Source organism: Arachis hypogaea, chromosome 13 (assembly GCF_003086295.3).
Source record: "Arachis hypogaea cultivar Tifrunner chromosome 13, arahy.Tifrunner.gnm2.J5K5, whole genome shotgun sequence".
NCBI lineage: Eukaryota > Viridiplantae > Streptophyta > Magnoliopsida > Fabales > Fabaceae > Arachis > Arachis hypogaea.
This window is the reverse complement of record NC_092048.1, coordinates 128963804-129026547: the sequence shown is the minus strand read 5'-3', so window position 1 is coordinate 129026547 and position 62744 is coordinate 128963804. Positions and strand designations below refer to the sequence as shown.

General features: G+C 34.0%; 8 protein-coding genes across 10 annotated transcripts; 1 reads left to right on the top strand and 7 right to left on the bottom strand.

The window, feature by feature from the left end:
• Positions 1-8112: 8112 nt before the first annotated feature.
• Positions 8113-9732, bottom strand: LOC112733350 (uncharacterized). The gene is made up of 2 exons (XM_025782279.2): positions 8674-9732; positions 8113-8592 (listed from the first exon to the last, which is right to left on the bottom strand). The coding sequence occupies exons 1-2, from the start codon at positions 9730-9732 to the stop codon at positions 8182-8184; spliced, it is 1470 nt and encodes a 489-aa protein (XP_025638064.1). The 3' UTR covers positions 8113-8181.
• A 307-nt stretch (positions 9733-10039) lies between these two features.
• LOC112733351 (2-oxoglutarate-dependent dioxygenase 19) lies at positions 10040-15183 on the bottom strand. Of its 2 annotated transcripts, XM_072212496.1 has the most exons (8): positions 13849-15183; positions 13701-13775; positions 13473-13624; positions 13253-13279; positions 12710-13172; positions 11163-12563; positions 10615-10942; positions 10040-10450 (listed from the first exon to the last, which is right to left on the bottom strand). In XM_072212496.1, exons 6-8 carry the CDS (start codon positions 11681-11683, stop codon positions 10205-10207), a joined length of 1095 nt encoding a protein of 364 aa, XP_072068597.1. In that variant the 5' UTR covers positions 11684-12563; positions 12710-13172; positions 13253-13279; positions 13473-13624; positions 13701-13775; positions 13849-15183; the 3' UTR covers positions 10040-10204. The 2 variants fall into 2 exon arrangements, with proteins under 2 accessions (XP_072068597.1, XP_025638065.1); XM_025782280.3 differs by having other exon boundaries at positions 13473-13775; positions 13849-14922.
• Positions 15184-15319: 136 nt separating this feature from the next.
• On the bottom strand, positions 15320-17117 carry LOC112733352 (uncharacterized). Its single transcript, XM_025782281.3, has one exon. The coding sequence runs from the start codon at positions 16695-16697 to the stop codon at positions 15612-15614; it is 1086 nt and encodes a 361-aa protein (XP_025638066.1). The 5' UTR covers positions 16698-17117; the 3' UTR covers positions 15320-15611.
• A 691-nt stretch (positions 17118-17808) lies between these two features.
• Positions 17809-19922, top strand: LOC112733349 (uncharacterized). The gene is made up of 5 exons (XM_025782278.3): positions 17809-18265; positions 18374-18433; positions 18535-18617; positions 18712-18914; positions 19598-19922. The coding sequence occupies exons 1-5, from the start codon at positions 18060-18062 to the stop codon at positions 19688-19690; spliced, it is 645 nt and encodes a 214-aa protein (XP_025638063.1). The 5' UTR covers positions 17809-18059; the 3' UTR covers positions 19691-19922.
• A 1455-nt stretch (positions 19923-21377) lies between these two features.
• LOC112733348 (uncharacterized) lies at positions 21378-22978 on the bottom strand. The gene has a single exon (XM_025782276.3). The coding sequence runs from the start codon at positions 22007-22009 to the stop codon at positions 21587-21589; it is 423 nt and encodes a 140-aa protein (XP_025638061.1). The 5' UTR covers positions 22010-22978; the 3' UTR covers positions 21378-21586.
• A 1192-nt stretch (positions 22979-24170) lies between these two features.
• On the bottom strand, positions 24171-28492 carry LOC112733347 (bifunctional riboflavin biosynthesis protein RIBA 1, chloroplastic). Of its 2 annotated transcripts, XM_025782274.3 has the most exons (7): positions 28254-28492; positions 27862-28168; positions 27567-27788; positions 26522-26844; positions 25799-25928; positions 24935-25231; positions 24171-24722 (listed from the first exon to the last, which is right to left on the bottom strand). In XM_025782274.3, exons 1-7 carry the CDS (start codon positions 28322-28324, stop codon positions 24459-24461), a joined length of 1614 nt encoding a protein of 537 aa, XP_025638059.1. In that variant the 5' UTR covers positions 28325-28492; the 3' UTR covers positions 24171-24458. The 2 variants fall into 2 exon arrangements, with proteins under 2 accessions (XP_025638059.1, XP_025638060.1); XM_025782275.3 differs by lacking the exon at positions 27567-27788 and having other exon boundaries at positions 28254-28440.
• A 10461-nt stretch (positions 28493-38953) lies between these two features.
• Positions 38954-39569, bottom strand: LOC140177727 (uncharacterized). The gene is made up of 2 exons (XM_072210877.1): positions 39522-39569; positions 38954-39352 (listed from the first exon to the last, which is right to left on the bottom strand). Exons 1-2 carry the CDS (start codon positions 39567-39569, stop codon positions 38954-38956), a joined length of 447 nt encoding a protein of 148 aa, XP_072066978.1.
• A 512-nt stretch (positions 39570-40081) lies between these two features.
• LOC140177726 (uncharacterized) lies at positions 40082-43323 on the bottom strand. The gene is made up of 6 exons (XM_072210876.1): positions 43236-43323; positions 43076-43123; positions 42909-42965; positions 41872-41964; positions 41130-41568; positions 40082-40892 (listed from the first exon to the last, which is right to left on the bottom strand). The coding sequence occupies exons 1-6, from the start codon at positions 43321-43323 to the stop codon at positions 40082-40084; spliced, it is 1536 nt and encodes a 511-aa protein (XP_072066977.1).
• Between the last annotated feature and the right edge of the window lie 19421 nt (positions 43324-62744).

The following is a 62744-nucleotide window of genomic DNA, read 5'->3' as shown; positions in this document are numbered from 1 at the left end:
CGGGCTTTCCGACTTGTGAGTTGTTAGTGATATTATTCTCGAGTTATCATGTCGTCTTTTGTAACCTCTTTACACCGACTTGTACTTCGTCATTTTATCTCGCCGACCACTTAGGTCGGTCATGGGATTTTTACGCTTTTTCGAGCTTAAATCGGTGCGTTTCGTAGAAGAAGAAGAAGAAGAAGAAGAAGAAGAAGAAGAAGAAGAAGAAGAAGAATAATAATAATAATAATAATAATAATAATAATAATAATAATAATAATAATAATAATAATAATAATAATAATAATAAGAAGAAGAAGAAGAAGAAGAAGAAGAAGAAGACGAAGAAGAAGAAGAAGAAGAAGAAGAAGAAGAAGAAGAAGAAGAAGAAGAAGAAGAAGAAGAAGAAGAATAATAATAATAATAATAATAATAATAATAATAATAATAATAATAATAATAATAATAATAATAATAATAATAATAATAATAATAACGGAATTATGAAGAGATAAAATAAATGCTTGTCGATTGATGGAGATATCCTTTACAAAAGTTCTTTTTAGCTACTAAGGGATTTAAAACTTTTAACCCTTAGTCCCCTCTTTGATGCCTCGTTAAAACCCCCTTCAAGGAAAACCATTTTTTGGGAAAAAACCATGAAGTCGGAAAAAAGAGTACATCAGGGAGCGGAGTTCGCTTCTAGCTATTATACCTCCTCATGTTAGAGGCATGCCATAATCTGGGGAGCTCGGCGCCACTCAAGTTGAATACTTTGTAATACCCCTTTCCAAGGATTTCACTTATCTTATATGGTCATTTCCAGTTGGTGGAGAGCTTTCCTTCACCTAACTTATTTACACCAATGTCATTACGAATCAAAATCAAGTCGTCTAAAGCAAATTTTCTACAAATGACTTTCTTGTTGTGTCTGTTCGTCATCCTTTGCTTTAGCGTTGCTTCCCTTATCTGGGCCTGTTCTCGGACTTCAGAGAGTAGTTCGAGTTCTTCTTTATGTGCCTAAATATTGCCGACCTCATCATAGAACCTCATCCTTGGACTTTGCTCGTTGATTTCAACTGGTATCATGGCTTCTATGCCATAAGCAAGTCGGAAGGGTGTTTCTCCCGTGGTAGACTGAGATGTAGTCTGGTATGCCCATAATACTTGTGGGAGCTCCTCGGCCCAAGCCCCATTTGCGTCTTGAAGCCTTTTCTTTAATCCAGCCAATATGACTTTATTGGCTGCTTCTGCTTGCCCATTTGCTTGTGGGTGTTCAACCGAAGTGAACTGATGCTTGATCTTCATACTGGCTACCAAGTTTCTGAATGTGGAGTCGGTGAATTGGGTACCATTATTGGTCGTAATGGAATGGAAAATTCCATACCTGGTAATGATATTTTTGTAGAGGAACTTTCGACTTCTCTGAGCTGTGATGGTGGCCAAGGGTTCTGTTTCAATCCACTTTGTGAAGTAGTCTACTCCCACTATGAGGTATTTTACTTGTCCAGGCACTTGGAAAAAAGGTCCGAGTAGGTCTAATTCCCATTTTACAAAAGGCCATGGAGAAGTTATGCTTATAAGTTCTTCGGGGGGAGCGACATGAAAGTTAGCATGCATTTGGCATGGCTAACATTTCTTAACAAATTCGGTAGCATCCTTCTGCAAGGTTGGCCAGTAGAACCCGGCTCGGATAACTTTTTTGGCTAGAGACCTTGCTCCGAGATGGTTTCCAAAGATACCATTGTGCACCTCTTCCAAAACTTCTGTCGTCTTTGAGGTCGGGACGCACTTCAGCAATGGTGTGGATATTCCTCTTCTATAGAGGATATTTTTCACCAAGGTGTAATTTTGTACCTCCCTTCGGATTTTCTTGACTTCTTTTTCCTCCTTGGGTAGGGTGTCGAACTTTATGTATTCGATTAATGGGGTCATCCACCCGAGGTCTAAGCCAGATACCTCTAGGACATCTTATTTAGCTCATGTCTTCATGACAGAGGGATCTTGGAGAGTTTTCTGGATCAGGCTTCTGTTATTTCCTCCTGACTTGGTACTTGCTAGCTTGGAGAGGGCATCTGCTCCGCTGTTAAGATTCTGAGTTATGTGTCTGACCTCGATCTATGAGAATCGCCTAAGATACTCCAAATTTTTATCTAAGTACCTTTTCATATTTGGGTCTTTAGCCTGATACTCTCCGTTGATTTGAAAAGTCACCACTTGAGAGTCACTGAAGACCACTACTTTGATTGCACCGACTTCTTCTGCTAGCTTCAACCCGACAATCAAGGCTTCATATTCTGCCTGATTGTTAGAGGCCGGAAATTCAAATTTCAGAGAGACTTCTATTTTGGTTCCTTCTTGGTTGACCAGTATTATGCATGCACCGTTTCCGACTTTATTGGAAGAGCCGTCCACATACAACTCCCAAGTTGTGGAGGCCTCCTCTTGATCTCCCGCATATTCCACCAAGAAGTTGGTCAGGCACTGGGCTTTAATCGCTGTCCGAGTTTCATACTTTAGGTCGAACTCGGACAATTCTATAGCCCATTGAACCATTCTACCCGCAATGTCTATTTTTAGAAGAATTTGCTTCATAGGCTGGTTCGTTCGAACTCTTATTGTATGAGCTTGAAAATAAGGCCGTAGCCTTTGAGACGCCAATATTAACGCATACGAAAACTTCTCGAGTTTTGGTTACCTTAACTCGGGGCCTTGCAGAACTTTACCGGTGAAGTATACAAGATGCTGTCCGACCTCATCCTCCCGTATCAGTGCTGACGCCACAACATTTTTGGCCACAGACAAATACAGGACGAGTTCTTCCCCGATTTTAGGTCGAGTCAGAATGGGAGGTTGGCTCAAAAACCTTTTGAACTCCTGGAAAGCTTCTTCGCATTCAGGAGTCCATTCGAACTGGCATCCTTTTCTTAATAGAGATAAAAGTGGTAGGGATTTCAATGCTGATCCTGCTAAAAATTTGGAGAGAACTGCAAGTCGGCCGTTCAGCTGCTGGACCTCCCTTAAACAGGTCGGACTCTTCATTTTCAAGACTGCTCTACACTTATCAGGGTTAGCTTTAATCCCCCTTTGTGTTAGCATAAACCCTAGAAATTTTTCAGCCTCCACTGCAAATGTGTACTTTGCGGGATTCAATCTCATCCCGTACGTCCTTATGGTGTTGAAGACTTGCGAGAGGTCGGTCAGGAGGTTGGCCTCATCCTTGGTTTTTATTAATATGTCGTCCATATATACTTCCATTAAATTCCCAAGGTGAGGTGCAAACACCTTGTTCATCAACCTTTGGTATGTGGCTCCTGCATTTTTCAATCCGAAGGACATGACCACATAGCAGTAATTCGCTCTAGGCGCGATGAAAGATGTCTTTTCCTGATTCGGCCTGTATATCGGGATTTGATTATATCCCAAGTACGCATCCATGAATGACAAGTATTGATATCCCGAGCTAGAGTTTACCAAGGTATCAATATTTGGAAGAGGATATGGGTCTTTTGGACACACCTTATTCAAGCCGGTGTAGTCGACATAAATCCTCTACTTGCCGTTCTGCTTCTTGACTAGCACCACGTCTGCCAGCCAGGTCAGGGTAATTGACTTCTCTGATAAAGCTGGCCTCTAAAAGGGCTTGTATTTGTTCTTCGACTTGAGCCCGTTCAGGACCGAGCTTCCGTCTTCTCTGTTGAATAGGTCGAGATCCTGGGTACACCGACAATTTACGAGCCATGAGCTCGGGATCTATCCTGGGCATGTCGGAAGCATTATCAGCTTCTGCTTCAAATCTCCTTTCAATTGGCTCCTATATTGGTATTCTTCCCGTCCTCTTGCCGGATCTATACTTCTTCAGTCTTTCTTCCGGGCTGTGGTCGCGATTCTTCCTTAACTCGGATGCCTCCAAGCTCAATAGTGTTCACCTCCTTGCCTTTACCCCTTAGGTTTAGGCTTTCGTTGTAACACTTTCTCGCCAGCTTCTGATCTCCCCTGACGGTTGCAATTCCCTCTAGTGTTAGGAATTTTATGCAAAGATAGGGGGTAGATACCACTGCTCCAAGCCAATTTAGGGTCATTCTACCTATCAAGGCATTGTAGGCCGAGCCCACATCGACGACAATGAAGTCGATGCTTAGAGTTTTGGATTTCATTCCCTTTCCAAAAGTGGTATGTAGGGGTATGAATCCCAGTGGTTTTATTGGTGTATCCCCCAGTCCGAAGAGGGTGTCAGGGTATGCCCTTAACTCCTTTTCATCAAATCCCAACTTGTCAAACGCTGGTTTGAACAGAATGTCTGCTGAGCTCCCCTAATCCACTAGGGTTCTGTGTAGATGAGCGTTGGTGAGAATCATGGTAATTACCACCAGATCGTCATGTCCGGGAACAATAGCCTGCCCATCTTCTTCGGTAAAACAGATGGTTGGGAGGTCGGGTAGTTCGCTCCCAACCTGGTAAACTTCCTTCAGATGTCTTTTACGAGATGACTTTGTGAGTCATCCTCCAACAAACCCTCCTGAGATCATATGTATATGTCTTTCCGGGGTCCGTGGTGGCGGATCTCTCTGATATTCCTCATCTCGTTTCCTTTTTCCATGATTGTCCGACCATTCCAAGAGATATCTGTCAAGCCGACCTTCCCTGGCCAGCTTTTCTATCACATTCTTTAAGTTGTAACAATCATTGGTAGAGTGCCCATATAACTTGTGATATTCACAGTATTCTCTATGACTCCCCCCTTCTTGTTCTTGATAGGCCGAGGGGGAGGTAGCTTTTCAATGTGACAAATTTTCCTGTAAATATCGACTATGGAAACTCGTAGGGGAGTGTAAGAATGATATCTTCTGGACCTTTCAGACCCGACTTCTTCTTTCTTCTTGGGTTCCCTCTCCTTCTCCCTTGATGAGTGAGGGTGCCCAGATCGCCAGCTCGGTTCCCGTAATCTGGCATTCTCCTCCATGTTGATGTACTTTTAAGCTCTTTCTTGTACATCGCTTAAAGAAGTCGGATGTCTTTTCGAGATGGACTGAGAGAAGGGTCCTTCTCGGTGTCCATTTACTAGGCCCATGATCACTGCTTCCGTGGGCAGATCTTGAATTTCCAAGCATGCTTTGTTGAACCCCTCTATGTAGTCTCTCAGGGGTTCTCCGACCTCCTGTTTTACTCCCAGTAGACTAGGCGCATGCTTGACTTTGTCTTTCTGGATTGAAAATCGCATAAGAAACTTACGCGAGAGGTCGTCGAAGCTGGTGACTGACCTGGGGGGGAGGCTATCAAACCACTTCATCGCTGCCTTTGTCAAAGTCGTTGGAAAGGCTTTACAGCGGGTAGCATCAGAAGCGTCGGCTAGATACATCCGACTCTTAAAGTTGCTGATGTGGTGTTTCGGGTCGGTAGTCCCGTCGTACAGATCCATGTCAAGGCTTTTGAAGTTCCTTGGGACTTTTGCCCTCATGTCTTCACTGAACGGATCTTCTCCCCCCAATGGGGTATCTTCTCGGTCAACGTGAGAGCTCCTTCCTCGGAGATTGGATTCTAATCTTAAGAGCTTTTCTTCAAGCTCTTTTCGTTGTTCAACCTCTCTCCTTAGGTTTCTCTCCGCTTCTCGCTGTCGTCCCAGTTCTTGTTCCAGCTGTTCTAGGCGCCCTTGGTGGCCGTGTAGCAACCCCATGAGATCGGCGGAGTGAGGTTGTCCCTCTTTCTCTGGTTCATGCACTTCAGAGGTAATTCTTCTTGAGTCTTGCACGTCTGAGGGACCTTCTCTATATTGTCTATCTGCTCCTTACAGAGATATTATGGCTCTGTCGTTGTTGACTACATCTTTATGCTCTTGCTCAGACTCCGATGCAGTATGTCCGTCCTCGTTCTGGTCGTCCACCATTATGAGTTGGTCTCCCAGGTCCCAGCAACGGTGCCAATGATACGTGGGTAACCTGAGATTGGTGGATTGGGCTTGAAGGATAGGCCCAAACGTTAGAAGAAGGTGGCCTCCGACTTACTTCACGTCTAGGAGCCGCCGTCCGAGTTATATACATGAGAGAATGAGGGGGTGGTACCTGCAAAGACACTCCGATGCCTAAGTTAGCAAGGGTGTAAGCAGGTTTAGAGAGTATTGGAACTTAGGTTTACCTGAGAGCGTCAAGGTATTAGTTCCACTTCTGAAGGTGGATAACCGTCTCTTTATCTTAGGGTTGTTGAGATATCTCTTCTAGAAGTAGATGATAGATTTTAGAGAACAATTACTTATTTGAATAAATGCTATCTGTCAGCTTATTTGAGGAGGTCGAATAAGTAATAAAAGTCAACCTTTGAATTGAATCTCTTTTGACTTATTTGGGTCTAAACCATAATATTAAGTTAGGGCATGAACATGTTACTTCCTAACAATCATGGAGATAAGTAGTATTAGTATTTTTATAGGAAAAAAGAATTACAAGTGTGGTGTGGGTTGTGGCACGTAGGGTCGAAGGTGAAGGCTTCTCCCCACATGCCTCTGCCAATTAAGTTCCAAGCACAATATCATGGTGAACATGCATGCATGCATGTATGAGTAGGTCATCATGGCCCATCCCAAACAATTATCCATTTTCTACACCCTGTAAAGTTTTATTATTTGGCTCCCTCATCCATTTACTAGCTACTATTATTTAGCTTTTGTATACTCTCAAAGATTCTATCAAAGCCATTATTATATTATTATTATTATTATATCTAGAATTTAATTACGAAAAAGGATCTAGGATTTATTATTTTTGGTTATCACTTTGACTAAAAAAATTGAGTTGATAATTAAGTAATGAGTAAAAACAATAAATTCTGATGACTTCTGATATTTTTTTTAATTACTACAATTTTTTTAAATTTTATGTCATGTGAAAATAATAATTAGAATGTGAATACGCATAATAATTTAATTAGTTAAGTATATAAAACTATTCAATAATTTTTAATTATTATTTTTAGGGTTAACCACTAAAAATGTTCTCGAATTATTTAAACGCTGGTAAAAATACACTTGAATTTTACTATCGACAAAAATGCCTTCAAATAATTTAAAAACACAACAATAATACCCAACAGTAAATATATATTTTTAAAAAATATCTTAAAGATTGAATTTTGATGCAATTTTTTACAATCATGATTATAAAAATAAGATATTATTATACATAAAAATTGGTAATTTTTCGTCAAGTATATATTTTTTTATAATTTTTTTTGTTAACAACCAATAATACTTTTAAAAAATCAAAAATAATATATACTTAACAAAAAATCACCAAATTTTAAGAATAATAATATATCATTTTTCTAATCATTCTTGCAAAAAATTGCATCAAAATTCAATCTTTAATATATTTTTTGAGAAATACATATTTAATGTTAGTTTTTTTGCAAGATTATCTAACATTAAATACGTATTTCTCAAAAAATACATTAGAGATTGAATTTTGATACAATTTTTTACAAGCATGATTAAAAAAATAAGATATTATTATCCTTAAAATTTGGTAATTTTTCGTTGAGTATATATTTTTTTATAATTTTTTTGTTAAGAATTAATAATACTTTTAAAAAACACAAAAAAATATATACTTAGAAAAAATGACCTAATTTTAAGAATAATAATATCTTTTTTTTTTAATTATATTTGTAAAAAATCACATCAAAATTCAATTTTTAAGACATTTTTTGAAAATATATATTTACTGTTGAGTATTGTTGTAGTGTTTTTAAATTATTTAAAGGTATTTTTGTCGATAGTAAAAATTCGAATGTATTTTTGTCCGCGTTTGAATAATTCGAGAACGTTTTTTGTGGTTAACCCTTATTTTTGTATAAAAATATCTTTATGTAAAAGTAACGATGGGTGAAGGCTTATAGGTTACTGAGTTGGAATGGAATATGTGATGTTGAGTAGTGGTCCCAAAGGTTGAGCTATTTCTGCAAGAACCATAAAATTGTGGTGAGTTGGGCGGCTTTAATTTATGCACTTGTGCAGTAGTAATGACAAGTTTCAAAAGCAGGTAGTTGCTTTATTGGGAGCTAATTTCAACTCTGCCATAATAATGTGGGATCTGTAAAGCTTTGTATATGCCAGGATCCTATTGCAATTGTAGACAATTGTTTGCTTCATCCCTTAAAAAAAGTATCATATATATAGAGTGATAGATGAAGTATTTAGTATTTGTTTAGTTAACAAGAAGAACGAATAGAAGTAGTAGTTGGTGGTGGTAAGATGGTGGTGTTGATGATTGAAGCTTGATGAATCTTTCTTGTTCTGATATCAACCAAAACACGTCTAGACCAGTGTGCAAAATGATTGTGATCATATCCAATTCTAGCATTCTTGAAAAAAGGCATGCATCTTGAATCATGCTCAGGGTAAGGACAGTGATCTCCAATGGTGTCCCTCCAACTTCCCTCATGCTTCATCCCTGACCAGCTTGCTATCCACTGGTAAACGTATTGCCCTACACCTGCTAGTTTCAGCCACCCTTTTGGGAAGAATTCCATCACACTGCTGTTTCTTTCCATCAGGAACATGTTCGTTAGTTGAGCTCCATGTGGGGATATCAACATATCTGTCATACTCATCAATTTCACCTGCATTATCATACATACAAATACTTAATCAAGTACTGATGAAGATCTATCATTATTGACATTAATAAACTACATATATACCTGCTCACAAAAGGTAAGATTATTGGAATAAGCAATCCTAAAACGGCAACCTTCCACCTTATCACACTCTTTCTTAAAGATTTCAGCCACAACTGAATCATTCTTAAAAGATCTTGGTCCTGTCCTCAAAAACAATGTCATTCCAATATCATTGAGTTCAACACTTGTTCTATCATTGAGGCTGCTCATGTTACAATAAATCCTAGCCTTACACCTCATCAAATCATAAACCTGCATTCTCCTCTCCCTTGACATGCCACCCTCATTGTGCCTCATAACCACAGCCTCCTCAAAACAAACAGGCCCAGGCCCAGGCCCATCAAATCTTTCAATCTTTTGAGTCCCATCAAATGTAGCCTCCATCATGGTCCCTACCCATAGGCCCATGTTGAACCTTAACTCACCCCTATGATACAAAACCCACCTTGATGGAAATCTTGAACAATTATTCATCTTGTGCCAAGCCACAAATGGGAGCATAGCAGTTAAACCATGCCACAAGTTATCATAGTTGTAATGATTATATGACACAAAGGTTAAACCTTTCATGAACGTGGTGTTGTAAGGCAAAGCTTCAGGCCATGCCAGAGCATAGTAGTTCCAGGAACCATCATGGGTGTCACGTCCTTTCAGGCATAGAACCCTACCATGTGATGATTCTGATGGGAACTTTTGGTATTGGACTTCACCTTCTTGGTGAGTATCATACATGGAGCTCATGAACCATGTGTGGCCTACAAGTGCTGCGTTGGAGTAACGAAGATCCTTGAGTGGAAGAAATGTGACTGAAGTACGAAGCTTGTGGACCATAGATTTGATGGTGGTTGTGGAGGAAGTGGTGTTGAAGATGGAATAACTTTGCATCTGGTGCATTACACTCCATGATGATGGTGGTGGTGCAGTTTGAGGGGAGTAGAAGGGTGTGTGGAGGAGAAAGAAGAGGGTGAGAATGGTGAAGAGGATGAAGATGGAGAGAATTGAAGAGTGCAACCAACGAGGTCTATTATTATGTTTTTGGGAACTGCTGCATATATCTAAACGTGGTTTGCTAATAGCCATGGTGGTAGTAACACTAATATCCCTATGAAATGATGAAGAATACAATGGATCCTATCTTATTAGTTAATGAGCGGTTTTAATTTATGAAGCTGAAAGGTGTCTTTGACGACTTGTCATAAAAAAGCGCAGATCTTAAGATCTTAAAGTGGCTGCTTTGGTACACAGAAAAAGGGGAGAACAGAGCAGAAAAGATAATACGTTTACATATGATTGATTGCTGAGCAAGTTAAGTGCAACTTTGCCTCAAGATACTGCACGTTATACGGAACAATTCGAGATTAATGTGGTATGGTTCATGAAACTAATGTGGCTCCAATTTGAGGTTGCATTTATAGCATGCAGATGACATTCATAAATCATAGAAATACACAACTCATAAATCATAGTGTATGATGTGATACTACTTGCTTCCTATTTTACATGCTTTTAACTTGAGCCAAAGACTTACTTTTAGGTAGTAATTTATTAAAGTTTAGATTTTAACTTGGTTTAACACAGACTTCCCATAAAGATGGTTGGTTCGCTGAAGTTCCATATAATCTTTGTGTTTCATCCCAACATATGCTGCTGGATTGGTTTGATTGTCTGTAAGCTCTGAAGCTGGCTCCACCACTGTGTCCAAGGATGGTGCAATCACTGTTGCCAGCGAAATTCTCGTGGCTTTGTTGCTCACGACTGCTCGATGCACCACACTTTTATACTTTCCATTGCTCAAGATCTATTATAACAACACACAAGAATCTTCAGAAATTACTAGCATTATATCAAAATATTAACAGATACGTTAATTTTTTTTGAGTTTAATTTTGATGATATACCAATCTTATTGATGTGTCTGTTTTTCTTAGATACAAAACAAGTAGGGTTGTGTTGTGTTGGTACCTCGAGGTGATCAGACACAAGGACCAAGAAGCGATTTGGAGCAGAACTAACATTGATCCACTTCTTGTTGTGAAGAACTTGAAGGCCACAAACTCCATTCTGAATGAGGAGGTTCAATAAGCCATGATCAGAATGTGGGGGCATTCCCATTGCAAGATCTGGCTGAGGACAAGGTGAGTAAAGATTTGCTGCTATGATTTGCAAACCATGATCAAGGTTCATTGTTCTATCTATGTAATCTGCTTCCAGTCCCAAGCTTTCTGATATTCCTTTGAGTAGCTCTCTTCCCAGTTCCCTGGTTTTTCGGCAGTACTCTTCACACGTGTCCCTTCAATAATACAACAAATGAATGTTTAGTTGAACTTAGCACGGTCTATGTATTTCACTCTACCTTTAACTTTAAATCTACCATGCAGAAATAAATCTAGAACTAATGCTTCAGAAACACTTGAAGATAGTTAGTTGTGTTATTTATCTCGTATTAGTATTCATGTTTCAGAGTGTTTTAGAGTTTACAAGAAAAAGTAAAGAATGAGGTAAAAGCTCGCCTGAAAGCAGGTGGTTTGTCTGGTGAGTGAAATTCAGGGTGCACTATGATTTTAATGAAATCTCTCCAGAACTTGACTCTGTCCATTGAAGCGTTGAAGCTGGTACCATACCTTATTGGATCCGTCACATTCTTGTTACCTGCATACTCTTGCTTGTCTTCCTCTTTAAGATTAAAGAAAGCAAAGACTTGATCCACCATTTTCTCCATGAGGCTCTTTGGCACGGAGTGATTGATCACCATGAAGAAACCCCACTCCTCACAAGCTCTGCCTAAGTCATGGATGGTCTTGGCTCTCTGATCAGGTGTGCCAGTGAACAATAAGGAGTAGTCTATGACAGGGATTGGATCATCATCATCAGGGTCAGTTACTAATTCATCATCTGGGTTGGTGGCATATGTGTATGAGGATGGGACTGAGGTGAGTTCAGGTGATTCAGCTAGTGTTTTCACGCTTCTGAATATGATGCTGTTCTTGGTGGATTCTTGGTTTTGGCTAGCATCAGGAGTGGTTGAAGCCATTGAAGACTTGGGAAGTAGTAGAGAAAGTGATGATTAACACCAAAAAGAGAAAATGTTATGTATATCATCTCTATAAGCTCTTTCTTCCAGTTTTGTATTTTTTCTACTACTATTCGGTCAATAGGTTGTGTCTGACAGGTGTCAATACTGAATGCAGCCACCATAATTGAATTGACTTGCACAGTTGAGCAGATAAGAATGAAAACTTAACAAAGAATATTCAGTGAAATAATAAAAGCTGATGTAAGACTGACTAAATTAACCGACACTTTATTCATGACATTGTACATACCATCATATCTTAGTTTACAAATAACAGAAGTAATTATGTCTAAGATTCTTGAGTAATTTATTTGACACAGAAATTGAGTTGAAGAAATTGACCAAAACATCTGAGGCGGCAATGTTCCACAAAATAAAACCAAGCTCTCCTCCAGTGAGGATTGATCCAAAGTATCATCACTAAAATTATTATGACCATGACATAGGACACAAAATGTCCAACAGAAGGAAGTGAGATCCATTGCAGAATCATTTTCCTCAATGCCATTCTAGGGAACTGGAGGTATAAGAGGTGGTGGTGTTGTGTTACCTCTGTTACTTATAATCCACGAAAGATTCGGATTCCCTTTGTTACTTATTGTGAGATAAATCTAAATAACCAAGGTTAACAAGCTGGCACAGTTCTTTTATCATTTCACCTTTAAAGTTGTTCCCGGATAAACTTAAGATGGACAACCCAAGTTTGCCAATCCAACTTGGAAGGGTAACTGATTATTGGTCATGGGTGTAGAAAATATTTGACCCTGCAAGTTGTTATTTCATAAGCAGAGAGGCCATAACGAGGTGCATCTGAGAAGAATTTGCTTTGGTACTTCTCCTGAAAAATTGTTGGAGGTAAGGTCCAAATTAGCAAGTTTGACATCTCTCCTATTGATGCAGGGATATGACCATTGAACAACTTGCTTGAGACATTAAAATATGTTAAATTTGGGAGGATGAATCCAATGCTGTTGGGGAGCTCACCTTGGATATGGTTGTTTGATAGGTCTTACATATCTAGTTGATCAAGGCGATGATTTAGATCAAAGGGTAGTTCGAAAGATCCACCGAAAGAGTTGCCACTTAACAAAACAGATTCAAGTTTTGGATTATCACTAGCAACCAATTAGGAAACATACCAACTAAATTGTTGTGTGAGATATCAATGAAAGTTAAGCCATGTTGATATAAAAGGCAGCTAGGAATAATTTTTGTAGGTAGGTTTATTCGACAATGGGATATATCAAAATATTACAACTGAAACGAAGGGATCCAGGGTGGATTTTCAGTTTCTGCATGAAATATTTGTGCTCCTCTAATTCTTGCAAGTAGGGAATTGTGTGTTTTATTCCTATCAAGGTCGAATTGGCAAGGCATGTATCTAATGTTCCTGTAATATAATTGCTAGAGAGGTCCAGCTCTTGAAGTTGCTTCATCTTGCATAATCCTGGATTCAAAAGAATGTTACAGCAGCATGCTACAAAATGAATACATGCATGATACTTTCAGAAAATGATGTTTGCTCACCTTCAATTGAGAAAGATTCGTTGAGACCTGAAAAATTAACAAAGATATCATCACACTCTAGTATAAATACTTAATAAACTATTGAAGAAACCCAAAGATAGAAATTATTTATTAGTAATACTCAATAGAACTAGTAAGTTGTTGGACGAGTAGTAAATAATTTGGTCTCTCATAAGAAGGAGGATACAAGGTTGAATCATGTGTTAAGTGTTAGTCAAACCTTGCTTATCTTTGAGATTTTGATTATCAGATAGGTGCAAAGATTTGAGAGCTGGGAGACCAATGAAGGAGTTTTTAATACTCTCTTGTCAAATCCATTGCTTCCTAAGTTGAGCATCTTCAGCTTCTTTAATTTCAGAAAAGCCTTGGCATCTGAAAGAGTTGCAGCAAAGCTTTAAACAGATGTTGATGCCGGCAATAAGCGAAAGGGCATGACATGTACACACACCATGAGTTGTCAAAGGGCTGCTAAGTGCATTGTTACTCAAATCCAACAGCTCCAAGTTTCGTAGAAGTGATCATTCTGAACAAATTAAACGTTGCAATCCATCAAAATTTCATACAGAAAATAAGTACACTTACACATAGATACATACCTTTAGTTGGCAACGGCCCAGCCAATTTATTTTCAGCAAGAAATAAATTCTTGAGGGATGTAAGAGCACTCAAGGATTCCATTATGCTGATGTTGACAGAATTGTGAGAGAGATCTAACAATGCTGTTAGACTCATGAAATCTTGAAGAAAAAAGAATTTGATCAATGTTTGATTTCATAATCCAACAATGAACCAAAAACACTAGATTTTAAAGTGAGAAAAGTAGGGAAGATTCCACTAATATTATTTCCAGCAAGATTTAAATTTCTAAGGGATGTGAGAATGCTCAATGGTTCCATTATGCTCCGGTTGATGAAAAAATTGTTACTAAGATCTAGTTTCTCCAACTTGTTCAATCTTGAGTTGGTTCTGTAATCTGTAGGAAGTTTGCTTCACAAGTAAGTATCACTTAATGAAAGAACTGCTAACTAAGTGTTACCTCCATTCCAAATGAAGCCATGAATACAATTAGTGGACAAATCAAGTGTTCTGGGTTCCTTGAAGGTTTGGAACAAGGACCAGTTGAGGCTATTTATGTTATGGTCTGCATATCTGTTTGTACCCAATGAAGATCGAGATGGATGATGCATCCGGAGGTGGAATCACAGGTGACACGCTCCTATCCACAATCCACAGCAATTTGGATCATCTTCCACCCAGGAAGGCAGAACAGAAGCATTGAAATAAGTAGACTTGAACTCGAGAAGCGCTGCCTTCTCTTCCAAGAAACATCCACTGATGATCCCGAATGCTTGAAGCATAACTAGTGCTGCAAACATTGTTACCAGCCACGGCTTCTCCATCGTCATTCTTTCAACTCTCAACACAACTTTGAACATTACTTTTCTTTCCCAATCTTTTGGTTCCTACATTTATTAGTACCAAAGACTCTCTCTCGAGTTAACAATCTACAGGCCCAATTATTAGTCAATGCAATTAAAGCCACTTAACCACTCAAGAAAAAATATAAGGTTAATACAACTTGGAAAATATTAGCACAAATATCATGTCACCTTAGCAAATTAAATATACTTGACATTTCAATATTTGAAATGAGCAGCTTAATTCAGAGCAAGTTTCAGGGTATCATCAGAGCGCTGAACAAAAAGTCACATAATTTATGGTCCTTTAGAAATTGAGTTTGACAAATTTAAGCCTACTATAGTGGGCCTTGGATCCTGTTAGGCTTTTCTGAAGTGTGAACATGAGAAGATTGTAAAACAAAGTAGCCTAGCAAGTAGCAATTGTTTTTCTCTCTCTTTTAGTCATGTACTTGTATATATCCCTTCGGAGAATGTCTTCTTTGTCCCGGTAATAAGAACTTACACTTACACGGCTCATCGATAAATTACTGAGCTAAATATAGATGCGGAATGAGTTTTGTATTTATTGCGATTTGTGAGAGACATTAGCACCATTCAACTGATATATGAATATGATAATGAAAAACTTCAAGTAGGAGCTATTGTATTTTTCCGAATTTGGCTCATGTCAGGACCATAGTACTTTTTAAATGAAAAAGAATAACCAAATAGGCACTTCTGCTGCTAATTACAATGTAATCAAGTTCTTGCTTCATAGTTAATATTTTTATTTACTAAATCTGGATAAAACCATAACTTACATACATACAGGAGGCACAAAACTCATTGTTTGTGAATTGTGACTGTAATTGTGTATTACACTTGATCATGACCTCGATACTCTTGGGTGCTGGGTTGTTAACCGCCATAACTCACAAACACTTATGATCATTTCAAGATCAAAAGCTTCTGACTGGAGGATTCGTCTTCTTCTGGTTCTGGTTGTGGTTGCGACCGTACCAGGATAGCACGTGTTTCCCACTGAAGGAGCGTGACCTCTTCATTGAACTAGGCGCACTCGAAGAAGAAGAAGAAGATGATGAACTACTACCTTTTGCAGAAGCAGCAATCCTCTTTGAATTCCCTTTAGATTCTTGCACTGATGCAACAGTAGTAGTAGCAGCAACAAGAGCAGCGCTGATCTTGGCAGCAGAAGAAGAATCCAAAGACACCGATCTCCTTGGCTGCACGTTCCTTGTTGCAACTTCAACATCAGCTTCAACTTGTTCCTCTGATCCATTCCTCTCCACAATCTCACTGCCACTGTTTTCTTCCGTTGTTGCAGCGTCTCCACGACTCTGGAGAGGAGTGGAATCAACAACAAGAGTAGCAGGGTGGTCCATGGAGGGAAGCCTAGAAGCTCTGGGGTTGGTAACAATGGGAGCCCTACACATGGGACAGTTGGTGTGAGATGCGAGCCACGTGTCAATACAAGGGAGATGGAAAGCGTGGTTGCATTTGGGTAACAGCCTGAGGGTGTCGTCTTCTTCAAAGTCGCTCAAGCAAACAGAGCACTCTGTTCCTTCAACCAACCCTTCGCCTTTCTTGTACTTCAGAACCGTGATGGCGTCGATGATGGTTTGGTTCAGACCCGCTGTACGGATGTACCAGATAGGGTGGTCCACCGTAGTGGCGCCTTCTCCGTCATCCAGAAAGTCGTCGCCGTTCCGTTCCTGTCCTTGTTGTAGACGTAACGGAAACGATAACGAGAAGAACGTGGTCCTTGACCTGCTCCTGGGGGAGTAGAACTTGGCGTAGATGACGTAGCAGAAGAGGGCAAAGAGGGCGGCGCATACGACGGGAACTATGATGATCAAGAAGGTGGGGATGTGACGGTTGCTGTGTGGTGGTGGAGGATTCAGGGTGGACGAGCATTTGATGCAGTCGTTGCAATCCGATCTTCCCAAACAAGAAGGGTCTTCATTGTAACACTGGTCACTGCAGGCATCCTGCCTTGAAAAAAGCTTCCTGTGATACATCCCCATCTCAGAATGGAAGTAAACAACATGCCAATGCCAATCAATCTTCCTGTTATCTTTCAATACGCGTAGCTTCTTTGACTATTTTCTTTGATAGCGACTCATGGCACTGTAGTTGGGCCTGGGCCCGTGTTTCCGCTTCCCGAACCGGCCCATTTCAACAAAAAGGAAGCTTCACAATGGCTTTTTTTCCCTTGCAATTTCCATATGGCGGTAGCATTATGGCACCTTTCATTCATTGCAGGCAGCGAAGTCAAGGTTAAACAATGGTCCTCATGATTAGTTATTTATTACGTTCAAATGGGAAAAAAGATTAGTCAAGGAATATACTAAAATGGATCGTTTTCGGTAAAAAAAAACACTTAAAAGAATAAAATGTAATTTTTTATTTTTAATTTTATAATTAAAATTAAAATTAAGTAAAAAAAAAAAAAATTAGATTAAATACTAGACACTATCTAATTTATTTTTACTAAAAAAATTCACTCCCAAAAATATACTCCACTCACCTTTCAGATCCAGGCATTCACAGTTACGTGGGGTGGCCGCCGGGGTATATTATTTTTATTATATTTTTTATTTTAAAAAAAAGTCTCGGACTTTAGTATTTTTATTTAAATTTAGTTAATATTTAATTGTTAAAAAAAACGTATATAATTCTATATTATTAAATATAATTTTATACTATTAAAAATATTAATACTAATTAACTACTCATTATAAATCATAAAATATACTGATTTCTTATTGGCATTGACTAAAAAAATGAAAATTAATCCGACTAGTTTCACAAAGAAGAGCATTTTGTTCTTATTCCTCTATTACCTAAGCTAGTCCAGAATCGAACAACAACATTTCTATTTGCTCTAGTTTAGACCAAAACTAAATAGCGAAGCAAATGAACAATCCTAAGATAATAACAACTATCAACAGCAAAGCAACTTAATTAGTTGACAAGAGTGAAGGAAAACACACAAGGAGATAACTTTGCCTTCAAAGCCACAAGGACAAGGTTATTATTACTTACAAGGAAAATACATGACGTAACATAACCAACACTTGGCGTACGTTACCCTTTCTAAGGCATCTAACTTGTGCTTTTAGCCTTTTAGTAACCAAATTCATACTTCACATGCCACCCCCTATTACTTCCCAGATTGTACTCCTAATTTTGCATTATTATTTTTGGACATCTTCCTAGTGCAACCAATCCCACACGTAAAATGCCAATGGAAAATTGAACCTATATAAGCTAAATTGGTCATTGATTGGTTACCCGAAACTATAAAGTAACTCTGACAAGGATCCATCTTTTTTCTATCGGTTCACAGTGGTTCTGAAGAAATAATTGAAAATAATCTATCCAGTATGTCAAGAAGAGGGTCATGGATAACCTTAAGAAGTGTTGTTGATGCATTACGTTCAAGAAGATTTCAATCAAGCTACGATGGACTACAGAGAAGCAATGCAATTGTGTCACCGGCAAGGGTTCAAAGCAGTTATTGGATGAGTCCTGCCCTACAATTCTTTAGCACCAACACTAACAGCAAAACAAGCACTAATCTTTCAAATGGGTATATATAGATAACTCTATCCACAATAATGTTGTTATTATTTTCCAATATGAATAATATTGAATTTAGATATACCGAAACGTGGTTTTAACATGTGCTTATAATTAGATCAACGGATGTCAAGGTTGAACCACGGGTCCCTTCTATATTCCTCTCCTTCCCCCACTGGTATGAACTAAATCAAATAGATGTTGCATGTACTAATTTGAGACGACACAACATGCTCATTGAATTGATATATGAATATTAAAGTATCCCTGACCATGCAGGCTAAGATGGTTATTGGGCTCAGTACTTGGTCTCTTGCTACCTTTCTGGAAAATTTACTGGGGAAAACTAGAGAGAATAGAAGGTAACTTCAGTCTTCATATATACACACTGGATATGAATATTAAATAAGCTACACTCAGCTTATGTATTTATATGTAACATGTGGATGCATTCAGGGGAGGCAGAGATTGTGGCGGAGGAGGTTGAAGCGGTGGCAAGTGTAGTGGAAAAGGTGGCAACAGTAGCAGAGAAAGTATCAGAAGATGTGGCAGAGATGCTTCCAGAGGATGCTAATCTAAAGAAGGTAGCTGTGTTTGTGGAACATGCATCAGAACAGATTGCTCATGATGCTCAACTAGCACAACAGTTCATACACAAGGTACCTTATATTACCATTAAATATACAATTCTACAGCAATGAAAAGCGAGTCTCATTTTTTAGGGTATGTTATACTTCGATTCTATGAAATTTCACGGTATATTTTTATTTATAATATTTTATGTTTTATAAAATATAATATTAATCTCTTAAAATAGTATAAATAGTATATTATTATTACTAAGAGAATTATTGAAACTATTAATATTTAATATTTTTGTCATTATTTGATCAACACAAATATTAAATTGTCTTTAACAAATAAATTTTATCAATTTATATATACAAATTTTAAAATATATATATATGAGTACAAATTGTATTAATTTATGTGTATAAAATTTTTATAAATATAAGTATAAATTATATATTTTTTATATATAAAATTTTTATAAATATAAATATAAATTATTATTAACTAAATATTAATTAAAAATAATAATATTTGTTTGTATATAATATTTTTTTATTACTAATAAAGAAACTTTAAACCTTACCTTTTTTTTTTTCCCTCGAGTGTGCTCAAATATTGGTGCTGAATTCATATAGGCATAAAATTATTACTACCCGGCTACTATTAATTAATTAATCACGAACTTTGACCAATTCTATGTCACTGATGCTTGTTTTTAATCCTTCTTTGCTTATATTAATTAAATTACTGGTTGAATGAAATTATACAGGTTGAAAAAGTCAAGAACGACCTTGATGATTTGGAATCATTTGTTGAACCCGTAATTGATAAGATTGTGAAGAAAGAAGCTGAACAAAATTGAGCCAGCATAATTACTTTCGTGCACGTCATTGTTTCTTTTACACTATATATTACTGTACAAATGTACATGCGATCCTTCTTCGCAGTAACTTCCTTTTGCCGTGAAATTGTAATTTGTTTTCCATCTTTTTATATTTTGCATTATTATATAAAGATGAACTATTTTTTTATTTGATAATATAAAATGAAAAGAAAAAAAAAGTTGAAAAAGCTCTTTAATTTTAGAAAGAAAATAATTGTTTCAGTTATAAATAAAGGATATCATGTGCTATATTCTAGTTATAAATAAGTACTATATAATGGATGATTACGTTTACACTTGATTCTAACTAATGATCAAGTTAACTAAATTTAGGTATTCATGATTCACAACACACATAATTTAATAATAAATCAATAGGTTAAATTCATCTCATGCAAGGGTTAATCCTATGTTTAAATAATCATTTTAAAACGAAGGAACTATAATTTAAAATGTAAGTAAAGAATTTTATTTAAGTGAGATTGTAAATTGTTATACGTTAAAAATAGCAAAATTTATATTATATTTTAGTATTTTATTAGTAATATTATATATATAAATTTTTTTGTTAATTAAATTTAATATCAACAAAAAAAATTATTTTTATTATTTTTATTTATCTAAATTTTATTATTTAATTTGATTGAATTGAATTCATAAAAATATTTTTATATGTAGTATATTTCATATTTTATACTAACTTTTTTTATGGTTATTTAAAATTTATTTAATAAACAATATTAAAAATATTACAATTTATTATTTTTATTCTATGAATAAAAATAATAAATTCTAATCGTTATTTAGCGTCTTTCAATTTAAGAATCTTCTTACGTGACTTATGTCTGACACCCTGGAAACTTAAATTAAAGAAGCTGGAATGTCATCAAAGCCAGCCTCAACGAACACCTGTCTACTTTTCCCATTCACATTTTCTGCTCTGATTACTATGTTATTGGGTTTTCCATCCAATTTTTGGAAATTCACGATCTCTCCCGATGAAGAATCCGGTTGAATTTATTGAGTTCATTTTGGTATTGGGATGAAAAATAGGGTACATACTATATCTTTTATAAAGTAATACTGTAACACAGATGATCCCACACTTTTAAGACCATGCTTTATTTCGTGGTTAAACAAACTTTATTTATGAAAAGAAAAGCTTATATGATGATGCGCCTCCACCGTCCACCACTATACAAATCAAAATGAATGTTAGAATGGTCATTATCCATGTTAAAGGCACAAAACATGTTAAACAACACGGTCCTTTTTTTTAATTAGAACAACAACACAGTCCTATGTTGCAATGGAATCTTCTTTTGACTGAAAAAAAAATGTCACTAACTCAAGTTTGTGCCCCGTCTCACTCGTCAATTTTCAGTTGGGTTTTTCACATGTGATGTGTGCCTTTAGGTAGGGTTTTGGATTGCAACCTAACATCAAAATAATGCATCTGTTTTATCGTACAATTGGAGAGGGACCGAAAGGAAAAGCGATGGAGGAGAACAAACACAAGCTGTCCTATGATTTGTTGTCTATCAATTTTTCACTCCGGTGATAAAAAAAGATAAAGCAAATACAAAAAAGAATAGCATAAAGTTCATTGGCATGTGGTTCGCCACAATGGCACAGTCAAATAATTGCAAAAGGAAATCAATGGGAATGGTAACAATAATAAAAGTGTATCATTCATCAGAGTAAGTAGAAATGTAGAATACACAAAAATAATCAAATTAATGAATAGTCTCACACCGCCGAAAAGAGCAGCCAAAAAAATGAAGTACAAAGAGTCCACCATACAGGTAAATTTTCATGGTACTAAATAATGAATAATATGAAAATTAATAAATATAACTCTCCGTGCAAATCGCTCTACATCAATAACGCCCCAGCTACAACTATGGCTGCAGCAAATCCAGCGGCGGTGAATCTGTTCAATTCGGCGGCGCCACTTCCAGGGTTTCCAGAAGGACTAGGAGCTTCAGATGGAGAATCGGAGATGGATGAGGGAGTGATATCGGAAGGAGAGCTGGACGGCGAGCCAGAGGGAGACGGAGAAGGAGATGGAGGAGAGCTGATACCGGCAGAGGGCGAAGGAGATGGGCCGCCTCCGATGGGAGAAGGAGGAGATGACAGCGGAGAATTTGCAGAAGGAGAAACTGATGGAACCGGCAAAGTCTTCCTCGGAGAAGGTGCTACAGGCGTCTTAGTGGGAGAAGATGCCGGAGATTGAGCCACGACGGAGCTAACTAACAATGCAGCTACTAGCATTAACGCAGCCATGGAGGTTGCCATCGTAGAATGAGAGATTCTAGAGAGAGCTATTGCGCAACAGATTTTAGAGTAAGAAAGAGAGACTTCAATTGAATAGAGAGTTTTAGTAGTGGAATGTGATAGTGGTGAAGTTCAAGAAAGGGTTTGAGGGCTATTTATAGAAGCTTAAGTGTGTAACCGCGTAGTGGGGACGCGGTGCGTGGTGCATCATCATTTGTGAGCCGTTGATTCGTTTGGTTGATGATCAAGGGTGAATCAAACGGTAGAGTTGCCTTAGCTTGATGCTTGAAGCGTAGCACACGACACGCGGAGTAGTGTGAAAGCTGAGAGAGCAAGCTGGTACAGCTGTCTTTGAATCTGGACCCTACGTGTGGTCAGAATGTTCACGAATTCTGAACCGTTGGATGGATTCTAGTTAAAGAAAGTCGTAACGGTCGAAAGTAGATATAGAAAATTAATTAAAATGAAGAATAATAAAGATGGGGAGATTGAAATATTTTCTAGGTGATGCGAATGCGAATTTTGATTATTTATTTATTTATTTAGTTTCGGCGACACATACGGAGTGGCTACGGAATTGTTGGTCTCACGAAACGTAGAGAGGGTCAGAGGGACCACGTCGTTTCATAAAGTGAAATGTCTCTATTTCTGCTAGCCGTTGAACGGAAACTTATCATTAAATAAATGTAGGAAAAGATAAATTGAACTGCGGAAAAGCAAAAGACAATTACTTGAATAATTGAATTTTTGTTAATTGAAAGAAAAGAAAAGAGATTTGACAGTTTAAAACTTTAAATTTTCAAATGTACACTCCGTTATTTGTTGAGGGAACTAGTTCTGTCTTCTGTGTTTGTTAGCTCAGTGTTTCAGATTTGCCCTTACATGACACTTAATGTTGTCTTGCATATAAATATTTTCTTTTATTTTAGTGCCAAAAGTTGCAGGCCAGGCCTGCAGTAAAATGTTTATTTAGAAGTATATGCTAGGTTGGTCCCCGTTGGTGAAATCATACACTGGCTCACAGCACAGCGTGAGGAGAGCCTATGATATACTTTTTTTTTTTTTTTTTTTGAAATAGAGAAAGCTCAATACATTAAGGTGGAGTAAAACAAACAAACATAAAAACATAAACGCTATAGACAAAGCAACCAATCTCCTTATACACCTTCGACTCAGCTAACAACTCCCGAAGCCATCACAGCCATACCACTCTTTGTAACTCAACACCGTCTTTGTTTGAATGGAGTCAATACTTGCCCGTGCATTTTTGAAAATTTTGGCATTACGTTCCAACCAGATGTTCCAGATCACTGCAAAGAACGCCACCATTCACAGCTTCTGTCCTTGTCTTCTGCCGTGCATGCCAATCCAACTCCCAAAAAGATCTTTCATGGTTTCAGGGATAACCCAAACACTACTAAAGGATCGCAACCAGTAGCACCACACCTACCATGTTACCTCACACCGAAGAAATAGATGCTCAACATTTTCTACCCCCTTGTGGCACAGCAAATATTATCACTATGAATATGAACTCCTAATCTAGTCAATTGCTCCTTAGTATTAATTCGACCAACTAGCACAAACCATTCAAACAGTTCAATTCTTGGGGGTACCAAGCCTTTCCATAGTGCACTGGTGAAACTATAGCTCGTGATCTCCTCTGACAACGTTTGGATTACCTGCAAAAAGGACTTCGTGGAAAAGACACTTGTGTTATCAAATTTCCATATCACAGTATCCTCATTTTCAGGTGACATCCTCACTGGCCTTAGTCGCTCATGCAGTTGATGTACCAGTTCTAACTCCCATTGGTATACTATTTAGTATTTATTCAAAATGATGCTATCCAACCTGGTTCCTTGCCAAAACGAAACATAAAACATTATCAAATAATTTTCTCTTCCTCCATCTCTTTTCTATTTTTCCAATTTGTCAAGCATTGTGAAAACATATTTTTCTTGGAGCCAAAAAATTTCAATTTAACATATCTTCATATAGAGGACTTTTGGCCAATTATACAGAAAACTTATTTATACCCAACATCTAAATATTTTTCAGCTTTAAAAAAATTAACTAATAAGTGAGAGGTGTTCAATATAAAATATTAACAGAACCAATAATATTAATCAATTTTTTTTTCTTAATTGTAACTCGACAACTTTATACGTCATGTTAAGTATTTTGCCAAACATTAAAAACCTCTATATATAACCACAAAGGCAAAATTGTCCAAGCAATGCCTAAATCTATTATACATGCTACATGGTACTATACTTTAGCAAAAACTGTTTGAGCAAACCTAATACAGTAGAGAACACCCAAGGAAAAAATCAACCAACTAGCTGGAAAAATTTGAATCAGAGATAGATTCATGATTCCAGTGATCTATCTCTCTTTAGGTCCATCTGCAAAAACACACATTTACACTCTCCTCTTCCACTTGTGCAGCTGGCAGGGAAAAAGAGGGCTATTGGCTAGTTGCACCCTTAGAATCATCAACACCGGGTTTACCATTGCCCCTGTCTGGATTCAGTTCGCTGTTGGATTTAAGTCCATAAACATGACCCATTTTCACACGCTTTGTCTCCAAATATCTCCTGTTTTCCTTTGTAATAAGTGCTACCAAAGGAATCCTTCCAGAAATTGTCAAACCATAACCTTTGAGCCCAACATATTTTGCTGGATTGTTTGTCATCAGCTTCATTGAACGAACACCCAAGTCCCTCAGTATCTGCAAGCACATTCTCAGATTATTTTAATCAATTCAATGAAGTAAAAACATCTGAAACTCTATGTTGCTCAGGATAATAATAGGATGAATAGCTGCTGCTGACCTTGAAATATTGTAATTCTTTTTTAAAATCGCAATGAATTTAAACGTGTAAAATGCTAAGTGTTTAAGACATTCAATATTCCAATCATTCGGTAATCTACTAAATCTACCTGTGCACCAATTCCATACTCTCTTGAGTCAACAGGCAATCCCAACTCTTCGTTGGCTTCTACGGTGTCCCGTCCATCATCCTGCAAGTTATAAGCGCGAAGCTTATGACCCAATCCAATCCCCCTTCCCTCGTGTCCACGAAGATACACCAATACACCTCTACCAGCAGCCTCAATCTGCTGCATTGCAATAGCAAGCTGGCTCCCACAGTCACATCTTGCAGATCCAAATATATCTCCCGTAAGACACTCTGAATGTACTCTCACGAGAACATCTTGTCCATCTCCAATGTCACCCTGTAAAACAGTGAAGATAATAAAATGGCTAAAACAAAACCATTGAATCAAGCTAAAATCTAGCATGATAGATTTCAAGAATTCTAGTAAATCTTTGGATTAGTTTGAATTGGCTTTTGAAAAAGTACTTATTTTTTTATCAATCTTTTTTTAAGAGACAAATTATTTCACATCTAGATAGGTTTTTTAAAAAGAGTTTTTAAAATTTAAATATTAAATTTTTTATCAATTTGTTTTTGCTTTTTTATTTTTAATAAAAGTACTTCTTGTAAAAGACATCCAAATAAATTTTAAATTGAATAAAAGTACTTTATTTTTTAAGAAAAATACTTTGTCATGCATCAAAAATATATATTTTTTTTATCTTTGTTAGGTTTTGACAACATCAAAATGTCACGAAGTTTTTTAATGAAAATTTTATGACATTAGAGTCACTCTGTAGAATTTCATGTCGTATTAGCCAAGAACATTAGTTATTTGGGACTTTAGGACATTTTCAAGATCTAAAGTATGCTTTGCATGCTCACATTTTCTGTTTAGTAATTAGTACATCTATATATAACTTACCTTAACCATTGCAATATGCTCCACGCCATCTATAAGTGATCTATAACAGCAAGCATTAAATGGTCCCCACATTGTTGGTATAACAGCAGCACCAGCATGTTCTATTAGTTTATCTCTTTTCCTTCTATATCTGCCAGACAAATTAGTATTAATATTCTGACGGTGTAACAAAATAAACAACAATAAATATCCAAGTAATAAAATATAGAGTACATGAAAAAAAAATAATAGAAACAAAGATGAGAAAATTCAAACAGTTCATTTTGAAAGTATCTCATTTGATGGATTGAAGGCAGGAAATTAAATGGAGTAGAAACAAACTGGATTGAAATTTTCTTAGTGGTATATAAATTTTTCATTTTATAGATGGAATACAAACAAACTGGATTGAAATTTTAGCAGTAGTACATGACTTTTTCATGTTATGACCAGATACTATGAGAGTCAAATGATTCATGTAGCTAATCCAAATCCAGTAGGATAAAACTCGTTATTGTACATGAAAATATCCATCTAGCAGAACAACTTAATCAAATATAAATAACAAGCAAACGAGCTCTGATCCGCGACGGATTAGTCCTTAACCTGTCGGGTTGGGAGATACCGTGGGCAACTAAATAACAAGCAAACATTATAATTGGCTAATAGTATCCTAAAAAACCCTGAAATATGGCCATGTAGCTAAGCAAATTTTATCACATGTTCTAAAATACAGAAACATACCTAATCAAGTCAGCAATAGATACAATTTTCAAATTTGTGCGTTCTGCAAACTGGCGAAGCTTAGGCAATCGTGCCATGGAACCATCCTCGTCAACAATTTCACATAGGACTGCTACTGGATTCAAACCAGCAAGCATGGCAAGATCAACTGAAGCTTCTGTGTGTCCTGCTCTCTTCAACACACCACCTTCCCTGTATTTTAGTGGAAAAATATGGCCTGGGCGATTGAAATCACTTGGTTTAGAATCGCTAGATGCAAGGGCCAAGACTGTTGTTGCTCGATCACGAGCTGACACCCCTGTTGTGGTACCATGTTTGGCATCCTACAAATACAATATAAATTGTTCAAAAGTAGCATATTACGTAAATATGCTCTTAAATTACAGTAAAAACAATTCCCATCAGAACACAACAATTATTGATGTGATAATAATATAACCTTTTTGCTAAATGTCTGTAAAATACTAGTAACAAAAAAATACTACTAAATGCAGCGAATCAAAGATAAACCAAATTATTGGTAAATCAAATATATGATACAAGTATAGCATGGCAACTATGCTTCCCTGAAGTTGATTTTTGTTATGCACTGTTCTCGAACTAACGTAACAGTAACAAAGGAAGAACTTGATCATGGAGACATAAAACTAAATCTATGAATAAGAGTTAAGTACGATTTTGATTCTTAAGGTATAGGTCGAAAATTTTTTTGTCACAAACCCTTTTTTCATACAAAATCATCTTTAAAGATTAACAAAATCGCATGGAGGCAGCAGCGGCGGACAGCTTCTTCTTCTTCCCTTCCCCTTTGCAGGGGTAAAAAAAACTCTCTTTCTCCTGTTTTTTCTTAGTTTTTTTTTTAATAATTTTTTGTGTTATAGGTAATTTTGTCCAAAATTTGAATATTTAAGTAAATGAGACGATTTTAAATCTTGGTTTTAAACCTTAGCGGTGATTTTATATAAAAAAAAGGTTGAGGACGAAAAAAATTGTCTGCCTCTCAAAATCGTACTTAACCCTAAATGCATGTACTAACTGTACATACCACTGTCACAGTGAATGCTGTGCGCAGTTTTTCATCATTGTCCTTGCTGTTTACCATGAGTGGAAGATCCAGTCTTTCCAGATCTTCCTCTTTCATGCTAATGCAGACTATGCCGGTTCCATGCTTAACAATAAAAGCCATGGCCTCAGGTGTTACTAACTCTGCTGCCATGATTAAATCTCCTTCATTTTCTCTGTCTTCGTCATCTACAACAACTACCATCTGAAGCACTAGTGTGAGTGAATAACCTAAGTTAAACTAAATTGAATGGGGGGAGAGAGAGAAAAATAGGAACCTTTCCGTTGCGAATGTCTTGAATGGCCTCCGGGATGGAAGCAAAACCTTGCGTGGGAGTGTCAAGATCAAATTCATCATCTTCATCAGAAAACCGATTGATTCTCGTAACTGATTCAACCTTTTTGGCAGCAGCATCAGAGCCTAGCCTATTAGAATGCAGTTCTCCCCCTGCAGCTTCAATTCTAGAAATAGCAGAGTGAATAGAGGGGAATTTAGAGGAGAGTCGGAGAAACACGAAATCTAACGCATGTCCATTTGTACGGCGCAATCCATTGAACAATTTGAAGCGTTGGGATGCAGAAGCACTACATTAGACATAAAAAAAAAAAAAACAAGTCAAAAGGACGCAAGAGAGGGACGCAAAATGAATAGAGTCGGGAGGTAGTTTACCTTGGGTGGAAAAGAGGTGGTGTGGAGGAATACGAGGAGATATTGATAGAAGAAGAAATAGAAGAAGCCATGGAAGTACTAGGGTTTTAAATTGAAGGGATTGGGTTAGGGATTGAGGCAAGTTGGTTGGAGTAAACGTAGTGGAAGAAAGCAACGGAAGGTAGTTGGTTTAATACAGTTGTCGTGTACATTATGGTATTTATAGTTATGCTTAAATACAGTCTGCGCTGATGCACTCCACGCGCTTCAACATAATTCCATCCCTTTCTAGTATTACACCTCTCACTTTCACCCTTACTTTACCTTCATTTTTCTTGTTTTCGTTCTATTTATTAATTATTAATTATTAATTAAAAAAAATTCAGCCTATGAAGCTATTGGACTAAAATAATCAATGAAACAAAAAATAGCTATTGGACCAAATATAGTGTGATGAATAGTTTTGTCATAATTTGTGGCAATATCAACTATATAATAAATAATTCTTTGTCATGAATCTATTAATATATCTATTTTAATTTTAATATCTATTAATAATTTTAAAGTGAGAATGTCAAAGTAGTACTTTCTGTATTCTCAAAAAAACATTTAAAAAAGACATATACCTTAAAAGTATTTTTTTTAGAAAACGTTTAGGAGACCAGTAATTTTATTAAATTTTGGCTAGCATGTAACTAATAAAAGAAATCCCACATCATTAGATGAAATCTCACACTATTAAAAATATTATTGATAACTACTTAATGACTATAAATCACAAAAGTTGCTGACCATAGCACTCTTCTTTTTTTGATTTCCTCTGCATGGCACCACTTCAATTTATGAATGTAAATATATAATAATTGAATATTAATTTAAAAGAATTAAAAAAAATTCCAACTAAGTAATTCATTTTTTCCTTTATATATGTATGCATATGCATTGAATTAATTATCTTTTGTCTTTGAATATGTATCATTTAATTGATTACATTCAAAATAGTGAATTGTTTTATATTATAGTATCCTTAAAAAATCAGCTATTAATAAATTTTTGCAAAGTTATCATTGTAAGTAAAGCATTTCAATTGATAATAATATTAGTGTTTTTTAAGATTCTTTAATGATTTGTTATTTTTTATAAGCATTCCATACTTTGTTCAATATGAAATTTTGATTTAATAGCTTCTTTTTTTAGATTTATACATACTAGGGTTGTGTGGAAACTTTATAATAATTTGAAAAAAAGCTTTATCTTTGTTTGAGTAAGTAATTTAGTGTGTTGTTATTGTATATGGTTTTTTAAGAAGGTTGGTGTCAAAGGTGTAATCACTCTTAACTATATAAAACTTTGGTGCCATCATCATTGTATGATGTAACTGTTGTCGCTTTTTTTCATTGGGAAATTTTAAATTTGCATTTAGTGTAAGTCTTGAAATCTATAATGTCCAGTTGAGTAAAATTTTTGTGGGTGTGCATGTTTCAATGATGCTTAAAAATAATGAGTTATTGAATTTTCATAAATAAGATCATAAGTAATGTCATAATGTCATGCAATATAGTTGTTTTTATTCTAGATTTATTTGTTTGATTTGTTTCAGGCTCATGGAATCAGTCATTTGATAATTCCTACAAAGGATTATGTATCTCTTTAGTTATATTTCAACAATATATTTATTAAAGAATGGTATTTATTACTGTGCTTTAACAATTTTTCTTTAGTTTCAATGATTGGCGTGTGAGATTAGTGAAAAGCATTTATGTAATGTAGCAGTATTTAAATTGAGAATTTACAAATGTTTCTAGATGTCTATATTTAGGAGGTTCAACGGTTTTCAATTGTGTAATATTTTTAACTCACTTATATCTTAAATTAGTAAAGTTTTTTATTTTGTTTTTGAATCAATTAAATATTTTATCTCATCCTTATGGCCTTTCTATATATGGGTCTTTAGATTGTAGAGTATATAATTTTTTTTGTTGCGTTCTAACTTTTTGATGAAAAACGAGATTGGATCTTACAGTAATATTGTTGTTTCAATAATGTCTTTCATTAATCTTTGTTTTTTAGTAAACAAATAAATGAATGAATTAAGCGGTTAGTTGTATTTTAGTAATATTATTGTTTGTGCAAATAAGTGATAACAAGTTTTTTCTTGCATTAATTGTGTGAAGGGCAAATCAACTATGTCCGAAATAGGATAAACACATTTTCCTTTCATTGTTGTGTGAAAAACTATCTCTTCGAATTATCTTATTCAGTAACTGAATTTTAATCAACATTCATCTTAAAGGAGATATGTTGTTAATTAAGTTGTGGTAGTAAACTTTTGTATAAGGTAAAAGGATTTTTTTACCTAAAAGGTAACCTACAATTTTCAAAGGATTTTTTTAATATAGTTCAAAAGTTTATATTTTCTTTTTTTTTTCCACCTTCTCATATTCTCATATTTTGATTTAGATTTTTCATTGATGAATTCAATCCTTGAAATACCGTTTATATGATTGCAGAAAATTAAGGAAGGCTTTAAAAGGATGTTGTAGTACTGTTTGCTATTGAGTTTTAGCAAAATGGGAGATGAAAATTATGCCTTTATGTTATACATGTTACATCTTTAATTTGTTTATGACACCTTGAATCATGTTGAGCTAGCACTTTTTTACGCAATTTGCAGGTTGCAGCTATGTTGTTAACTGATATATTAAGTTTTCAATTTGGATTTGATTTCAATTTACTTTATACCTATGGGCCTATAATATGATCCCATTTCAGCTTGCATCAATTATATACATATACGGATAAAAAATACTAATAAATTATAATAGTATGTGAATATAACATGCACATCCTGTCATAGTGTGCTTAACATGACATGTGTATAACTCAATTATGTTGAAAAGATACTATATATTAACTCCATCATTATTGGAATTATTGCAGTTTTTGTGTGTGGCTCTTATTTTCTTTTGATCAGAGGACATATCAGATATGTGTGATTACTTGCTTTTGTTGAGTAAGACATGTGAGAATTATAGCAAAACAAAAAAAAAATGGTTTGATTGTTAACTTGATATATATCAGTACCCTTTCCTTTTTTTTTTTGTAATCTTTAAGAACAAAAAAAGTATAGTGGCTTTTAGGTATTTACATATTCATCATGAGTTTTGGTATTCATGTATATATACGAAGAAAAAAAAAATGTCTTCTGTCTTATTTCCATGCAAAGATTGTTAAATGTTTCGACCAATCTCTCAAAACTAATGAATGTTATATTTTTTCGCTTTTTAGTATAAGTGGTCTTCAGCTTATGATTGCAGAATTATTTGTATAATACTAACAAAACCTAATATTTATTTAAGGAGGATGTTCCCACAAAAATGTGTAAAACTGTCTTTTTGTAAAAATACTTATGTGTTGTATTATTATTAGACGTATTAATGAACCGATTATTTTTAAATTTCTTAACAAATTAGAATAAAATCAAATTTTTTATAATATCAATAACAATAAACCTAATTGTTATCAAATTCGGTTGAACCGTTCAATTTACAAAACCTACTGGATCTATTTTTTTTTTGTTTTTTTTAAAAACAAAAATTAATGATATATTTGTCTTTTTATAAAAAAATTAAACATAATTCAGTTTAAATTATGTAAATCAATCAGATCAAATCGGATCTCATAATTATAATAGACAATTGAATTTATTATTGTTGTTATAATAAATCGATTTTATTCTGATTTATTAAAAAATAAATTATTAACCAATTTAATAAAAAATTCAATAATATCATGACACATGTAAACGTTTTAAAAAAAAGACATTTTTAATGTCTTTGTCCAAGTGATCTCTTTTATTTAAACACATAAATATAATAGCTTTCACATTTAAATGAAAGAAGAGTATTATTATTAATAATAGAAATTATTACAACTGAATAGTGTTTTCAAAAGAAATGATCACATATAATTATAAACAAAAACATATGCAGTAAATTTTAGAATGGAGCAATATTTACTATTTAGTCCACGCTTAAGGTGGGTCTTACTCTAGTATTTATTTTTATCTATCTATTTTTATTTTTATTCTTATTCTTATATTACATACTAGCGTGATGATCCGTGTAATGCACAGGATTTACGAAATTTAAACCTTTTTAAAAGAAAAATACTAAGAATATAATTAAAACGTATTCTATAAAAATAGATATGTTGTATTAAATTTGAATAATTATAAAATTATTATTACACTAAAATAAAAAAAAATAGAATACAACAATTATTCAATATACCAATAAATGGTATAACATATTTTTTAAGATAATAAAAGATAATAAAATATAATAACAATTGTTAGACATTAAAAAAATAGAAAAAAAAGTCCAACAGATATGTAGTTTACTATTACGTATCATCTTAAAAACACATAACATCAAAATACCTATTGATAGCAAAACAAAATATATACAATATATATAAATTTGTTCATTAAATAAAAAATAAAATATGTCCAAGACAACTTAACATATAATTCAAAATATCCATCAAATAGAGTTATACATAGGAGGCCTAACGTCGCTGAATCGACAACTCTATTTGCCGGTTAGCTATCGAGCCGAGTTTCAAGGTAATGCTATCCCCCTCCTTTAAATTGTATACTCTACAACATTCATTTCACCCAACCCCAAACTTCCATTCTCCACATCTTCCTCCACTTTTCAATAAGTGGAAAAAGAACACATTCTTCTCTACATTGGAATCTGGACCAGTGATCGTCCAAATCGAACCATCTCCAAATACTTTAAGATACGCAGCACATTTCGAAGCCAAATACTGCAACGAATAATTTATAGTTAAGATAAACATAATATTTTCATACACAATGAATAACAGATTTAGGAAGAACATTCAATAAGCTTGCAAGAAAAAAAAAAAAGAAACCACTCTTTTAAGATCAAGTTACCAATCTAGATTGACCCAGATCCGAAGCTGTGATGATCTTTTCATAATAAACTTCTGAAGCATATCTAATTCAGGATAATATGAATATGTTAGTCACTACACTAAAAAATAGCAAGCTATCCCATGATATTAAAATCCAAAACACAAGGAAAAAACGTTACATCTAACATTACCTAGGATCAGACAATTCATTTGTCGCGTTACTTTGTTCGTTGACCTCCAATGATAAACTGCTTCCACTAGACAAATCTATCGGATTATGCGAATTATCCCCTACCAGTGTCCCATCTTGATCATTGTTTTCATCACCATCTGATGAAAACTGATCATCAGATGGTTCAGACCCAGATAGAACAATCATATCAGCTGATGAGTCCTCATCAATCCTGGTATACTTTATGTGGAACACTCTTGATACATTATCAAGTGTCACTGGGTCCATTAACTCAAGAACATAGCAGTCAGGATCAAAGTGAACTTGGATGGGTTGGTTGTCCTTATTCCACAATGAAATAAAAAAAAATTCCAAAACCGACATACCTAAATTGAACAGATGCCCCTATATCGATAAAATAGAAAGTTCTAATCTGTTCAAATGAGCAGTCAGTTATGAACAACTGATCATTCTTTCTTATCACCTCCAGCACTAAACAATTATCTAGCTCGTCAATGACATAGAACATTGGCCCAAATCCTTCGCCATGAGTAGAAACAAAAGTTGGGGGAAGAGCTTTCTCACTCTATATTCAAATTTCTTCCCAAAGTTGATTCATGTCTAACAAAAGATGCTAAAAATGCTTCAGATGATTTTACCTAATTATTTAGCAAAGAGAGGTATATATACCTTTAAATCTACCATTATTACTAACTAAGCAACACAAGAGAACAATAATCATGTAAATAAACTGACATTATAATGAGCATCACAAAAACAGGTAACTAAGTAACTAACACATATGAGGTCTTTTTGAATGTCCAAGAAAAAAATATTGAAGTTTTGAAAGAAACAATGAAAAAGAAATTGCTATTATCTTGATGGATTCTGAAACCAAATCATGTACGTAAACTTCAAATCATCTTTTCACGTATTAATAAATGCTGAATTTTTAAAGTTAGTATCAATATATGTATGATTAATAAAGATTATATTATTTATTTTGAATGGACATTGATAATTTATGAAAACTATTCTTTTTAGAGTTGTTGTAGTCTACACCCATTTAAGATTAGAAATATCAGGAACTCAAAATTAGCTAATCAAACTCATCTAACAGGGAAAAGAAACTATCAAGAGGAGAAAAGTAGAAAAGACCACTAACTGAATATAAATTAAAAACAAACTATTCGAAGTTAAAGATTTAACCCACCTCTTTAATCGGTTAACATGCATGATATAATATTCCATAATATATTTCGCTACCTGGTTACTGAAAAGGCGAAATATAAAAATCAGTTCTTTTTCATTGGACCAATATTGTTGGGTTGCTAAAAACCTCCTATTAGCACATAATGGTACGATTAGAATATAAGACTGAGACTTTTAACCAAGAAACCAACTAACTAAGTATACAAAAAAAGGGTTAAGTAACAAATTAAAAGCATATTAATGAAAATTACCCAAGAAACCACTTTGGAAAATCACTATACAATATATTTTACAGATTAGGACAACTTCTGAAATCTGGCCTACATATAAATGTGAAGCCAATAAAATTAAATTACAACATGAAAAATATCTGAGAAAGAATTTAAAAAAATTATAGATGGCATAACACGATATTTAATTGACATTAAAATTTTCAAAAGTTAATCTGAAATATATTGAATGGAAAAGTAAATGAGACTTCAATGGAATTGAAAATGCAGCAAAGAAAACATCTTCTCTAATGCTCAACACCATACCTGTTTGGATCTTCTCTATTAGCATTCATCGCGATTCAGCCTTATCAGATAGAGAGACTTGGTATAAAGATTCAAGAACAGAGAAAAGATCTTGTCTCTTATTGCAAAAGAGAGTATTATAATAAAGTAAACCCTAATATGAGATTTCAACAAATTCAAGAAAAATAAGTGATAAAATTGAATCCAGAAACATAAAGAATAAACATAAAGAAGGAACAGCAACCATTGATAAATAAAAGAAGAAATAGATGAACAAAAATATGGTTATTTATTCTAGTAAATTAAATTTCTACTAATGCTAATTATAATGTTGAGAAGTTTCAGAAAACTAACCACTACTACTAATAATAATTTAAACAAACAATCATGAATAATGAATTTGTTAATTAGAATATGCATTACAAACGATATGAAAAAAAGAAAATATAAAAAAATTAGATCAATATTAAAATATAAAAGACCAGAATGAATATTCAAAAATTATAAATATGATAAAACTGATTTAAAAAAAAATCTTTTTTATATTTTAAAATAATCGATAAAATAATGTAAACAATGATTATATTTTTTAAGTTGAGGAAGAGTTTACAAAACCTAAAAGAATAAAGCCATACCTGAGAATATGAAATTGGGATTAATAGTTGGAGTACTTTGCAAAATAACTAATCCTTGTAGAGAACAAAAAAAAAAATTTAAATGTAAAATTAAAATCATGCTAACAGAAAGTATAAACAAAAACAACTTGATAAGAATCAGATGTTGCGTTCAAGGAAGTATGAGACATGTCATGTGCTGAAAATCAACTGTTTCTTTCTTTCCCTTTAAATTTGCAGCTAAACTTTCACTGAATAATACATGCATGTCCAAAAAAAAAGTTTAAAGGCAAAGAAAGCTAGCAAAACTGAAAAGAAAACGAAAAGAAAAAAATACAAAACAGAAAACTTAGTTACCAGTGCAACCATTAGGGCAAAAGCTGAAATTGATCCTTGATTTTCAGTTTTTAAAGGATTTACCTTAATAGCACCTCCCTTGTTACTTGGCTAAAGTTTAGTGTCTCGATCTGTCAAAACCTGAAGATAAAGAAGTATCCGCCGAGTCACTGAGGGAGACTGGTCTATCGGACGGATTGGAAGCACTGGGAGCCACCGCAGATGAGGACAGCTTGGTACCTTGTAGGAGGATATGGGATTTTGAATATGGAAAAGTTCAGTGGTAGACTTTGCGGGTTGAGCAAGGTGAGACGATACAGAGAAAGACGAAGGAGGTTCAGTAAGTGTGTTGTTGTCGCGTTTCTTTCTCTTTTTTTTCACTGGGGAAAGGTGGAGAGAGTGGGTCGTGACCTTTGGGTTTTTACTCTTTGCTGGTGATTACTGTTGATCTTCTTAAATCTAGGAAAAAATTAAAGAAACACAAAAATAAAAGATAGTTAATTTTTTTTTTAAAAAAAAGATTATATTGGACCATTATGAAGAATTAATTACTAATGATCATAAAGACTTTTAATATTCGAATTGTTAAGAAGCACTTATTTTTTTTAGTATTTATGATAATTAAAAAGAAGGATTAAATCTAGAAAAAAATATATCATGAATTATTTTCTTTATTTATTTCTGAGTTTTTTATATTAATAAATTTTATGTATCCTAAACTTTAAGTAATGTTCACATTTTTTTCAATTATTTTTCTATTGTTAATGCGCATAAAAATGACGAAAAATCACAAAAAGCTAAAAAAAACAATAAATAACTAAATTATTGATAAAAGTTTTACGTGACACAAAAATCATTAAGATACAAATTATGAAAATTAGATAAGAAAATAATTACGGATATATTTATTTTTTTTATAAAATATTTGCTCCTTAAATATGATACATGTTAAAACAAAAAGTTAATTATTCTTAACAAATTTGGTACTAAAAGTCTTTTTAATAGGACTTAATTAATGATCTTGAGTTCAAGTAATAAAAAACTGACCTTTTCTATTCTCAACTTCTACTCTCTTTTTAATTAGATTTTTTTTATATAATCTTGTAGTAGAATAACAATAAGACATTTTTATAAAATTTTAATCAACTCAAAGAAAATTAGAACTAACTAATATTCACCATAGTTTGAAAAATTAATATTTACTTTTTAATGATTCAAATGAAATTTATAGGCCAGAATGAAAAATATTTTACTTAAAAATTATTACTCAAATCACCAACAATTAGATCTTTCTTCACTTTTGAACAGATATTCTTGTGTTCATGTAAAACTTTCCTAAAAAAGTCAAACGTGCCTCAACCTTGAACCAATACCAAACGGCTCTGTAAGAATATATGATACATGTTAAAAAAAATTGATTATTGTTACTAATTTTGGTATTAAAATTCTTTTTAATAAGACTTAATTAATAATCTTGAGTTCAAGTAATAAAAAACTGACCTTTTTCTTTTCTCAACTTCTCCTCTCTTTTTAATTAGATATTGTTTTGATATAATCTTGAGTGGAATAAGATTAACAGATTTTTATAAAATTTTAATCAACTCAAAGATAATTAGAACCAACTAATATTCACTATAATTATAGTTTAAAAAAATTAATACTTACTTCTTAATGATTCAAATGAAATCTATAGACCACAATGAAAAGTATTTTAGTTAAAAATTATTACCCAAATCACCAACAATCAGATCTTTCTTTACTTTTGAACAGACCTTATCAAAGCAAAGGTAACATCCTAGGAATCTTTCTCGAGAGATATCTATGCCAGTACCATGTTATCAACTTGTAACCAGAGTATCAAAACAAAGGTAAAATCCTAGGAATCTTTCTCCACCACATAAGTAAAACCAGAATGAAACTTCAATACTTATGAAAAGTAAATTTTATATAATGCAATCTGCAAATAATAGAAAATGAAAACAATAAGGACCACACTGCAAAATATATCATGCTACAAACCGAATGAAGGCCCACAAATTACAAAATCACACTAATAGGAAATAGATCTAGCAAGAGCATAATTTTCGAGAAGCCAATTTGCAAATAAATCAGAATGTTTTCTCTAGAAAATTCATTTAAACCCATCAATTATGAAGATTGACCCAGATGAAAATAAAATAAAAAATACAAACTTTTATTAATCATGCAAAAGAGTTCAGCTGAAACTTCAAGAGATTTGAAAAACAAAATAAAACCTACACCCAAAAAAGGACAATTTTGAGACCAACCCACACCAATTCAAAATCAACTAATCACTTTTTTCTCATCGATAATTTTCTTTCAACTTGAACCTAGATTAGAAAATCATTAAGGAGGTTCATTAAAGTCTTACTTTATCACTTTACTAACTTCCTGAAAACATATGAAGATAACTGGATTTTTATCCTACCATACCAAACATAAGATAACTTTTATTACTAAAGAAAATATGAGAGAGAGAGAGAGAGAGAGAGAGAGAGAGAGAGAGAGAGAGAGAGAGAGAGAGAGAGAGAGAGAGAGAGAGAGAGAGAGAGAGAGAGAGAGAGAGAGAGAGAGAGAGAGAGAGAGAGAGAGAGAGAGAGAGAGAATATTATCATCGGCGTTGCCAGCAAGACTGCTGCCTCCATCAGAAGAGAAGACCCCATTAGACAAAGAATCAGCTCAAAATCATGATTCTTGGTGCATGAGTAAACCAATTGACCTGTGATGTTTAATATCACAGAGGCGAAACACCTTCCTACATAATTAGAAGAAGAAGTTAGAAAACATACTAACATAGGTTTAATTAATGTTAATGATGAATTCCTACAAACTAATAAGCATACAATCAGATCTTTCTTTACTTTTGAACAGACTTTATTGTGTCCATGTGAAACTTTACTTACAAATTTAAAAGTGGCTCAACCTTGAACCGATACCAGATGAGGGATGAGCAAAACTCAATCTTCCAATTGAGAATCCCCTTTGTCTCGGCTTCCACTCCCTACTGTTCGACCAATAGACAAATTTGCCTGGATATTCAACATATGTTAAAGACCGCCCATCCGGGAACCGCCTGTTGGCCATCATCCAACCCGTAAACATCGTCAGCAAATCTTTGTTGCGCAAATAAATATGAGTAGTGATATCAGCATCATCGAATACAACATGTTGCTGGTTTGGCAAGTGAAAAGTCAACCTCTTTATTAACGGCCATCTATGATGAATATCATAAGCAAAAATTCTCCACATGGATTCAGACGGTGATAAATAACAACAATCGTAATACTGCTTGATCTCATCAACCACCTGAGAAGATTCACCAACATGATATGTTTCTCCAACAGTTGCAGTCACCCGATCCGGACCCTTATTGATATACTTAAAAAGATACTTGATGACGTTTGACTTGTTACAGAACTCAAGATTTTATGTGAGCTTGATATTTCATTAACAGCAGTGGATTATAAGGCACAACAAATCTGTTGTCAATATCAACATCGTTGATCTTCACTGTCACACCCATATTACGACGTCTATATATCGGATAGCCATCTTCAACAAAGCTCGTTTGGTCAACGAATCTTTTCGGATAAAATTTTGAGAACTTACAATCTTTCATGCAAGGAGAACTCGGTCTAAGTCGACCGCAAGGACCATGGATCATGTACTTGGTGACGACATTATAAAGAACTGAAAATTTGAGGGGATTGGGTAGCTCGGCACAGATGAATTCATCAACAATTTCAACACTTTGTAAGTTGCTTTCCCCGTTAAGCCATAGTAACACGTGTGCATGTGGTAGACCTCTTTTTGGAACTCAATAGTATACATACCTAAAAAATACAAAAGCATCATTAAGAAGCCAGACAACAACATGTCCGAGGACAACAAACAAAAATTGAAATGCCAAGCAAGAAATAACATACCTGCGCTAAGTGGACCAAAAAACACACCTTCCTTGGGATCACTTAGCAGGCATTTCAACTTAGCATGAAAAACACGGCAAGAGATATCAGGACGATCAGCGATGGGAATTCACTCTCGCTGTGTGAATCGCTGAAATTCAGGCCAATTTGGATTACACGTAATAGTAAGGAATAAATCTGGATAGCCAAAATGTTTACAGATTGCCATCGCATCCTGACAACGATTAAACATATAACGTCCACCACTAGTGAAGGAAGAAGGCAAGATGACTCGTGTCCCAATTGAAGAAGCTTCATCATCACCACAACGCATAGCCTCTTCTATTCCTTGAAGCACTTCTCCTCTAATTGTACTTTGCTTCATTCTAATCTCATACAACCTCTGGGACTCAATCATGGTGAAACAGTCAACAACAAATTGTTGAAATAATCGCCTACACTTGTGAATAATTCCATCTTCTTGCTCCCTAATTTGCAGACGAAAACATATGAATTCCCTAAGAGAAACCCTTGTTCTCCTTCCAGGGACATACCCCTCCTGTTGACCTCGATAAGGAATATTCAACTGGTAACCATCCTCACCATATGGAAACAACAACGGATACTGTAAAGGCCAATACAGAGCATGAGTTTCATAGTTACGTTGCAACTGACCAGCAGTAGATCGAACAATAATGTCACGACCATGATCCGACGAATCAAAATCTCCAACAATTAGAGCAGCAACTTCGTCACAAGAGAGAGTATTGTAAGTTCTTCGATCAACCTTCCTATGCGAATACAACTTCAAAGAAAAGATCTCGGATGGATGACACTGATAGAATTCTCTGACTCTTCGAAATGACTGTGCTATAACATTATGAGTATCGATCATTTGCAACAACTCAGTTATCAATTCTTTATCTATCTCAGATGTTTGCCTAAAACAAATATACATTAACCACAAAAATATATTTAAAAACCACACGGAATACAATTATGATATGTTTTGATACATCATTATTAGTCAGAAATGATTAATAACACATTATAACGGGAATAAAACACAATATAACTATGCAATGACAGATATAAACCTGTTTTTCAATGTAAATAACATTAAAACATCAGGAAAATAAAATAAAAAAACGTAACAACAAAACTTCAAACACACATACCGAAAGATTCCCTGCCTATGCATTATCTCATGCTGAGTGTCGTATATATATAATTGTGCAAATTTAGGCTTCTGACCAGGATCCGGGAGCAAACTTCCAATCCGATGATAATTTTGACCAGTTATTATAAATTGCGGTGGACCACTCCCATCATTCACTGAATCCAGAACCTTACCACCAAGAGACGTGAAGGCAAACATACTGTTATAAGATCGAATATTTTTTTGGAAATACAAACTCTTGCTATCATGTCCATTAATAAAATTATATAGCAAATCTGGGGGCTTTCGAAGATAAGGTAACTGAATTTTCTCTTTTGAGCAACAAACAGTAAAAACAGGACGATTAATTGTAGAGTCTCTTTCAACACGTTCTGATAACCAGAAATACGTCCCACAGATTGAACATTCATAGTTAGGATCACCAACATCAAGACAACCTGGTAAAGATAAAGCAAAAAAGAAAACATCCATAACAATAAAAAAAATTTGATCTTAATTAGATGGCATGAAATAGATTCAACATAAAATGAATAAACCATTAGCTTACTGATATAATATATAATAAATACTTGACTCGTTTAAATTTTGTCAAAAGAATATATCACAAAACACTACTTCTATTTTACACTGCCTGAATAATATCTCATCACAGAAGCACAATGGAATCTTTTAGAACTAAGTAAATAAGATTTCTATTTTACTATTCTTGAATAATAGATGATTTAAGAAAGAGAGCGTACCTTGTATCTCACTTTGCAAGAACAGAGGATGATCAATAACAGAACCAACTTGATTGAATGAATTTATCGAAGGATCATATATTTCTGATTGGTCTATATCATCCATTTTAATTTAAAATAACACAAATTTATGTAAATATATATTTGACAACCAAACATAAAAAAAATTAATGATGAAATAAGAAATCAATTAATTATTTAATAATCAGCATGCAAATTGAACATTAAAAATGTAATAAACTACGAAAACCAATCTGAATTAGCATTGATTTATTAAATAACTAAATATAAAAAAAAGCTTAATGCACATTCAAGAACAGTTTGATTTTTTTTAACGTTAGAATAGACTTTGTTTCATTATTTTAATCACTCATACTAATTGTCTAGGTTGCAATTAAATAAGCTAAATCACTATTAGAATCATTTTCTATTTTTTTTAGACTTTAATGACTCTATTGGTCCATAGAATCCTGTAAAATTTTTAACCAAGTGCGTATATTTTTTTTTCACTATCAAGGGAGGCATAATTGAAAAAACTAAAAAAAAAAAAAAAAAAATCACGGACAGAACTAAAGGAAAAAATATTTATATGGAACTAATAGGAGATTTCAAAAAATTAGAGGAACCGACAGAATAATTAAACTTTTCTTTAATATACAACTATTGATTATGACATCAAATTAAGAAAGTTTCAAGAAACACCCCTCGTCTATTATTTAGCTAGAAAAGTTAATTAATTAACTAATTATGTGAATCCAATCACATAACAAAAATTTTTTTTATATTGTCCAAGACAAGAATAAATACTAATTAAACAATTTATTAACATCTAGTACTTGTGTATGTTTGAAACAATAATATAAATTAAACCTATATACTGATCTAAATGATTCCATAAAGAATTTTATAACAGTGTAAAAAAACAATAATAAATCAACAAACCAATCTATTATTAGATATAAATCCAAATAACTTAAAATATAATTTAACAAAAACAAAATTGGACAGAGATAAAATACTTAAAGATATTATTATACCTGACAAGATAAGATTTGAACTCTGATTAACATTCTGGGACACCTCAACTAAATTTTCTAAAAAATAAAAATAAACAGAAACATTGAAAACATATAAAATAAACAAATAAATTTTTAGAAACACAAAGATTAACTAAAAAAAATATAGGTGGAGCAAAAAAAATTACCCATATAATCATTCAAAGAGAGAGCAGGCATCGAGGAATCGAGGACCTCTAAAACATTAAAAAACGAAAAAAAATTACAAAAGATTCCCATAGATATCAAATCACTAAAAAATGGAACATAAAACACTAAAAATATCACGAAGGTCAATTCAGTACTGACCTCTTGCATTTCGATGGTGACTTTGTGTTCGCTTTCTTTTCAAAGAATTTCGCCTATATTCTCTAGCACGAACAGAATTATGAGACATCTTTGTTACTCGTACTAAAGGAAACAAGAGGTTGAAACATAAATCGCAAAAACTACCCCTAATTCATTGCCCAAAAGACATCCACATTGTTAAGTTCCTATAAGCAAGAGGTAAAAAAAAAGGGCGGGTCACTGGGAAGAGAACTTGTGAAACACACCAACAAAGAACTTATATAACCATGCACACCTTTGATAACGCAGAACATAAAAAAAATAAAGTATTATAATCAACACCAATAACTAATTGACATGAAAAGATAAAGTTGTACAACAATAAAGAAATAAAAATAAGAACTGCCGCATTTCATTAAAATACTGATAGTGATATACATAATTACATATGGGTATCTCTCCTATGATAAGGAGGATCCCAAGATCTGATTACATATCCTAGTATATAACTTAAAGAGGGTACAACATTGAAAATGTGTCCAATCCCTAGCAAAGTCACTATTACAAAAGAAGGAGTTGATAATAGACAGTTGGCAGATGACACGAGCCAACACAAAAGAAAAACCCCTATATCTGACAATCCTATTTGTTGGACACAATCCAAAAAGGTCAAATCAAAATACCATCCAGCCAGCATGATTACATTTTAATGTATTTAGAATCACAAGCCTTCTTAAATACTTGTAGATATACTATATAAACTACCTACACCTAGACACAGCAGCTCAATTCCACACCTTAAATCAAACTCCATTAACCTTGGCAATCTTGAACCCACGCCCATCTGCATCAGTAGCCGCCTCTTCAAATTGGGGATTCAAATTCCTCTTGCCATTGGAGGTGATAACATCATTTTCATGAATAAGTTTCTCTTCATATTGGGAAGGTGCATCAATAACGTGGGACAACACCTCCTATCACAAAGAAATTAACAAAAGCTATGAATGTTAGTCAATAAATGCAAAATCCATTTAGAAATAACAAACATAGGAAGGAGGAAAAAATATTATATAACAGCACCTGAGTTTCTTTTTCTGGTGAGCTAAGCAATATATCCAGTTTAGCAGAAAGATCATCACTAACAGTATCATTGCTGGGTCTTTTCTCATCTTTTCCATGTTCACCATTAATTAAGGAAGCAAACTCAGTCCCTCGAAAAACAGCAGGCTGTTTTCCAGCCAGAAAATCTATAAGAACTGGGGATTTAGATAAAATCCCAGAAGACTCACCAACAACTTTCTCACTTTTGATAAAAGTCTTTGATGACTCCTTCTTAATACCAATATCCCCTTCTCCACAGGAAACCGATTTGTGTAAATCAGGCTCCTATTCATATGCCACAAGAGTTTAAAAATACATAAGACCGTAAGGAAAATTCACCACAACACAATAAAAAAAGGAACAAAATATGAATTTACACAATGTAAAAATAATTATATGTATATCTAACCTTTTTTGGAGTAGACTCATCATCAGTATCATAATCGGGAAGCTCAAACATGGCAATAATGGTGGGATCATCACATATTCTCCTAACTCGAAAAGTGCCATAAAATGTATCATGTGGCACACCTTTGGTATCAACCTTCAGCAGTAACTTCTTTCCAATGAGCCCTTGGAATATGGGAGGATAAGTATCCCTATATACAAGCTATTTTGAAAATAATACATAAGAAATACAGAGTTTAAATAACACATATCACATCCCATAAAGTGAACAATACACGAAAGAAAACTAAGAACATACACTTGCATCTCTTTGAACCTCGGTAAACAAGTCAGCACATGATTTCTTATGCAAATAAGATGCCTCACGATCAAAGAGAAGGAAAATACTCTCCCCACTATGATCTTCAACTGTTATTTTAATTTTAAATCTGCGGAGAAAAAAAAAAGGAACACAATGATTCGGAATAAATAATACCAAGAAACATTATTTTCATAAACAATCCACAAGACAAAATGAAAAGACATTTTGAAAAAAATTTCTGACCTTGGAGTCACATTAGTTACGTGCTTCAAACAAAAATCACAGTAATATGCACCATTTTGAGGATAGATATCCTTTCCACACACACAAGCAGAATACCACCAACCTCCATCCTCAACAATACATTGGATTGTACCAAAAATGATAAAAGAACCCTCCTATGCAATCAACATTTCAAAATTTGTTAAGAATATGAATGAAAAAACAGATCTGGAAATTGTTCTTTGATTTTCCTTTTCAGTTCATTTCTGTATAAAATAAACATAAACACAACTAACTCAAAAGAAGACAACCTCATTGTTATCTTGAAGATCTTTAATAGTGCATTTTCTAGTTAAACGCATGAAATCATCTTTCAAGGAAACAACTTTACCCTCATTTGCAATAAACAGTGGTTGGGTACCATTGACACCTTGCTCAACCATACTAAAAAAAATGCAAATACTTGTAATTGTTATTCCAGATTGGTTGTAAATAAAGAATACAATAAAAATCAACAAAATAAAACATCCTAACCTCTGCCTGAATTCAACAACTTCAGGAAGATCAGGATTAAATAACATTTGAGTGGCATACATCACATTTTGAAGGCCTACTTGACCTACACAGCAACACAGAAATAGTCTAGCAAATTTTATTGGAGACAACACCTAGAGTAGCAATGAGATGTACATAAAAGAAACAATTTACCCCTAAAGAACTTGACTTTAGCAAGTTGAATCACTACAATAGGCTGCTCCACATAGCCAGAGGCAAGGAAATGATTTACTTGATTAACATAGTCCCCAAACAATGCCATCGCACTGTAAGACTGAAACTCAAAATATGACAAAGGATCAAACAGAAAACAAGGAAAAAAGATGATTAAAACATAAAGAGAAACCAGCAGAAATGACTCAATCAACATACTTTTTTGAACTTAATTCAAGCATAATCATTTTCACAAATTTCTCCTCTTTTGCATATTCTTTCTCTTCTCCCACTGAAGTTAAAAGGCCAATGACATCTATTCCAAATAAACACAACCTATTAAATATTGAAACCATTTGTTAAAAAAACTTAAATAACAGCAAACCAAGAAGATAGACACACCAACTAAAAAATCATAATCTTTGGTCATGTTCAGCAGCTCAGAAAAAGGAAACATGTTGAAACAAGTCTTAGGGATAACATCTTCATCAACAGCTACAACAGTGGTTCGGTGAAGGAAAACCAATTTGAATTCATGAGAAGTTGCTCTATAACTACCATGATTTGACACAACAGTAAAGTATGCTATTCTATAAACTTGACCTTCAACTATATGATCCTTAAACCTATTAAGGAGTGGTTTCTTAACTGTAGCTTGAATTTTTTCACACTGGAAATTCAACAAAAGAACAAAATCAGATTAGTGAAACACATCATTTAAATTAAAAACTTAAAAAACAACAAGTAACACCATATTTAAAAGAGAAGCTAATAGGGGCTAACATGCTCATCAAGGAGAATCATCTCCATTGAGTTAGGAACATCATGATTCCCAAAAGAGGGTACAACCCAAAGCCTTAGAACCCTAACTTTCAGCCTCCAAGCCTCTCTAGGAGGATGCATCTTAGAAATCATATCAAATGGAGGAGGCATTGCAGAAGAAAAAAAAAGAAACAAAGGAGGTAAATAGAGTTGATGAAATAGATCAAATGTAAATAGAAAAATTCTGATGTAGATAGAGCTTAGGAGGAAATAGAACACAGCAGAATATTTGTGCATTGAATGTGGATCACCAACCATCCTTTTATAGAAAAAATCAAGGGCTTTAGACTCACCTTTTTGAATTCAAATTGAATATGGAAATGGAGGGAAAACAAAACATGAGTCTATATGCATCTCCATTCAATCCCATAGAGACAACTAATGAGAGGGGCATAACCTGAACCAACACAAAAACAGCAAAAACAAGTGAAACTTTCAAGAAATCAAGAAATAGGGACCAAAAAATGAGATATCACACCATACCTGCTACAGTGCACCTACATGTCATCACACCATAGGGAAGGCAGTCATCAACTACCCCAAACAGTCATTGTACTCATGGCAATGAGAGTTGGTAAATGTTTTAGGTAGGGATACATTAGAAACATCAAATGAATGGGAAAAAAAAGTATACAGAAACATCAATAAAAATATGTCAATCACATCAAAATTCAGGAAATGGGTGAGATTGAAACCTCATACCTTGATAATGATTGCCAAATTTTCAATGAAGAATATATAGTACAAACTTATTATGTGTGCAGAAGACATTTTCATGCTAAGAGCAGTTGCTGGATAGATTTTTCTTTGGATAAAGACATGTGCTAGTTAGATAAACAATACCACGAAGCCATTTTACTCGCACAAGGCCATTCTTTTCTCAATAAACCTCTTAAGTTCAGGCCAAAGAGCTGTATGTCCATCCAACAGCTGATATATAAAATAATTTTTACACAAAGAACAAAAAAATGTAATGTAATTCAGTTGAACTTAAAAAATAAATAAATGACCAGCAGGCTATACATCAATTTCCGTCAATCACATAACCACGGATAGAATACATTAGCTACAAAACCAATTCCTTGATAATGATTCTCACAACCCACATGCAACCAGCAATTCATTTTACATAAACTTAATGGATTTGATGGACATAGCTTAAAAAAAAAGAAAGATTCACCAATTGGATTATTGAATAAGAATTGAAATGGGAATGCAAGACTTGAACAGGAGAGAATGAAATTGGGAGGAAAAAACTTGAATGGGAGTGGCAAAAGCATATTCCTTTATTAAAGAAGCACAAAAATTCATGACAATCAGCTCTACTTCTATGCAACAGGCGAAATATAGAGCACTCTTTGCATAACCAATAAAGAATTCAAATGCAAGTGAGTTGACTAACAAAAGCTTTCATCAAAATGCAAATCAAAATGCAAATAAATCACCAAGAAGCTATCAATCAATTCCTATCAATCACATCACCACTCATCAAATAGACTACCTAGAAGAGAATTCCCTAGTAACACAAACAGTGGAGTGATGCCATGTGATTGTGAGAAAGCCACTTCCTTCCTATCAATCACATCACCACTAACTAAATAGATATAAAATAGAATGAAATTGACCTAAAATCAAAACATCAAAACATATAAATAAACAACCAGTAAGCTATACATCAATTTCTGTCAATCACATCACTACCAATAGAACAGATTAGGAATAAAACCCATTCCCTCATCATGATTCACACAACCCACATGCAACCACCAACTCACTTGATCTAAACTTGATGGATTTGTTGAATATACAGAAAATAAAAAAATAAAAATAGATTCATGAAATTTTAATATTGAATTCAATGGGTCTACTCTCAATATAATTATGAGAGTGCTTCATAAAATTTGAAATCAAACATAAAATAAAAGAACATGATTATGAATACAGAAAATAGTATAAAAACTAAATGGATTTGTTGAATATATACAAAGTAAAAGATTAAAAATAGATTCATCAGTTGATATATAGGATTTAATGGGTCTACTTTGGATATAATTAAATGAAGCACACAAATGCATCACAATTAGCTCTACTTGTATGAAAGAGACTCACCTTTTTGAATTCAAATTGAATATGAAAATGCAAGGAAAACAAAATATGAGTCCATATCCATCTCCATTCAATGCCATAGAGACAACTAATGAGAGGGGCAAAACCTAAACAAACACAAAAACAACAAAAACAAGTGAAACTATCAAGAAATCAAGAAATAGAGACCAAATCACACCATACCTGCTACAGTGCACCTACATGTCATCTCACCATAGCGAAGGCAGTCATCAACTACCCCAAACAATCATTGTACTCATGGCAATGAGAGTTGGTAAATGTCTTAGGTTGGCATACATTGGAAACAGCAAATGAATGGGAAAAAAAAGTATACAGAAACATCAATAAAACTCATGAAATTTTAATATTGCATTCAATGGGTCTACTCTCAATATAATTATGAGAGTGCTTCATAAAATTTGAAATCAAACATAAAATGAAAGAACATGATTCTGAATACAAAAAACAGTATAAAAACTAAATGAATTTGTTGAATATATACAAAGTAAAAGATTAAAAATAGATTCATCAGTTGATATATAGGATTTAATGGGTCTACTTTGGATATAATTAAATGAAGCACACAAATGCATCACAATTAGCTCTACTTGTATGAAAGAGGCTCACCTTTTTGAATTCAAATTGAATATGGAAATGCAGGAAAAACAAAATATGAGTCCATATCCATCTCCATTCAATGCCATAGAGATAACTAATGAGAGGGGCAAAACCTGAACAAACACAAAAACAGCAAAAACAAGTGAAAGTTTCAAGAAATCAAGAAATAGGGACCAAACCACACCATACCTGCTACAGTGCACCTACATGTCATTTCACCATAGGGAAGGCAGTCATCAACTACCCCAAACAATCATTGTACTCATGGCATTGAGAGTTGGTAAATGTCTTAGGTAGGCATACATTAGAAACAGCAAATGAATTGGAAAAAAAGTATAGAGAAACATCAATAAAAATCTGTCAATCACATAACCAGGGATAGAATACATTAGCTACAAAACCAAATCCTTGATAATGATTCTCACAACCCACATGCAACCAGCAATTCATTTTAGGTAAACTTAATGAATTTGATGGACATAGCTTAAAAAAAAAAAGGAAAGATCCATCAATGAGATTATTGAATCAGAATTGAAATGGGAATGCAAGACTTGAACAGTAGAGAATGGAATTGGGAGTGTAAAACTTGAATGGGAGTGGCAAAAGCATATTCCTTTATCAAAGAAGCACAAAAATTCATGACAATCAGCTCTACTTCTATGCAACAGCCGAAATATACAGTACTCTTTGCATAACCAATAAAGAATTCAAATGCAAGTGATTTGACTAACAAAAGGTTTCATCAAAGTGCAAATAAATCACAAAGAAGCTATCAATCAATTCCTATCAATCACATCACCACTCATCAAATAGACTACCTAGAAGAGAATTCCATAGTAACATCAAATTGGAAATCCAAAAGTTGAATAGGAGAAGTTGGGTCTATAAATTTTGATTCTGAATGCAGAATAAAATTAGAAATTGCTAGATTCAGCCCAAAAAATCCAAAGAGATTAGTGAATCAAAATGGAAATTGGAATGCAAAAGTCGAATAGGAGAGAATAAAATTGGGAATCCAAAAGTTGAATAGGAGAAGCTGGGTCTATACTCTGTATTTCCTGAAAGAACCCTATCAATCACATCATCATGGAGAAAGTAGATTAGGTAGAAACCTCATACCTAGACAATCATTCACAAAAACAAACCCATCATTCATAAATATAAGAAAAGGTAAGTAAGAAGACAATCTTTATAATGATTATAAAATCCCAAAAATTGATGAAATAGACAAACCACATGAAACAAACAATTCAAGAGATAACAAAAGGAGAAATGATAATCACATCAAATTCTAAATAACAAAATCAAGAAGATGAAACAGTTTCATAGACCATACTCAAAATTAACAACAACTTGGAAAGAATCTAACGAAGAACATGAACCCACAAACAAACCAAATCACATAGACAACTTTCAAATTACAAATGTCACAAACCATACACAATAAGATCTGGGATAACCGTGGAACAGATACCAAAAAACGATCACAATCTGCAAAAATTAGGAATTTCACAAACCCTAGACAATAAAATCTCCCCTAACCATCAAACAGATACCAAACATGATCGCAATTTGCACAATTAGAAATTTCACAAACCCTAGACAATAGAATCTCGCTTAACCATGGAACAGATACAAAAAATGATCGCAATTTACACAATTAGAAATTTCACAAATCCTAGACAATTAAATCTGGGTTAACCCTGGAACAATAACCAAGATTGATCACAAGGATGTACACAATGAAGGAAAAGAAAAACGATGAAGAGCAAAATAGGTTTGGATACACCTGATTGATTGATTGGAGATCCTGGATTTGAGCCTCCATTGGAAAAAAGCTAACTTGGATGAACGACGATGAAGCAAACTCCCAAGAAAGACTCGTACACAGAGTTTGGTAGGGCAGAGGACGAGAAAGTAAGGAGAAGAAAGCAAAGCTCGTAGGGTTCCAACTAATCATTACCTGTTCAAACAAAAACATGAAGAACACAGGTTGCGTGAACGATTCAATCAAATGGAACTTACGTTGTGTGAGCGAGGAGATGAAAGGGATGAGTGATGGCGGAGTGACAGAGGAGCACATGGAGAAATTAAGATGAGAAGCCACGCTGGAGGAGAAGCCACCGTGGAGGAGAGGCTCCACCTGGGACTGGAACCGGCGTGAAACGCGGAGAGGTCTCCAGCTCGGAGATGAAACCACGGCTATCTATTGTTTGATATATATAAAGAGGAGTGCTAGAGGTCAGCAACTTTTGTGTTTTGTAACCATCAATTAGCCATTAATAGTGTTTTTAATGGTGTGATCGAGATTAATCTAATGGTACGAAATCATTCAATTTTCTTTTGATAGTTAAATACTGGCCAACTTTTTAAAAAATTGCTGATCTCCAAGATTTTCTCTTATATAAAAGTTGATATCAACTCTTTATATATTAGATCTAATCCATATCTATTTTTATTTTTATTCTTATTCTTATTTATATAAAAGTTGATACCAACTCTTTATATATTAAATCTAATCCATGTTTTTTCTTCTAATGATGTCACATCATCAATTTTGATTACTTGGCAAAATCTTTTAGAAATTAACTAATCAACTTTTAATAAAAATATTTAAAAAAAATTAAAACCATAATTCCCATGCATAATTAATTAATTTATTATGTATTATTATTCAATAAAAATATAAAGCATTAATTAAATGTAATAAACATCTACATTAAAAAGATCATAATAATAATATTATCATAATAAATTTTAAGTTACAAAATATTCAAATTCTATCTTATTTGACCTATTTATATATCATATATATGATTTTTATTACTATTACTTTATTTCACAATTCATTTAGCATTATAAATTTTGTCTCTCACGCCATGCTTCCTTATATTTTATCCCATTTGATTGATGTCCTTTTTTCCTTTCTCTCTAACATTTTAAAAGATTTTATGTCCCTTTATATTTTCTGTCTTTTTGTTGCCAATAAACTTGATAGCCTTTATTAGAGAAGTTACTAAGTCTTAATAGTTAAGTCTGATCTTTAATTCACAATCTACAACTTTTGGTTTATCCATCAAAATCTTATTTTACTGTTCGTCAAGATTAAGAATGTCTTAATTTCTTGTCCTAAATTACCTTCTGGATGATGGAATAAGTTCATATGTTTTGATATACATGTTTATGGATGATGCATCTTATTTGTTCTACCTTTAAGTTATATTTATTGTTTATTTTTTGTGTTCATAAAAATCTTCTTCTTGTAAACTAATTTACTAGAATTTCCTTTAAAACTCACAGCACATTATGCATGTACCCTTTGAACTTAGTTAAAAAGCATTCTATTATTGCTTAGTGATTGGTTTAATATCTTAAGGGAAAAAAAAACTAGCTAGCTAATTAAACATGATTAAAAAACATGCTATGGCTATGATCTTGGTCTTCTCTAGTTTGTTGATTTGTGATTATTTTTTTTTATTTCTTACTTATTTGATTCATTTGTTTACGGTTTTGCCATATAATTACTGCTCTTGGCATACTTTAATTATTATAGTGGGTATCCTATGACTATTTTTGATTGGGTAATGCTAGAGAGTAAAAAAAAAATAGCAAGAACTTGCCTTATTTAGCATTCATTAATTATTGCGACAATTAATGAATGCTAAATAAGGCAAATTTTAACTGTTTTTGACTGATTTTTTTTTGTTACCAAACATTTCCGTTCTGATTTGTTGTTTGCTTTAATTTTTGTGTCTATTGTCTCACTACTCTTTTCTTCTCTTCCTTGTTTAAGTTATATTTCTATAATTGAATAAATTAAATTTGTTCTAGGTTAATGTATCAAGAATGTTATACCCTTGTACCTTGTCCATCATCTATCTATGTACGTGGACCTAAAAAAGGATCAAGACCGAACTTCCATTGCATAGTAATAATAATAACAAGAGTTATTTTATATAATTACAATTGGTATAAATAAATAAATAATTTCAGAAGCATCATATAAGCTTTCAAAAAGAAAAAAAAAATTAAAAGTTATCTTGTATGTATTTATTTTTTATACTATCTCTCCTGACTAATTAATAAGTTTTGATATTAAAATATATATATATATATATATATATATATATATATATATATATATATATATATATATATATCATAAAAATTTACACTAAAGTTGCAAATTTATCATTTTTATGGAATTTGGATATATGATTTGAGTCTTAGGATAGCTATTCAAGTTTATTTATTTATTTCTTTAACTGCAAGCGATATGTTGCATTGTGTGGATATGCTGTAATTAGTCAAATTACTATAATAATTGATTAGCAAGATATCATAACAATGTTTTAGGTCCAAGAAGAATTATCATTAAAATGATTTTATTTGTGTCACCAGTGTATTTATCGTGACCCATTTAAGTTCATAATTGTCACGACGGTTTTTCATATAACAATTATTCTCGAAAAAAGTTTTTTTATCATTCTAATTCATATTATTGTTCCCTAAACTATGGAAATAGCATTTCATCTATGGCCTTGTTCCTGCTTAATATTTGTGCAAATTATTAAACTCATAACCTGCGTTTGTTTCTGAAATAGGATAAGATAAGACATAAAGAATAAAGATATAAAATTTTGTGTATGTATTTTGTTTTGTAATAAACTAGAACATATTATGAAAATCTAATTTATTCTCATTTTTTTCATCTAAAAAAATTTGAGAAGAAAAATATAATAGTAAAAAAATATAATTATAAAACATTAACAAGAATTATGTGAGACTTTCTATTCAAGAATAACGATCTGCAATGAGTACCTATTTTTCGTCGAGTTCCTAGATATTATATGCTTCATATATCACAGGGTCGTCATTCATATTTATTTATTTTATCTTTTGTTAAAAATATGTAATTATTCATTCTAAAAACTGTAAATTTATTAAAAATATTTGTAACCATCTTATTTATTTTATATTCGAATCTGTTAGGTCTGTTAGGGGACTATGTCCCAGCGCCAGTTATGGCTCATTTTGGTTGTAAGATCCTGAATTTTTAAATTTATTAATAAATTTATTTATGATTTATTATATTTAATTAAGATTATATTTTAAGAGATTATATATATATATATATATATATATATATATTAAGTAATTTTTTATTTGTAATTTAAAACTTTAGTAATTGAATAATAATAAGAATTTTATATGTTTTAAGTTGAATACTTATAATTTTAATTTTATTTTATAATTATAAAAGAAATAGATTTTTATTATCTTTAATTATTGAATTAGAGTATTTCTTTAAAAATAAATAATAATTTAATAATGAGTATTTTTATAAATATTAGTATTGAATTAAAATTTGTTTTCAAATGTCCAATTACTCCTATTTTTATTTAAATTACCTAAACTACCCTCTGTACCCACACTCACTCACCGACACTCACCCTACCCCTAAACCCTCCATCACCACACCCTTTCCCCCAAAATGCACACACAACATAGAAAACACACACACAACAAGAGAAAGAGAAGAATAGAAAGGAAAAATAAAGGAAAAGGGGGGGGGGGGGAAGCTGGAAGCAAGAGAGGAGCAAGGGAGAGCGCCAGCGGAGGAGAAGAAGGGAGGAGGGGCCGCATCGCCACCACACCCCGTCGTGCCCAGGTCACCACTGTGGAGCCGTTGCCACCGTTCCACTAAGCTGCTGGCTTTGTCGCGCACAAGAAGAGAGGGACAGCCCGCGCCTCGTCGCTGTCGTCCATGGAGCCTTGAGTCGCGTCTGTACCACCGAGAGAAGGGAGAAGATGCGAGCTGGAAGAGCTATGCCTAGTCGCCGTCGTCACGCCAGTAACCGCTGCCTTCGAGCTGCTGTTGTGTCACTAGGAGCAAGGGAGTGAGAGAGGAGAGGTGATGACCGAAGCCATCGCTTCTTGCCGCCAAGGATTCCGTCGCCATCGTGCACGCTACCATGGTCGATTGAAGCCACCTCCGTCGCAGCCAATCCGTCGCAGTTGATGTTGTTGCCGTCCCTATTGGATTCCACCGTGGAGAAAAGAATGACGTGAGGGAGAGAGGGAGACAGAGCCGTGCGAGCCAGAGGAGCCACCATCCTTGCCATTGCTGCCACGGTCGCCGGTGAGTCGTGCACCTCCAACAGAGTCAAAGATAGCACTAGCCTTCTTCTGGTTCTCCTATTCTTGAATTTGTAAGCTTTAATCCTTACTCTGCTTCCATTTTGTTTCTTAGTCTTTTTCTGTTTTGAGTAAGAAAAATCTATGTCTCTGTTTAACACTGCTACTCTGCCTTCCTATTTGCTGACGGAACTATCATAGGTGATAGTATTAATGATACTAAAGAACTGTTAGAGTTGCTGCCACTACTGAAATTAATAAAGAGGGGATCATCGTGTTTGAATTTGACGGGTTCGACTAACTGAGGTAGGGATTTTTTTAAATTATTTTATATTACGGAATTGTTATAAATTGATGTTGATGCGAAAAATATATATTTAGTGATTATGTGAGTTTTATGGATTGAACTGATCTTGGATCAATGAAATTGTTGGTTTGATTGGATTATTGATTTTCTTGAGTTGGCGTGCGATTATTGAAAGTTTATACTGAAAAGTAATTTTATTTTGAAAATATATATATATATAAGGAATGATTTGGGTTTGAAACCATTGAAAAGAGTTTGAGAAAATGTCGGTTTGATTTATTAGTAATGAATTGAGAATTGGAAATGATTTTGATATTGGAACTGGTTTAGCTCATTGAAAATATTTGAGATTTGGAAATGGTTGAAAAGGGTCTGAGGAATGTTTGGATGGGACTCGAAAAGGGTGGCAGAGTCCGAGTTTTAGAGAAAATGCTGCTGAAATTTTATAAAAATTGGAAGCTTCGTTTGAATGTAATTATTTAAAAAGGTTTGGTTTTAAAGATCATATTTTAAGTTTGATTTAATTAGAAAAGAAAGAATTATGTTTTGAATTAGGATCGTTGAGAAATGAAATGGGAAAATAGATGATAATGATTGAATTTGAATAAAGGATTATGAGGATTGATTTTAAAGTATGATTTTTGAATGAATTTGGAAATGAGATATGAATTGATGAATTATGATTGAAATATTCATATGGCTTATGAATTTGAATTATTTGAGATACGAGTTTTCCTGGGTAGACGTAGTGGCCTGCCATCACTTGCTCCAGGTTGAGACTCGATACTCTGTTGACCCTCTGTCGCAAGATGTGACTGGGCACTTTAACTCACCGGGTTCCTCCATAGGCATGCATATATATGGATACTGAATATTATATTAAATTTGAGCTTGGAATTTGACTCCATGGAATATTATTGAGTTTGGAGTTTGACTCCATAGAATATTATATTTGAGTTTGGAGTTTGACTCCATAAAATATTATATTTGAGCTTGGAGTTTGACTCCATGGAATATTATATTTGAGCTTGGAGTTTGACTCCATGGATATTATTTAAGCTTGGGGATGCGCGCATAGAGGGACTATCCAATTGTTAGCTACCAGCAGATGTCGGATAGGCTGTATAACCGACAGATGAGCTCATTAGCCATAGGACAGGCATGCATCATATGCATTTGTATGCTTTGCTTGAGTTTGAATTTGTTTTGGTTTGCTTAATTATTTAACTATTATTAACTGCTATCTGAACTATTTGCTGTAACTGATATCTATACCTGTGCTTTTCTTGTCTGTTTTGCTTGTGTTTGCCCTAGTGTGGTACTTTTGTTGATTGAGTATTGGTGCTGAATTGATGATAGTGTTGATTGATTTTGTGGTTAGTTTCTGATTAAGATTTAGTAAAATATGAAGTATCAAGCTGGTTCAGCATATACTTAATGAACCTATATTTGGAATAGGTTGGTCATTCATACTGTTAGGAAACTTTTAAGATCCTTTTATAATAAAAATAAGTTTGGAGTTTTGGATAATTATCTGATTTCTTTTCAAGAGATTTTGGATTTTCGGATGGTTAAACCGTCTGTTTTCAAAAGATTCATAAGACAACAATAATCACTTAGCTTGAAAATAGATTTCTCTTTAAATATCTTATTATGACAATTCTGAAATTCTGTGGTGAGACCGTGTGGTTAGGTTCTCAACCCCCTACAGCTTTATCTTTTCAGGGAACGGATGAAGAAGCTTACGAAGAGTTTTATTGCGTTTTTCTTATACGATGTTTTAGTTTAGGTATTATTTATTTTTCCCTCGCCTTTATCATCATAATCTTGAAAGAGGGATAGGAATTGTACGTTGCATATGTATATTATATTTATAAGTTACTTATGTAAGAAGTTATGTATATTTGTATATGCTTGTTTGTTTTTAAGATGAAGTATTTTTTTGGTTTTTCAAAGAAAACAACGGTATAATTTCGAATAAAAGACTCTTATTTTATTATTAAGTATTTGAAGTCGTCGTAATATATACTTCTTGCCATTAGAGGGGCGCAACTGGAGAGAGGGTGTTACATAACTTAATTCATTAATTAATTAATATGAAACTTCAATTTAATAACAATTTGATCATTTAACTATTGATTTATAAATTTTGAACTAATTTTGGATTTAAATTTATATTTTAAATGAACTGATAAATTTATAAACTGACTCATTATATATATTATTGAAGGTTGTGGTAGGCTTAGAGAAGGGAGTTGAATCTATGCCTTTCTTTTAAGTTACTGAAATGACCCTTTAAAGCAAACTTTGAATTCTGATTATGTTTGAACTCAACAGCAGAAATTTATGAGACAATTTATTTTTGTCTCATGAATATCAGAAAACAGAACATTGCAGAGAAGAGAGAAGCTAACACCAGTATGTATCCTGGTTCGGTTGCCTTGTGCTATGCAACCTACATCCAGTCTCTTCCACAACAATGGAGGAATTTCCACTATAGTTAAAAGTATTACATACACCAATTCCATAGGATTGACACAATCCTTTCACACTCAAGTTCTAACCTAACTTGACATTGGTTATGCTAATACCTAACTCTTCACTCTTAGTGCTAACCCAACTAAGAAAGGGATACCTCACAGGTACAAGATACAAGACATAGACATACCTAAAGAAATCTGAAAATAACTCTAGGCTTTTCTCTCAAGTGTATCACTCAGCCTCTTTCCACTCATGGCTTTTACTTGAGCTCTCTCAATATGCCTTTTCACTCAAGAAATTACAGAAAGATAAACATTAAAAAGTAAAATACAATCTGTAATAACATGAAGGAGATTGACTTCATCAATAGCCTCATTGCTATGTGATAAACCAGATTTGCATGTCTCTGATTCAATTCTTCATTTTTGGTGGAATGCTTATTTGAAAGAAAGCATTGTCCAAGTAGAGGAACTTCTTCAGAGAACTTCTTCACAGAACAAAACCTCAATACTCTGGATTATCTCTCCTTACCTCTGAATGAATAGAAAATCTTCTTTTTATCTCCTTGCATGTTGCTTGGTTGCTCTTCCTAGGTCAACTTCTTGAGCAGTGTGCTTCACCAACCCCAGCCATTCACTTTCTTCCATTTTTACTTAAATTTGGGGCTTTGCTTCTGACCTCTTTGGTTGACCGAAAACTAGAAGTCATCATGAACAAAAGTTTCCAACGGTAAAACCTTATCTTAGCCCTTGAAAACCAACTTGGTCCCCAAGATATGTTTAAGACCGTGGATTTACAGCAGAGAAGAACAAACAACATCTTTCCCATGTATCTCAGAATGGATAGGCAGAACGTTGAAGATGAAGAGAAGAAGATCTGATGCATGTAAAAAGAAAATAGGTTACCTTTAATCTTTTCTTAAGCTTGATTTGGTTTGAACTTGCTGATTTCACATTTGCCTTTCAAGCTTAATCTCTCTCTTTCTTGCTTCTTTGGTGATTAGCTTAGGGGAGAAGCTCTCTCTCTCACTTTTTCTGATTTTTGACCAAGGCACAAAAGTGAACGTTGCTTTTGGTAAGGCAAATGAAAGGGGTATGCTTGCTGAAATCAAATCGGGCTTGGATCGGGTTATGATTTGCTTGGCCCGTTTTGATTTCTCAGCTTTGTTTCCTTTTGAGCTTCGTTTGAGTTATCAACCCATCAGCCTTGTTTTATTTTCCATTCTATTTGGGCTGTTAAATTGAATTTTGGCCTGCAACATTTAATAAGTAATTAGCAATATACAATTATTAATAATCAACACTAATTATTTATTTGGCCCAAAAATAATGTTTGTCATCATTAATTAATTTAGTTAATTTCTTAACTCAACAATCTCTCCCTTGATGACAAACATAATTAAGCAATAACCAAAAGGAATTGAATTTTAGTAAAGTTAGAAAACTTCCCTTTGATTGATGTTTCTTGTTTTAGTGTTGCTCCCCCTTTCTTTTTCAAGAGTAGCTCCCTCTAGATTTATGCTCTCCTCTTTTGTTCCTGTTTTACATTGTACTTGTAGAGAACACAGTAAAGAGCTACACTCATTTATCTTGACTAAGGAAGCTTAGGCAAACAACACCACAATATAAGCCCAACATATCATGTCAACAGTAAAAACAAAGTGTCAAGATTAATCAAGGGTAAACTAATATCATATGAAAGCATGTTTCAATAGGCATGTCACTACATTTTCTGCAGCAGCTCAGTAGCAATGTATGTTCAAAACCATCAGCCGCATCAATAAAAAATTCACAATTAAGATTCAAAAATCAACATTTAGCATTCAAAAAATCAACATTCAGTAAGCCGCGATTACTCCGCCTTTTGTCATCAAGGGCGGATAATAAGCAAGATCAATAAAAACATCACCTTAAACCCTGCAAGAAAGAGTTAGTGCACAGTCTAAAATATGAAGTAAACTGAACTTAAGTGCAGTAGTATTTAGAGTATTACAGTCATCCAAAACAGCAAAAACTAGTTCAAAAGTAGCAAAATAAATAGAATTCATGAGACAAAATGACAGCAGCAGCTTCATGTGGCAATCCTAGGCAACTGAACCAGTTCCTTCCGAATCAGCTCCTTCTTCAACATCAGTGGCAGGATCTTCATCTTGGTTAAGATTATCAATGAATTTCATAAACACAGCCACTCGATCCCTTGACTTTCGGAGGAAGTTCTCATGTTTGCTGGCTAGCTTTCTTTGCTCTTTGCTCATAGCAATCATGTGATTAGATTGGGAGACAAACTCCTGAACAACATCCTTGATAACATTCAGCAGAGCAGATTTTTGGCCAGTAGAGATGGAAGTCCCCTCGATGGATGGAGGAGGAGATTAATCGGGAATGAACTCTTCATCATCATCATCTAGAACCACTCTCTCAGATCGAGTAGGTCCTTTTTGCTGTTTCACTGCACCACCTCCCTTTAGATATGAATGTCTATTTTCATAATCCCCATTGGTCAAGTCAACACCAAAATGCTCAAATATGCAAGTTAGAAACATGCCATAAGGAAGTGCTTTGTCTTTTTCACTCCTAACAAAGTCAAACATGTATCTAACCATCAAATATGCAAATAAAATTTCTGTTTTGGTGAGAAGGGCATATAAAACAAGAGTGTCAGTGTAGGAAACCCTTTGATATGAACCACTTTGAGGAAGTATGATGTGGTTGACAATACGGTGCAACTGAGCACGTTCATATTCTAGGGCTTTGTGAGTGGGTGTAATGCCATCAATCAAGGAGACATGTTCACAAATATTAGCCAAAGCATCATTGTAAGAAACACCAACTCCTTCATCCCACTTAACAGAAGCATAAGCACAAGGGCCAACATCAGTATACTTCAATGAATCACTGATGGTTTCATTATTTAGCACAATATCTCTCCCCTTTACATAGGAATGAACAGTGCCCTCATGATATGTCATGTTTGCATAAAACTCTTTGACCAACAGAGGATAAAGAGGTTTTTTGATATAAAAAATGTGATTTCAGTCTAAAAATTCTAAATTTTCAACAAAAAGAAAGCCTTTCTTTTTCAAAGTGGGTAAATCAGTAAGAAAAGAGGGATACAGGGTAGGGTACTTAATAACTCCATCATAAAAGTCATTGTTCATGGCAGACCTAAATCTAAAAGGATTATAGTTGGAGTGTGATGTCATGAAGTGGGATTTATGAGCAAAAGGGTCAATGTCAGGTTCTCTAACAGATTTAAGAGGAACTCAAGTTTTACCTTGCTGAGAACGTAATAGAACAGCCCTCGACTTGGGTTAATGGGGCTCAGAGGCAGGTTCAGGCGCTGCTGGTCTTTTCCCTTTCGAAGAACTCGGCTTTGATGATCCAGGCCTTGAAGGAGGTTCCTTTGGAGGAGGAGTTGGCTTGGCTGAAGATGGAACCCTAGATGGGTTTTTAGTGCGTGCCATAGGATCAGTCCGAGGAGGTGAGGTAGGAGGAGAAGAAGAAGGAGTGAAGGTTCGGTCTTGGGAGCGAGTTGAAGGTTTTGTGGGAAGCTTGTAAACTTTTTCACGAGGAGGCCTTTTAGCAATGGTTTTCTTCCTCATTTGGTTAGTTTCAGGCTTTTGAGGGAAGAGAAGCAGTAAAGATGGTGGAGTAAACTGAGGAGTTGTGGAGAAGTTAATGGAGGGAAGAGAGAGAGTGTTGGTAACCGTACCCAAAAGAAATTTTTCACAAACCATGCAACTGCATCACCTTTTGATATGACTTGAAAAGACACGACCTCATAAAAAGAAAGATTTTATTTGATTTTAAAATAAAACAGGAAACTAACTTTAAATTTTCAAAACCCTTTTTGAACAAAAAATTAAATCAACCTGAAAGCCTTTTTGGACAAAAATATGAAACACACAAGCTAACAAAAACAATTATTAAAAATATAACATTCATATTGGGCCCAGAGGTGGTTTGAATTAAGGAAACATGTAGGACCACCCATGATTTGATTTTTGAGGTTGGCCCAGATCAACTTTCACTTGCAACAAGCCCAGAACACGCTGATTAAAGGGAAAGTTCTTCACTTGCCCAGAATTGTCTCATACCTGTTTATGAGACAAAAACTCCAACAAATACATCAGTACCTTTCAAACAAAGAATCATAACTTAAAATACCTAGACTAGTCCTAAGCATGCAGAATCTGTCCCCATCCAATGATTTAATAAAAATATCAGCTAATTGTTCCTCAGATTTAACAAATTGAATGCTAATATCCCCTTTTTGTACATGCTCTATTATTGAGTGAAATTTCACCTCAATATGCTTA

Excerpts from the sequence above, each read along its gene's own strand:
- LOC112733350 (XM_025782279.2), bottom strand. The coding sequence starts at position 9,732 with ATGGCTATTAGCAAACCACGTTTAGATATATGCAGCAGTTCCCAAAAA. Across the intron at positions 8,593-8,673 it reads ATCTTACCTTTTGTGAGCAG|GTGAAATTGATGAGTATGAC; the intron begins GTATATATGTAG and ends ATGATAATGCAG.
- LOC112733351 (XM_072212496.1), bottom strand. The coding sequence starts at position 11,683 with ATGGCTTCAACCACTCCTGATGCTAGCCAAAACCAAGAATCCACCAAG. Across the intron at positions 10,943-11,162 it reads GACAAACCACCTGCTTTCAG|GGACACGTGTGAAGAGTACT; the intron begins GCGAGCTTTTAC and ends GTATTATTGAAG. Across the intron at positions 10,451-10,614 it reads TTGTGTCTGATCACCTCGAG|ATCTTGAGCAATGGAAAGTA; the intron begins GTACCAACACAA and ends TTGTTATAATAG.
- LOC112733352 (XM_025782281.3), bottom strand. The coding sequence starts at position 16,697 with ATGGGGATGTATCACAGGAAGCTTTTTTCAAGGCAGGATGCCTGCAGT.
- LOC112733349 (XM_025782278.3), top strand. The coding sequence starts at position 18,060 with ATGTCAAGAAGAGGGTCATGGATAACCTTAAGAAGTGTTGTTGATGCA. Across the intron at positions 18,618-18,711 it reads AAAACTAGAGAGAATAGAAG|GGGAGGCAGAGATTGTGGCG; the intron begins GTAACTTCAGTC and ends GGATGCATTCAG. Across the intron at positions 18,915-19,597 it reads CACAACAGTTCATACACAAG|GTTGAAAAAGTCAAGAACGA; the intron begins GTACCTTATATT and ends GAAATTATACAG.
- LOC112733348 (XM_025782276.3), bottom strand. The coding sequence starts at position 22,009 with ATGGCAACCTCCATGGCTGCGTTAATGCTAGTAGCTGCATTGTTAGTT.
- LOC112733347 (XM_025782274.3), bottom strand. The coding sequence starts at position 28,324 with ATGGCTTCTTCTATTTCTTCTTCTATCAATATCTCCTCGTATTCCTCC. Across the intron at positions 28,169-28,253 it reads CCACCTCTTTTCCACCCAAG|TGCTTCTGCATCCCAACGCT; the intron begins GTAAACTACCTC and ends TGTCTAATGTAG. Across the intron at positions 24,723-24,934 it reads AGTATGGAATTGGTGCACAG|ATACTGAGGGACTTGGGTGT; the intron begins GTAGATTTAGTA and ends ATGTGCTTGCAG.
- LOC140177727 (XM_072210877.1), bottom strand. The coding sequence starts at position 39,569 with ATGGGTGTGACAGTGAAGATCAACGATGTTGATATTGACAACAGATTT. Across the intron at positions 39,353-39,521 it reads TTGATATTGACAACAGATTT|GTGGTTGATGAGATCAAGCA; the intron begins GTTGTGCCTTAT and ends GAATCTTCTCAG.
- LOC140177726 (XM_072210876.1), bottom strand. The coding sequence starts at position 43,323 with ATGTCTCATAATTCTGTTCGTGCTAGAGAATATAGGCGAAATTCTTTG. Across the intron at positions 42,966-43,075 it reads CTCTTTGAATGATTATATGG|AAAATTTAGTTGAGGTGTCC; the intron begins GTAATTTTTTTT and ends TTTATTTTTTAG. Across the intron at positions 40,893-41,129 it reads CATAGGCAGGGAATCTTTCG|GCAAACATCTGAGATAGATA; the intron begins GTATGTGTGTTT and ends TATTTGTTTTAG.